We start from the raw sequence: 72,089 nt of genomic DNA on the forward strand, positions 1-72,089 counted from the left end.
CAATCGCAAGGTGAAATACTGGCGAGAAATGAGAAATAAACATGAGAATCAAAGAGGTAAGCCCAAATCCGTTTCTGATTCGAATCCGAATCAGTAATTCGCTGTTTCACAAGTGGTCCCTAAGAGTCTAGCTTCGACCATCCAGACTTACTGACGAACCCTGGTACTGATAACACTGGAGTATGGGGGAGAAACATAAATCTCTGGTACAGCTTCGGAGCATTTGTAATCAGACCCATAATGCTTACTCTGCTACAGTAGTGTTTGTTTATGAAGTACAAAACAAAACTCAATTTCCAAGCATATCGTCAACAAGTGACTAGTGGATGTCACTGTCAGGTAGTGATGGCGGAAGTGGCAGGAGTTTCTACTTATGCATGCGAGCACTGCTGAAGAGTCAGAGGCAGAGTTTTGATGAATTTTGAGACAATATGGCATTTGCAGGGCTGCCCTGTAGGATCATCAAGGTGAGGTGCGGCACACAGCAAAGTGGAATTGTTGGGTGCATATGGGCCTTGAGACAGGCTCAGTCACAGAATTCAGCATTGCAGAGAGTGAGTAACATCAGGCTGTCACTTTTCTGTGCCTCAGTGTAAGTGCTGGGAAAAGAGCTCTCTCACTAGAAAGGAGGCTATTAATATTTAGACGTACCGTATTCTAGATACTGAACCGGAGGAGAGCTGTCCACAGCACACCCAAGAGTGTGCTGGCATCACTGATTAGATCCGCCTGTGTGACATGTTTGTCGGATCTAGGAGTAGGCAGAACTCTGGAATCCCACAGAGTTTGTATCCAACTCTGTAGAATTCCACTTAGTGCAACTCCATGAGCTCCGCCCACCCCTACTTTAGGATTAGTGACAGAGCAAGTAGACATCCATGTGTAAATGATAGTTCAAAATAGGATTACATTAGATTACCTTTTGGTGGCCAAAGAGGAGTTTGTGCTACTGTATGTACTGAACGTTGCATCCACCTTCCCAACCAATCCCTTAGCATACATCAGCAGATTGCTCCTATTAAAGAAAGTGCCTGGAAACTACATTAGATACAGAGTGAATTTGATCTAAGTCCGAACAGCATCTGGGAGTGGTGTAGGGGGAGTATTCGTACCCGGGGCAATGAATATATTTGAATAAATTATTGCAATTGTTTTAATTGTGGTTGTTTTGTATATCTCAATAAAATTACTAATGGGCATCATCCTTTGCTTTTGCAAGAATACATTATTTAGAACAACAACGGTCCCATGCATACAGGTTTATGCGGAACAATAAATATAGACAGAATCAGATCTATATTTGGAGCGACATATCCAGCCGGACAGAGGTCTTCAAATTTACTCAATGAGAAATTAATTCATACAGAAGGAATACCTTCAACAATTCACCAGTGTGGGGCACAAGCCTGTACCCAGACACTCTTAGATCCAATACAGAACAAAGAAAAGGGCTTTTTAAGGCAAAAGTAACGTTTTCGGTTTAGAAATTCAAGTGTACAGAAATATCAAGAAGCACCATTTACATATACATCACATATAAATCAAGTTTTGTATAAGGTGCAAGGCAGGTCGGCGGCTTTTCGGTCCCACTACTAAATCATGGGGACCATCATCAGGACATTAATTTAATGCCTTAACGTTTTTAAGCCTCTAAATGCCTAAGGAAGGGAATAAAAAAGAAGAGAAGGCATATATACATTTTAGAACCATAATCATAAAGTTGCATAATTTATCCGGTGACTTTAGGTGAGCAGTGAACCTAATTATATACATGCGAGGGTGGGATAGTGAGAGTCGCTAGGCTCTGTGCCATGGAACATAGATACCAATTGTCGTTTTGTCCAATCTATCAAGTACCGTGTGGTTAATAATAGGAATAAGTCCTCAGTTGTGCCGGTACAGAATAGTGGGGGGCGGAGCGAGAAAATGACGTTCGAATTGGTGACAGATTATTGAGTAATGGGCCGTACTATGGTGAAGTTGAAGTTAGCCGTGCATTCTGGCGGAATTACGGCGATGTGGGGAGTTCTAGCGGTGAGGTACATGGTTGTGCCCTTATGCGATATACAGGCGAGTGCGGAAAGCCAAAATGCTGAGGGCTGAAAGGCTTACCAAGGTAGTTAACCAGTCGGTTTAGGCAATGGGGTAATGGCCTATTGAAGACGGAGAAGCCCTGTAAGTAAAAGGCGTGGAAAGTTAAAAAGGGAACGCAACACAAACCAATTACTTTGGAAAAGTACGCGCCGGTCGGTTCTTACCACAATGGGGCATGATGATTTGGACCACGTTACGATAGTGTAATCATGCGGTACCAGGATTCTACCTGCAGAAAAAAACGGGCCATTAGGGGATTGGAGCAGGAAGGAATTCAAGTGAGTTCGTACCCCAAGGGCAGTTACGACTTACCGGATCAGTCGGTAGTTCGGTCTGTTTCCTGGCTTCCTTGTGGGGAAGGAGGCGGTGATGTTAAAAAGGGGGCGGGATGGCTCTGGTTGGTCAGTAGACCCTGGGAAGTGCATGGTCATAGAAATAGAAGACGGACACGGGGCTAGCGGCCATATTGGTGGTAAAGGAGTGAGAAGTGCACAGTGAAGGTGACTTAAAACATGAATTATTACATTTCAATCGACAATTAATTACCACAGAAATAGGTTTTGCAAGGGGGGATAGTCATAGCGTGACATTGTATGACCTGAGACAACCAGATCAAAGCGTTTCAGTTCAGTTGTGAGTAAGACTTTAAATGAGGGAAGTCCAATCCTCTTGAATATTTAATCCAGAGTTCAAGCTGTCCGTTTTTAATATCCATTTAAGCTCTTCCTTGTTGAGCATTCGAGTTAGGTCACCACCTCTTGGCGGAATGATGACTTGGGTGATCACAGTCCAGCGAATTTCATTCTCTGTGTGCCCTTTGTTGGAAAAATGTTCGACTAGAGGAGCATTAGGTGTCCCACACCGGATCCTGCTCCTATGTTGGGATATTCGTGGCTTGATTTTCTGCTTGGTCTGACCCACATAAATTAGATCACACGGACAAAAGATTGCATAAATGATGTTACAGCTATTGCAATTAGTGAAGGTCCTTAGCTCATTCTTTACCTCTTTATATACAAATTCCTTGCAGTCAATTGAAAAGTCACACACAACACATGACCCGCACTTGGAATGGCCTCGTAGGGGTGGTAATAACCAAAAGTCATTGAGTGTGGTATTCAGGGGGGATGTCGGGGGTAGAGCTGCCCTAACCAACTGATCTTTAAAATGTTTACTTTTTTTGAAAGCAAAGAGGGGGGTTTCCCATTTCAGTGGTCCTGAATTCAGTATGTGCCAGTTCCTTTTTATACTCTGTTTGACACGATTGGAAATGGTAGAGAAGGTAGTGACACATACCATTTTGTCTGTTGTTTGTTTTGGTTTAAGCTCCAGAAGAGTCTCACGAGGACAGTACCAAGCCCTTTTCATTGAGTTTTTTATTAGGCGTCGTGGATAGCCTCTAGATCTTAATTTCGCTGAGAGTGTGTTTGCCTCAATGAAATAGTCTTCCTTCTTGAAGCAATTCCTCCTTAATCTGAGGAATTGGGAGTATAGCAGGCTGTCTCTCTGAGCCCTGGGATGACAGCTACCATAACTGAGCAGGGTGTTTCTTTCAGTCGGCTTGCGGAAGAGGGATGTATAGAGTACCCCATCTTGGTGTTGGATAGTAAGATCCAAAAATGCAATGTGATTTTTACTATGAGTCAGGGTAAATGTAAGCCCATTACAGTTGTTATTGAGCCAGTGCAGGAGACCTGGGAGATCGTCAAGTGACCCACCCCAAATGAGGAAAATATCGTCAATATAACGTTTCCATGTAAGCAACCCCAGGTGGAATGGGTTGCTGTGGGTGAGAATAGTATTACATTCTAGCCAGTCCATGTACAGGATCGCCAGAGTCGGTGCAAAAATAGCACCCATACTGGTTCCACGTACCTGCTGGTAATATTGTGTGTCAAACATAAAGAAGTTCTGGGTGAGGCAGATCTCAAGAAGTTGTACTATGAATAGAGTAGGTACTCTATGTGGGCATGATCTTGTGTTCAGTATGCTTTCCATAACAAGGAGCGAATCTTTCTGGGGTATATTTGTGTAGAGAGACTCCACATCCATGGTGCATAGAGTCTCGCTCTCGTGATTGAAGGGATGATTCTCAATGAGGTTGATCATGTGCGTGCTGTCTCGGATGAAGCATTTGGTTTCTAACACAAAATCTTTCAAGAAAAAATTGACATAATGGCCCAGAGGTTCTAAAACAGAACCGCACCCAGACACGATCGGTCTGCCAGGAGGATTGTCTAATCTTTTGTGAATCTTGGGGAGCGTGTAAATAACAGGGGTTCTGGGGTTGGTGATATTTAGAAAGTTGTATTCATGTTTGCTTAGATAGCCATTCTCAACGGCTTCCGTGGTGAGTTGTTTAATGAGTGTCTGTATACCTCTGGTAGGATTACATGGTAGTTTACAATAATGGTCAGTGTTGGAGACTTGACGTAGTAGTTCGTCTTTGTAGTTTTCAATATTTTGCAACACTATTCCACCCCCTTTATCAGCCGGTTCAATATTCAGGTTGGTGTTGTTTTTTAAGGTGGTGATGGCAGATTTTTCTTCCAGTGAGATATTGTATGGTATAAACCAATGTGATTTGGCCAGTTCTGAAGTCTCCTTTAGAATAACCTTTTCAAAGGTAATGATCTCTTCTGTCCTACAGCTTAGAAAGTGAGGTGATTGTGGAAAGGTCCAGGGCTAGAGGTTACCCGTACTGGGTTTTAAAAACTGCTCTCAAAAGAGCTAACAAAGTTGAGAGGTCGTATACACTTGCAGACAATTCCTCAGCTAGGGACCATGAAGAAGACACCACGAGACTGATACTCACGTATAGTTCAGATGCCCAGGCTATCAAGAAAATCATTGTCAAAAACTGGGGAGTACTCAAGTCTGATAATGTGATCGGCAATAGTATTCCAGAAAGACCTAGCATTACGTATCGGCGTAACCACAACATCAGGGACATGCCGGTACATAATGACATTATGACATATCCCCCAACCACCATGCAGGGCCTCAAGGGTTTTTTCCCTTGTGACCACTGCAAAGCCTGTGCCAATAGCAAGAGCCATACCACCTTTAGCTACAATGGGATAACGAAAAACATCACTCAGTTTCTCTCATGTAGCTCAACATTTGTAGTCTATGCCGTTGCTTGTACGTGTAACAAGTGGTATATTGGCAGTACCACCTGTATGGCTAAAAAGCGGATCCTGGAGCATAACCGGGCTATTACCAACTTTGATCCCAAGTACCCCGTAGTACGTCATTTCAGAAAAAATCCCTTTTCCAACACCAAAGACCTTAGCTACATTATCTTAGAACAGGTTGCCAAGAATCCGAGGGGTGGCAATAGGGTCCTCACATTACGGCAGAGAGAGTCCAAGCTGATAATAGACTTTCAAACTTAGGAACCGGGGGGTCTTCATCAAGAAGAAGAACTTTCAGTTCACTTAAAAGAATAATGTCTGAGACACCCGTGTAGTTTCTATTTTCTATGTGTTCTCCTTTGCTGACATAATGTTTTCATTAGCCCTTGTTGTTTACTGGTTTACTGATATGAATTTGATATTCAAGCTGATTAGTTGTTTTTAGTCCATGTTTTTAGTGTATTTTTTTGTCTTTCTATTTTTTCCAGGAGGAGAGAGAGGGGCCCAAGTCACCTACACTCACCTTTCACGGGCATTCTTCCCTTTCTTTTCTTCTGTTTCTGTCTCTCACGAGCACCAGGGCGTTGCGGCACTTACCATCATAACTGCCATCACGGGTAACAATCATCTAATTTGGAACTGCTTATTCAGCTATAGTCCAGCTGTTGGCCTTGTGTTTGAAGGCTCTTATTTTTCCATTGAACTTGTACATGATCCTTGTCGAAAACACTCGCAGGCACTTGCCGGCATTTCTATATGTGTCCGTTCAGTTATCGCTTTACAGTGTTCCGTGATTTGGTATTTGGCACTTGCCAATATTACTAATGTACATCTCTTCTTTAGTTCCTGTGGTTATTTTATTCCACTCACACACCCTTTGCACACTTTGGGCTGATGCCATTTTGAATACCGAACTTTATTGACAGTTCGGCATCACACTCACGCTATTTGCGTCACACTCAAGGGCATTGGTTCCTTCTGTGATTAAGACCACGTGGTCTGGGAGACGGTGTACGCACGGATTCCATTCCATTCCTTGCATGTTCTCATATTGCATGCTACTTCTGTTATTTTTGAGGTGAAAAACACTGACCTTGTGCTTTGTATATATTGTTTCACTGGGTAGCGACATAGAACATGTGTTTTTACTTTTCTCATGTGTTTTCGTGTCTTTATTTAAAAGTCATGTTATTATGAACATACTCATTATTTCATTTCCCATTGTAGAAATGTTTAATAGCCTTATACAATGTGATTTAATACTGGCTGACAATATGGTCTTATGTATTAACGTTGGGTTAACACGAACAAGTCAGTCCCATTTTTGTGTTTAGTGACTCGTGCAGTACATATGCAATGATTGGTGTGCACTTCATTCACGTGATCAAGCCATCTTGTGTGGTGAAACACGTTGTGAATTAAACAACTTATCCACCTTCCTTATTGCTGTTTGTCTTGGTTCCTGAGAGCGCGATAACTGGCTTGGACTTAAAGGATTAATTTGCCGGTGTGCTCCGCCGGCGTTCGCGCAACCCTTCACGGGTCCTACGAGGTTCAGTAGGAGCTCGGGTAACTTTGGATATATAAATATATATATATATCAACCACAGCGATGATGGTGACTCTGAGCCGGCCCACCTGACTACGTCACTATGACAGAACGAATGGACTATTTAAAAGTGGCTGGCGTGCAAGCATGGTGTTAGCAGGTATCTGAGGAAGACATTTACGTCGAAACGCGTCATGCCTTTGCTGGTTGTTAATAAATGCCTTACCTGAATTCCCCGCTTGGTTTCCTCCATTTCTTCTTCATGTTGAAGACTTTCTGTCATAAATTCACATGCTACGTCCTGGGCACGCTAGGAGGATTACCCGCCCCATCAAGTGGTCTGAGCAACAAGGGCAGCTTCGGCAATCTCGTCACTTCCAAGGTATTGGATCGCTCAGCACCCACCGCTTTTCCCTGCCAGAGACAGCGCCGCCGCAGACAGCAGTCCATGACTGCATGGAGGAATTCCGGAACACTGTGTTTGCAATTTCAGGCATGGCTGACTGAGGACTGTGCGGTTGAGGCGTCTTGGGGACCAGAGTAAGGTTTTGGTTTCAGCCTCTGTGCTTTGCCAGCATACTTTACCACGTTCTTACAGATAGCCAGGACGCAGGAAGGGATATATGGTGCTGTGAAAGAGATCCCGACCCAGTTTCACCGTGAGAGGGGCATTCTGGGAACTGTGGTTTTCCGAGACAACCACAGCGATGATGGTGACTCTGAGCCGGCCCACCTGACTACGTCACTATGACAGAACAAATGGACTATTTAAAAGTGGCTGGCGTGCAAGCATGGTGTTAGCAGGCATCTGAGGAAGACATTTACGTCGAAACGCGTCATGCCTTTGCTGGTTGTTAATAAATGCCTTACCTGAATTCCCCGCTTGGTTTCCTCCATTTCTTCTTCATGTTGAAGACTTTCTGTTATAAATTCACGTGTTACGTCCTGGGCATGCTCGGAGGATTACCCGCCCCATCAAGTGGTCTGAGCAACAAGGGCAGCTTCGGCAATCTCGTCACTACCAAGGTATTGGATCGCTCAGCACCCACCGCTTTTCCCTGCCAGAGACAGCGCCGCCGCAGACAGCAGTCCATGACTGCATGGAGGAATTCCGGAACACTGTGTTCGCAATTTCAGGCCTGGCTGACTGAGGACTGTGCGGTTGAGGCGTCTTGGGGACCAGAGTAAGGTTTTAGTTTCAGCCTCTGTGCTTTGCCAGCATACTTTACCACGTTCTTACAGATAGCCAGGACCCAGGAAGGGATATGTGGTGCCGTGAAAGAGATCCCGACCCAGTTTCACCGTGAGAGGGGCATTCTGGGAACTGTGGTTTTCCGAGACAACCACAGCGATGAGGGTGACTCTGAGCCGGCCCACCTGACTACGTCACTATGACAGAACGAATGGACTATTTAAAAGTGGCTGGCGTGCAAGCATGGTGTTAGCAGGCATCTGAGGAAGACATTTACGTCAAAACGCGTCATGCCTTTGCTGGTTGTTAATAAATGCCTTACCTGAATTCCCCGCTTGGTTTCCTCCATTTCTTCTTCATGTTGAAGACTTACTGTCATAAATTCACGTGTTACGTCCTGGGCATGCTCGGAGGATTACCCGCCCCATCAAGTGGTCTGAGCAACAAGGGCAGCTTCGGCAATCTCGTCACTACCAAGGTATTGGATCGCTCAGCACCCACCGCTTTTCCCTGCCAGAGACAGCGCCGCCGCAGACAGCAGTCCATGACTGCATGGAGGAATTCCGGAACACTGTGTTCGCAATTTCAGGCCTGGCTGACTGAGGACTGTGCGGTTGAGGCGTCTTGGGGACCAGAGTAAGGTTTTAGTTTCAGCCTCTGTGCTTTGCCAGCATACTTTACCACGTTCTTACAGATAGCCAGGACCCAGGAAGGGATATGTGGTGCCGTGAAAGAGATCCCGACCCAGTTTCACCGTGAGAGGGGCATTCTGGGAACTGTGGTTTTCCGAGACAACCACAGCAATGAGGGTGACTCTGAGCCGGCCCACCTGACTACGTCACTATGACAGAACGAATGGACTATTTAAAAGTGGCTGGCGTGCAAGCATGGTGCTAGCAGGCATCTGAGGAAGACATTTACGTCGAAACGTGTCATGCCTTTGCTGGTTGTTAATAAATGCCTTACCTGAATTCCCCGCTTGGTTTCCTCCATTTCTTCTTCACGTTGAAAACTTTCTGTCATATATATATATATATATATATATATATATATATCCACAAAACAGGTAGCCCCAAAAGGAATGAGACCTCAGACAAAGCTGACTCACAGCGTTTCAGCATTTATTTGCGGCTTACAGGCAGGCAGCTGAACCAGAACAGTCATCGATATAGTTCACAGCCAAACGCGTTTCAGGACTTCTTTATCCCTTCGTCAGTGGCTTGTCTTAGTGAAATGGATGCAAAGTTCGCTGCACACCTGATTAGTTTTACACAACCCGCCCCAGTGGGCGTGGCCCTCTCACGGCCTTCTGGTCGTTGTAGTGTGAAGTCATTAAAATCCCCAGTGGGCATGTAATCCATCACAGAATTAATTATGACCTTTTGTTAACCATGTGGTTTGATGTCCCGTCCTGTCCGCGGCCTGCCCTGTTTTTCAGACGCAGATGTGAGTATCCAAGGCGGCTCCATCCTGCATATGGAACAGAACTTGCATGTCTCCCGTTACTGCCAGCACCCTTGTAAGCCGGCACGGACCTGATGAACTGCAGTGGGCCTCATTCCACGGCTGGGCTTCAGCCGAATTAAATCCACAAAACAGGTAGCCCCAAAAGGAATGAGACCTCAGACAAAGTTGACTCACAGCGTTTCAGCATTTATTTGCGGCTTACAGGCAGGCAGCTGAACCAGAACAGTCATCGATATAGTTCACAGCCAAACGCGTTTCAGGACTTCTTTATCCCTTCGTCAGTGGCTTGTCTTAGTGAAATGGATGCAAAGTTCGCTGCACACCTGATTAGTTTTACACAACCCGCCCCAGTGGGCGTGGCCCTCTCACGGCCTTCTGGTCGTTGTAGTGTGAAGTCAATAAAATCCCCAGTGGGCATGTAATCCATCACAGAATTAATTATGACCTTTTGTTAACCATGTGGTTTGATGTCCCGTCCTGTCCGCGGCCTGCCCTGTTTTTCAGACGCAGATGTGAGTATCCAAGGCGGCTCCATCCTGCATATGGAACAGAACTTGCATGTCTCCCGTTACTGCCAGCACCCTTGTAAGCCGGCACGGACCTGCCGAACTGCAGTGGGCCTCATTCCACGGCTGGGCTTCAGCCGAATTAAATCCACAAAACAGGTAACCCCAAAAGGAATGAGACCTCAGACAAAGTTGACTCACAGCGTTTCAGCATTTATTTGCGGCTTACAGGCAGGCAGCTGAACCAGAACAGTCATCGATATAGTTCACAGCCAAACGCGTTTCAGGACTTCTTTATCCCTTCGTCAGTGGCTTGTCTTAGTGAAATGGATGCAAAGTTCGCTGCACACCTGATTAGTTTTACACAACCCGCCCCAGTGGGCGTGGCCCTCTCACGGCCTTCTGGTCGTTGTAGTGTGAAGTCATTAAAATCCCCAGTGGGCATGAAATGTCATCAGTGATGTCATCAGTGATGTCATTTGAGATGTCATCAGTGATGTCATCAGTGATGTCACTGACCATGTCATGAATGATGTAATATGTGACATCATCAGCAGTGGATTGCGGGTGCGCGAAATATAGTTAGTACAACTAACTATATAGGAGCAATTTCAATGGTTTTTTAAATGCTATCTCCTAACTATATAAGGCCTGAAACCTATGGTTTTTTAAGTGAATTTGCAAGGTTTTTTAAATGCTAATTCCTCACTATATAAGTCCTGAAACCTATGGTTTTTTAAGTGAATTTGCAAGTTTTTTAAATGCTAATTCCTAACTATATAAGGCTTGAAACCTATGGTTTTTTCAGTGAATTTGCAAGGTTTTTTAAATGCTAATTCCTAACTATATCAGGCGTGAAACCTATATTTTTTTTCAATAAATTTCAAAGGTTTTGTAAATGCTAATTCTATTAGCGGATAACGTTTATATATGTTATTATCCTTCTGGGACCACCTGAGCGGCCATCTTGTTTCTCAGGAGTAGTGAGGCACAAGAGAGCACAAAACAAGAGTGGAAAACGCGAAAAGGGGGCAGGGTTGAGACCCCCTGAAATGTATTTTAAATCGCGCGGTACGCGCACGGTACGCGTATCCTACGCGTACAGTGCGCGTACCCCGTGATTTTTTTTGTTGATTTTCTTTGCCCTTGGGGGTCCTTTTGGGACCCCCTGAGAAGGGCTAGAGGGTTGGGGGTCTCTACCCTGCCCCCTTTTCGTGTTTTCCACTCTTGTTTTGGCCTCTCTTGTGCCTCAGTTCTTCTGAAAAACAAGATGGTGGCCAACACTTCCTGGTTTGGACAGTTTGGAGTGTTGACAGTCGACTGCCAGCCAATCAGAAACTCGCTCGCGAGCGTAAGGGTACGCGTACGGTACGCGTACGGTACGCGTACGGTGCGCGTACGGTGAGCGCATATAGATATATAATTTGATCAAATTCAATTTTCTCAACAACTACTGGAGGGATTTTCACCAAATATAGAAAAGGCACTACTGCATACCTGTCCCTACCATTTTGCCAAGTTGGGTGTAATTCCGTTCAGCCGTTCGGGCTGTAGCCGTGTCTAAAGGTCCCATAGAAAATGCCATTTGACAAATTTCAAATTCAATTTTCTCAAGAACTACTGGAGGGATTTTCACCAAACATAGCAAAGGCACATCTGCATACCAGGCCCTGCCATTTTGCCAAGTTTGGTGTAATTTGGCTGTAGCCGTGTCTAAAGGTCCCTATGGAAATTAACATGGGGAAAACACGTTTTGGGACCCCCCTTTCGGCCCCCGCTTGACGAATCCCCCCAGAACTTTTGAGGGAAGGAGCGGAGCGGAGCTGGCCAAAATTCTGGAAAATTACACACAGATTCCTCAATCGACGCCAAAGTTATTCCCAATAGAATGTTGAGCGCATATAGATATATAATTTGCTCAAATTCATTTTCTCAACAACTACTGGAGGGATTTTCACCAAATATAGAAAAGGCACTACTGCATACCTGTCCCTACCATTTTGCCAAGTTTGGGGTAATTCCGTTCAGCCGTTCGGGCTGTAGCCGTGTCTAACGGTCCCATTGAAAATGCCATTTGAAAAATTTCAAATTCAATTTTCTCAAGAACTACTGGAGAGATTTACACCAAACATACAAAAGGCACTGCTGCATACCAGTCCCTACCATTTTGCCAAATCTGGTATAATTTGGTTCAGCCGTTCGAGCTGTAGCCTTGTCAGAATGTCCCTATGGAAATTAACATGGGGAAAACATGTTTTGGGACCCCCCTTTTTTCTCGGCCCCCTCTTGATGAATCCCCCCGAAACTTTCAGGGAAGGAGCGGAGCGCAGCGAGGCAAATTTGAGGAAAGTTACAGGCAGATCCTTCAATCGGCGCTAAAGTTATTCCCAATAGAATGTTCGGAATTTCCTATGATAACTAGGTCCTAACTATATGTACCTACTGGCGACCGCCAGTAGGTAATATATATATATATATATATATATATATAGATATAGATATATATAGATATAGATATATATATATATATATATATCAAACAAAATAGTTGCCTGTTATGACGGAGCCTCACACAGGTACGTTTGCATAGCCAGTATTTAATGCAGGAAAACAATGTTCAGTCACAGCAGAAGTACTTCGTAAAAGAATGTCTTGCCTCTGCCCAAGGCGTTTCATGCTCGATAGCACTTCCTCAAGGGCTGCGGGCAACTTCATGAAAGCGAGACAGCAGTTTGCTCGGCACCATTTTCAAGAGTTCTCTCACTCTGCCCACCTGGGCGTGGCGACTCGTGTGGCTTGATGGTTGCTGTTGTGCCTGTATATTACACTAGTGAGTCATCGTGCTCGGCTTCAATGTGCAATAATTAAATACCAAGTGGGTTATGGGTTCTCTCCCACCATCTGTCATGCCTTTACATCTTCCATTGGCATACCTGTTCCTATGCTGCAGTGTAGTTGACACTATAGCGGGACAACACAGAGGTGCAGCGGGGCTCTCATCACGACCCATGCTGAGCCGCATCACATCAAACAAAATAATTGCCTGTTATGACGTAGCCTCACACAGGTACGTTTGCATAGCCAGTATTTAATGCAGGAAAACAATGTTCAGTCACAGCAGAAGTACTTCGTAAAAGAAATGTCTTGCTTCTGCCCAACGCGTTTCATGCTCGATAGCACTTCCTTAAGGGCTGCGGGCAACTTCATGAAAGCGAGACGGCAGTTTGCTCGGCACCATTTTCAAGAGTTCACTCACTCCGCCAACCTGGGTGTGGCCACTCGTGTGGCTTGATGGTTGCTGTAGTGCCTGTATATTACTCTAGTGAGTCGTCGTGCTCGGTTCAAAGTGCAATAATTAAATCCCAAGTGGGTTACGGGTTCTCTCACGCCATCTGTCATGCCTTTACATCCTCCATTGGCATAGCTGTTCCTATGCTGCAGTGTAGTTGACACTATAGCGGGACTGCACAGAGGTGCAGCGGGGCTCTCATAGCGACCCAGGCTGAGCCGCATCAAATCAAACAAAATAGTTGCCTGTTATGACGGAGCCTCACACAGGTACATTTGCATAGCCAGTATTTAATGCAGGAAAACAATGTTCAGTCACAGCAGAAGTACTTCGTAAAAGAAATGTCTTGCCTCTGCCCAACGCGTTTCATGCTCGATAGCACTTCCTCAAGGGCTGCGGGCAACTTCATGAAAGTGAGACGGCAGTTTGCTCGGCACCATTTTCAAGAGCTCACTCACTCAGCCCACCTGGGTGTGGCCACTCGTGTGGCTTGATGGTTGCTGTAGTGCCTGTATATTACTCTAGTGAGTCGTCGTGCTTGGCTTCAAAGTGCAATAATTAAACCCCAAGTGGGTTACGGGTTCTCTCACGCCATCTGTCATGCCTTTACATCCTCCATTGGCATACCTGTTCCTATGCTGCAGTGTAGTTGACACTATAGCGGGACTGCACAGAGGCGCAGCGGGGCTCTCATAGTGACCCAGGCTGAGCCGCATCAAATCAAAGAAAATAGTTGCCTGTTATGACGGAGCCTCAAACAGGTACGTTTGCATAGCCAGTATATAATGCAGGAAAACAATGTTCATTCACAGCAGAAGTACTTCGTAAAAGAAACGTCTTGCCTCTGCCCAACGCTTTTCATGCTCGATAGCACTTCCTCAAGGGCTGCGGGTAACTTAATGAAAGCGAGACAGCAGTTTGCTCGGCACCATTTTCAAGAGTTCTCTCACTCTGCCCACCTGGGCGTGGCGACTCGTGTGGCTTGATGGTTGCTGTTGTGCCTGTATATTACACTAGTGAGTCATCGTGCTCGGCTTCAATGTGCAATAATTAAATACCAAGTGGGTTATGGGTTCTCTCCCACCATCTGTCATGCCTTTACATCTTCCATTGGCATACCTGTTCCTATGCTGCAGTGTAGTTGACACTATAGCGGGACAACACAGAGGTGCAGCGGGGCTCTCATCACGACCCATGCTGAGCCGCATCACATCAAACAAAATAGTTGCCTGTTATGACGGAGCCTCACACAGGTACGTTTGCATAGCCAGTATTTAATGCTGGAAAACAATGTTCAGTCACAGCAGAAGTACTTCGTAAAAGAAATGTCTTGCTTCTGCCCAACGAGTTTCATGCTCGATAGCACTTCCTTAAGGGCTGCGGGCAACTTCATGAAAGCGAGACGGCAGTTTGCTCGGCACCATTTTCAAGAGTTCACTCACTCCGCCAACCTGGGTGTGGCCACTCGTGTGGCTTGATGGTTGCTGTAGTGCCTGTATATTACTCTAGTGAGTCGTCGTGCTCGGTTCAAAGTGCAATAATTAAATCCCAAGTGGGTTACGGGTTCTCTCACGCCATCTGTCATGCCTTTACATCCTCCATTGGCATAGCTGTTCCTATGCTGCAGTGTAGTTGACACTATAGCGGGACTGCACAGAGGTGCAGCGGGGCTCTCATAGCGACCCAGGCTGAGCCGCATCAAATCAAACAAAATAGTTGCCTGTTATGACGGAGCCTCACGCAGGTACATTTGCATAGCCAGTATTTAATGCAGGAAAACAATGTTCAGTCACAGCAGAAGTACTTCGTAAAAGAAATGTCTTGCCTCTGCCCAACGCGTTTCATGCTCGATAGCACTTCCTCAAGGGCTGCGGGCAACTTCATGAAAGTGAGACGGCAGTTTGCTCGGCACCATTTTCAAGAGCTCACTCACTCCGCCCACCTGGGTGTGGCCACTCGTGTGGCTTGATGGTTGCTGTAGTGCCTGTATATTACTCTAGTGAGTCGTCGTGCTTGGCTTCAAAGTGCAATAATTAAACCCCAAGTGGGTTACGGGTTCTCTCACGCCATCTGTCATGCCTTTACATCCTCCATTGGCATACCTGTTCCTATGCTGCAGTGTAGTTGACACTATAGCGGGACTGCACAGAGGCGCAGCGGGGCTCTCATAGTGACCCAGGCTGAGCCGCATCAAATCAAAGAAAATAGTTGCCTGTTATGACGGAGCCTCAAACAGGTACGTTTGCATAGCCAGTATATAATGCAGGAAAACAATGTTCATTCACAGCAGAAGTACTTCGTAAAAGAAACGTCTTGCCTCTGCCCAACGCGTTTCATGCTCGATAGCACTTCCTCAAGGGCTGCGGGCAACTTCATGAAAGCGAGACGGCAGAATGCTCGGCACCATTTTCAAGAGTTCACTCACTCCGCCCACCTGGGCGTGGCCACTCGTGTGGCTTGATGGTTGCTGTAGTGCCTGTATATTACTCTAGTGAGTCGTCGTGCTCAGCTTCAAAGTGCAATAATTAAATCCTAAGTGGGTTACGGGTTCTCTCTGGCCGTCTGTCATGCCTTTACATCCTCCATTGGCATACCTGTTCCTATGCTGCAGTGTAGTTGACACTATAGCGGGACTGCACAGAGGCGCAGCAGGGCTCTCATCGTGACCCAGGCTGAGCCGCATCAAATCAAACAAAATAGTTGCCTGTTATGACGGAGCCTCACACACGTACGTTTACATTTACATAGCCAGTATTTAATGCAGGAAAACAATATTCATTCACAGTAGAAGTACTTCGTAAAAGAATGTCTTGCCTCTGCCCAACGCTTTTCATGCTCGATAGCACTTCCTCAAGGGCTGCGGGTAACTTAATGAAAGCGAGACAGCAGTTTGCTCGGCACCATTTTCAAGAGTTCTCTCACTCTGCCCACCTGGGCGTGGCGACTCGTGTGGCTTGATGGTTGCTGTTGTGCCTGTATATTACACTAGTGAGTCATCGTGCTCGGCTTCAATGTGCAATAATTAAATACCAAGTGGGTTATGGGTTCTCTCCCACCATCTGTCATGCCTTTACATTATCAATTGGCATACCTGTTCCTATGCTGCAGTGTAGTTGACACTATAGCGGGACAACACAGAGGTGCAGCGGGGCTCTCATCACGACCCATGCTGAGCCGCATCACATCAAACAAAATAGTTGCCTGTTATGACGGAGCCTCACACAGGTACGTTTGCATAGCCAGTATTTAATGCAGGAAAACAATGTTCAGTCACAGCAGAAGTACTTCGTAAAAGAAATGTCTTGCTTCTGCCCAACGCGTTTCATGCTCGATAGCACTTCCTTAAGGGCTGCGGGCAACTTCATGAAAGCGAGACGGCAGTTTGCTCGGCACCATTTTCAAGAGTTCACTCACTCCGCCAACCTGGGTGTGGCCACTCGTGTGGCTTGATGGTTGCTGTAGTGCCTGTATATTACTCTAGTGAGTCGTCGTGCTTGGCTTCAAAGTGCAATAATTAAATCCCAAGTGGGTTACGGGTTCTCTCACGCCATCTGTCATGCCTTTACATCCTCCATTGGCATACCTGTTCCTATGCTGCAGTGTAGTTGACACTATAGCGGGACTGCACAGAGGTGCAGCGGGGCTCTCATAGCGACCCAGGCTGAGCCGCATCAAATCAAACAAAATAGTTGCCTGTTATGACGGAGCCTCACACAGGTAAATTTGCATAGCCAGTATTTAATGCAGGAAAACAATGTTCAGTCACAGCAGAAGTACTTCGTAAAAGAAATGTCTTGCCTCTGCCCAACGCGTTTCATGCTCGATAGCACTTCCTCAAGGGCTGCGGGCAACTTCATGAAAGTGAGACGGCAGTTTGCTCGGCACCATTTTCAAGAGCTCACTCACTCCGCCCACCTGGGTGTGGCCACTCATGTGGCTTGATGGTTGCTGTAGTGCCTGTATATTACTCTAGTGAGTCGTCGTGCTTGGCTTCAAAGTGCAATAATTAAACCCCAAGTGGGTTACGGGTTCTCTCACGCCATCTGTCATGCCTTTACATCCTCCATTGGCATACCTGTTCTTATGCTGCAGTGTAGTTGACACTATAGCGGAACTGCACAGAGGCGCAGCGGGGCTCTCATCTTGACCCATGCAGAGCCGCATCACATCAAACAAAATAGTTGCCTGTTATGACGGAGCCTCACACAGGTACGTTTGCATAGCCAGTATTTAATGCAGGAAAACAATGTTCAGTCACAGTAGAAGTACTTCGTAAAAGAATGTCTTGCCTCTGCCCAACGCTTTTCATGCTCGATAGCACTTCCTCAAGGGCTGCGGGTAACTTAATGAAAGCGAGACAGCAGCTTGCTCGGCACCATTTTCAAGAGTTCTCTCACTCTGCCCACCTGGGCGTGGCGACTCGTGTGGCTTGATGGTTGCTGTTGTGCCTGTATATTACTCTAGTGAGTCATCGTGCTCGGCTTCAATGTGCAATAATTAAATACCAAGTGGGTTATGGGTTCTCTCCCACCATCTGTCATGCCTTTACATCCTCCATTGGCATACCTGTTCCTATGCTGCAGTGTAGTTGACACGATAGCGGGACAACACAGAGGCGCAGCGGGGCTCTCATCGTGACCCATGCTGAGCCGCATCACATCAAACTAAATAGTTGCCTGTTATGACGGAGCCTCACACAGGTACGTTTGCATAGCCAGTATTTAATGCAGGAAAACAATGTTCAGCCACAGCAGAAGTACTTCGTAAAAGAAATGTCTTGCTTCTGCCCAACGCGTTTCGTGCTCGATAGCACTTCCTTAAGGGCTGCGGGCAACTTCATGAAAGCGAGACGGCAGTTTGCTCGGCACCATTTTCAAGAGTTCACTCACTCCGCCAACCTGGGTGTGGCCACTCGTGTGGCTTGATGGTTGCTGTAGTGCCTGTATATTACTCTAGTGAGTCGTCGTGCTCGGTTCAAAGTGCAATAATTAAACCCCAAGTGGGTTACGGGTTCTCTCACGCCATCTGTCATGCCTTTACATCCTCCATTGGCATACCTGTTCTTATGCTGCAGTGTAGTTGACACTATAGCGGGACTGCACAGAGGTGCAGCGGGGCTCTCATAGCGACCCAGGCTGAGCCGCATCAAATCAAACAAAATAGTTGCCTGTTATGACGGAGCCTCACACAGGTACATTTGCATAGCCAGTATTTAATGCAGGAAAACAATGTTCAGTCACAGCAGAAGTACTTCGTAAAAGAAATGTCTTGCCTCTGCCCAACGCGTTTCATGCTCGATAGCACTTCCTCAAGGGCTGCGGGCAACTTCATGAAAGTGAGACGGCAGTTTGCTCGGCACCATTTTCAAGAGCTCACTCACTCCGCCCACCTGGGTGTGGCCACTCGTGTGGCTTGATGGTTGCTGTAGTGCCTGTATATTACTCTAGTGAGTCGTCGTGCTTGGCTTCAAAGTGCAATAATTAAACCCCAAGTGGGTTACGGGTTCTCTCACGCCATCTGTCATGCCTTTACATCCTCCATTGGCATACCTGTTCCTATGCTGCAGTGTAGTTGACACTATAGCGGGACTGCACAGAGGCGCAGCGGGGCTCTCATAGTGACCCAGGCTGAGCCGCATCAAATCAAAGAAAATAGTTGCCTGTTATGACGGAGCCTCAAACAGGTACGTTTGCATAGCCAGTATATAATGCAGGAAAACAATGTTCATTCACAGCAGAAGTACTTCGTAAAAGAAACGTCTTGCCTCTGCCCAACGCGTTTCATGCTCGATAGCACTTCCTCAAGGGCTGCGGGCAACTTCATGAAAGCGAGACGGCAGAATGCTCGGCACCATTTTCAAGAGTTCACTCACTCCGCCCACCTGGGCGTGGCCACTCGTGTGGCTTGATGGTTGCTGTAGTGCCTGTATATTACTCTAGTGAGTCGTCGTGCTCAGCTTCAAAGTGCAATAATTAAATCCTAAGTGGGTTACGGGTTCTCTCTGGCCGTCTGTCATGCCTTTACATCCTCCATTGGCATACCTGTTCCTATGCTGCAGTGTAGTTGACACTATAGCGGGACTGCACAGAGGCGCAGCAGGGCTCTCATCGTGACCCAGGCTGAGCCGCATCAAATCAAACAAAATAGTTGCCTGTTATGACGGAGCCTCACACACGTACGTTTACATTTACATAGCCAGTATTTAATGCAGGAAAACAATATTCATTCACAGTAGAAGTACTTCGTAAAAGAATGTCTTGCCTCTGCCCAACGCTTTTCATGCTCGATAGCACTTCCTCAAGGGCTGCGGGTAACTTAATGAAAGCGAGACAGCAGTTTGCTCGGCACCATTTTCAAGAGTTCTCTCACTCTGCCCACCTGGGCGTGGCGACTCGTGTGGCTTGATGGTTGCTGTTGTGCCTGTATATTACACTAGTGAGTCATCGTGCTCGGCTTCAATGTGCAATAATTAAATACCAAGTGGGTTATGGGTTCTCTCCCACCATCTGTCATGCCTTTACATTATCAATTGGCATACCTGTTCCTATGCTGCAGTGTAGTTGACACTATAGCGGGACAACACAGAGGTGCAGCGGGGCTCTCATCACGACCCATGCTGAGCCGCATCACATCAAACAAAATAGTTGCCTGTTATGACGGAGCCTCACACAGGTACGTTTGCATAGCCAGTATTTAATGCAGGAAAACAATGTTCAGTCACAGCAGAAGTACTTCGTAAAAGAAATGTCTTGCTTCTGCCCAACGCGTTTCATGCTCGATAGCACTTCCTTAAGGGCTGCGGGCAACTTCATGAAAGCGAGACGGCAGTTTGCTCGGCACCATTTTCAAGAGTTCACTCACTCCGCCAACCTGGGTGTGGCCACTCGTGTGGCTTGATGGTTGCTGTAGTGCCTGTATATTACTCTAGTGAGTCGTCGTGCTTGGCTTCAAAGTGCAATAATTAAATCCCAAGTGGGTTACGGGTTCTCTCACGCCATCTGTCATGCCTTTACATCCTCCATTGGCATACCTGTTCCTATGCTGCAGTGTAGTTGACACTATAGCGGGACTGCACAGAGGTGCAGCGGGGCTCTCATAGCGACCCAGGCTGAGCCGCATCAAATCAAACAAAATAGTTGCCTGTTATGACGGAGCCTCACACAGGTAAATTTGCATAGCCAGTATTTAATGCAGGAAAACAATGTTCAGTCACAGCAGAAGTACTTCGTAAAAGAAATGTCTTGCCTCTGCCCAACGCGTTTCATGCTCGATAGCACTTCCTCAAGGGCTGCGGGCAACTTCATGAAAGTGAGACGGCAGTTTGCTCGGCACCATTTTCAAGAGCTCACTCACTCCGCCCACCTGGGTGTGGCCACTCATGTGGCTTGATGGTTGCTGTAGTGCCTGTATATTACTCTAGTGAGTCGTCGTGCTTGGCTTCAAAGTGCAATAATTAAACCCCAAGTGGGTTACGGGTTCTCTCACGCCATCTGTCATGCCTTTACATCCTCCATTGGCATACCTGTTCTTATGCTGCAGTGTAGTTGACACTATAGCGGAACTGCACAGAGGCGCAGCGGGGCTCTCATCTTGACCCATGCAGAGCCGCATCACATCAAACAAAATAGTTGCCTGTTATGACGGAGCCTCACACAGGTACGTTTGCATAGCCAGTATTTAATGCAGGAAAACAATGTTCAGTCACAGTAGAAGTACTTCGTAAAAGAATGTCTTGCCTCTGCCCAACGCTTTTCATGCTCGATAGCACTTCCTCAAGGGCTGCGGGTAACTTAATGAAAGCGAGACAGCAGCTTGCTCGGCACCATTTTCAAGAGTTCTCTCACTCTGCCCACCTGGGCGTGGCGACTCGTGTGGCTTGATGGTTGCTGTTGTGCCTGTATATTACTCTAGTGAGTCATCGTGCTCGGCTTCAATGTGCAATAATTAAATACCAAGTGGGTTATGGGTTCTCTCCCACCATCTGTCATGCCTTTACATCCTCCATTGGCATACCTGTTCCTATGCTGCAGTGTAGTTGACACGATAGCGGGACAACACAGAGGCGCAGCGGGGCTCTCATCGTGACCCATGCTGAGCCGCATCACATCAAACTAAATAGTTGCCTGTTATGACGGAGCCTCACACAGGTACGTTTGCATAGCCAGTATTTAATGCAGGAAAACAATGTTCAGCCACAGCAGAAGTACTTCGTAAAAGAAATGTCTTGCTTCTGCCCAACGCGTTTCGTGCTCGATAGCACTTCCTTAAGGGCTGCGGGCAACTTCATGAAAGCGAGACGGCAGTTTGCTCGGCACCATTTTCAAGAGTTCACTCACTCCGCCAACCTGGGTGTGGCCACTCGTGTGGCTTGATGGTTGCTGTAGTGCCTGTATATTACTCTAGTGAGTCGTCGTGCTCGGTTCAAAGTGCAATAATTAAACCCCAAGTGGGTTACGGGTTCTCTCACGCCATCTGTCATGCCTTTACATCCTCCATTGGCATACCTGTTCTTATGCTGCAGTGTAGTTGACACTATAGCGGGACTGCACAGAGGTGCAGCGGGGCTCTCATAGCGACCCAGGCTGAGCCGCATCAAATCAAACAAAATAGTTGCCTGTTATGACGGAGCCTCACACAGGTACATTTGCATAGCCAGTATTTAATGCAGGAAAACAATGTTCAGTCACAGCAGAAGTACTTCGTAAAAGAAATGTCTTGCCTCTGCCCAACGCGTTTCATGCTCGATAGCACTTCCTCAAGGGCTGCGGGCAACTTCATGAAAGTGAGACGGCAGTTTGCTCGGCACCATTTTCAAGAGCTCACTCACTCCGCCCACCTGGGTGTGGCCACTCGTGTGGCTTGATGGTTGCTGTAGTGCCTGTATATTACTCTAGTGAGTCGTCGTGCTTGGCTTCAAAGTGCAATAATTAAACCCCAAGTGGGTTACGGGTTCTCTCACGCCATCTGTCATGCCTTTACATCCTCCATTGGCATACCTGTTCCTATGCTGCAGTGTAGTTGACACTATAGCGGGACTGCACAGAGGCGCAGCGGGGCTCTCATAGTGACCCAGGCTGAGCCGCATCAAATCAAAGAAAATAGTTGCCTGTTATGACGGAGCCTCAAACAGGTACGTTTGCATAGCCAGTATATAATGCAGGAAAACAATGTTCATTCACAGCAGAAGTACTTCGTAAAAGAAACGTCTTGCCTCTGCCCAACGCGTTTCATGCTCGATAGCACTTCCTCAAGGGCTGCGGGCAACTTCATGAAAGCGAGACGGCAGAATGCTCGGCACCATTTTCAAGAGTTCACTCACTCCGCCCACCTGGGCGTGGCCACTCGTGTGGCTTGATGGTTGCTGTAGTGCCTGTATATTACTCTAGTGAGTCGTCGTGCTCAGCTTCAAAGTGCAATAATTAAATCCTAAGTGGGTTACGGGTTCTCTCTGGCCGTCTGTCATGCCTTTACATCCTCCATTGGCATACCTGTTCCTATGCTGCAGTGTAGTTGACACTATAGCGGGACTGCACAGAGGCGCAGCAGGGCTCTCATCGTGACCCAGGCTGAGCCGCATCAAATCAAACAAAATAGTTGCCTGTTATGACGGAGCCTCACACACGTACGTTTACATTTACATAGCCAGTATTTAATGCAGGAAAACAATGTTCATTCACAGTAGAAGTACTTCGTAAAAGAATGTCTTGCCTCTGCCCAACGCTTTTCATGCTCGATAGCACTTCCTCAAGGGCTGCGGGTAACTTAATGAAAGCGAGACAGCAGTTTGCTCGGCACCATTTTCAAGAGTTCTCTCACTCTGCCCACCTGGGCGTGGCGACTCGTGTGGCTTGATGGTTGCTGTTGTGCCTGTATATTACACTAGTGAGTCATCGTGCTCGGCTTCAATGTGCAATAATTAAATACCAAGTGGGTTATGGGTTCTCTCCCACCATCTGTCATGCCTTTACATTATCCATTGGCATACCTGTTCCTATGCTGCAGTGTAGTTGACACTATAGCGGGACAACACAGAGGTGCAGCGGGGCTCTCATCACGACCCATGCTGAGCCGCATCACATCAAACAAAATAGTTGCCTGTTATGACGGAGCCTCACACAGGTACGTTTGCATAGCCAGTATTTAATGCAGGAAAACAATGTTCAGTCACAGCAGAAGTACTTCGTAAAAGAAATGTCTTGCTTCTGCCCAACGCGTTTCATGCTCGATAGCACTTCCTTAAGGGCTGCGGGCAACTTCATGAAAGCGAGACGGCAGTTTGCTCGGCACCATTTTCAAGAGTTCACTCACTCCGCCAACCTGGGTGTGGCCACTCGTGTGGCTTGATGGTTGCTGTAGTGCCTGTATATTACTCTAGTGAGTCGTCGTGCTTGGCTTCAAAGTGCAATAATTAAATACCAAGTGGGTTACGGGTTCTCTCACGCCATCTGTCATGCCTTTACATCCTCCATTGGCATACCTGTTCCTATGCTGCAGTGTAGTTGACACTATAGCGGGACTGCACAGAGGTGCAGCGGGGCTCTCATAGCGACCCAGGCTGAGCCGCATCAAATCAAACAAAATAGTTGCCTGTTATGACGGAGCCTCACACAGGTAAATTTGCATAGCCAGTATTTAATGCAGGAAAACAATGTTCAGTCACAGCAGAAGTACTTCGTAAAAGAAATGTCTTGCCTCTGCCCAACGCGTTTCATGCTCGATAGCACTTCCTCAAGGGCTGCGGGCAACTTCATGAAAGTGAGACGGCAGTTTGCTCGGCACCATTTTCAAGAGCTCACTCACTCCGCCCACCTGGGTGTGGCCACTCATGTGGCTTGATGGTTGCTGTAGTGCCTGTATATTACTCTAGTGAGTCGTCGTGCTTGGCTTCAAAGTGCAATAATTAAACCCCAAGTGGGTTACGGGTTCTCTCACGCCATCTGTCATGCCTTTACATCCTCCATTGGCATACCTGTTCCTATGCTGCAGTGTAGTTGACACTATAGCGGGACTGCACAGAGGCGCAGCGGGGCTCTCATAGTGACCCAGGCTGAGCCGCATCAAATCAAAGAAAATAGTTGCCTGTTATGACGGAGCCTCAAACAGGTACGTTTGCATAGCCAGTATATAATGCAGGAAAACAATGTTCATTCACAGCAGAAGTACTTCGTAAAAGAAACGTCTTGCCTCTGCCCAACGCGTTTCATGCTCGATAGCACTTCCTCAAGGGCTGCGGGCAACTTCATGAAAGCGAGACGGCAGAATGCTCGGCACCATTTTCAAGAGTTCACTCACTCCGCCCACCTGGGCGTGGCCACTCGTGTGGCTTGATGGTTGCTGTAGTGCCTGTATATTACTCTAGTGAGTCGTCGTGCTCAGCTTCAAAGTGCAATAATTAAATCCTAAGTGGGTTACGGGTTCTCTCTGGCCGTCTGTCATGCCTTTACATCCTCCATTGGCATACCTGTTCCTATGCTGCAGTGTAGTTGACACTATAGCGGGACTGCACAGAGGCGCAGCAGGGCTCTCATCGTGACCCAGGCTGAGCCGCATCAAATCAAACAAAATAGTTGCCTGTTATGACGGAGCCTCACACACGTACGTTTACATTTACATAGCCAGTATTTAATGCAGGAAAACAATGTTCATTCACAGTAGAAGTACTTCGTAAAAGAATGTCTTGCCTCTGCCCAACGCTTTTCATGCTCGATAGCACTTCCTCAAGGGCTGCGGGTAACTTAATGAAAGCGAGACAGCAGTTTGCCCGGCACCATTTTCAAGAGTTCTCTCACTCTGCCCACCTGGGCGTGGCGACTCGTGTGGCTTGATGGTTGCTGTTGTGCCTGTATATTACACTAGTGAGTCATCGTGCTCGGCTTCAATGTGCAATAATTAAATACCAAGTGGGTTATGGGTTCTCTCCCACCATCTGTCATGCCTTTACATTATCCATTGGCATACCTGTTCCTATGCTGCAGTGTAGTTGACACTATAGCGGGACAACACAGAGGTGCAGCGGGGCTCTCATCACGACCCATGCTGAGACGCATCACATCAAACAAAATAGTTGCCTGTTATGACGGAGCCTCACACAGGTACGTTTGCATAGCCAGTATTTAATGCAGGAAAACAATGTTCAGTCACAGCAGAAGTACTTCGTAAAAGAAATGTCTTGCTTCTGCCCAACGCGTTTCATGCTCGATAGCACTTCCTTAAGGGCTGCGGGCAACTTCATGAAAGCGAGACGGCAGTTTGCTCGGCACCATTTTCAAGAGTTCACTCACTCCGCCAACCTGGGTGTGGCCACTCGTGTGGCTTGATGGTTGCTGTAGTGCCTGTATATTACTCTAGTGAGTCGTCGTGCTTGGCTTCAAAGTGCAATAATTAAATCCCAAGTGGGTTACGGGTTCTCTCACGCCATCTGTCATGCCTTTACATGCTCCATTGGCATACCTGTTCCTATGCTGCAGTGTAGTTGACACTATAGCGGGACTGCACAGAGGTGCAGCGGGGCTCTCATAGCGACCCAGGCTGAGCCGCATCAAATCAAACAAAATAGTTGCCTGTTATGACGGAGCCTCACACAGGTAAATTTGCATAGCCAGTATTTAATGCAGGAAAACAATGTTCAGTCACAGCAGAAGTACTTCGTAAAAGAAATGTCTTGCCTCTGCCCAACGCGTTTCATGCTCGATAGCACTTCCTCAAGGGCTGCGGGCAACTTCATGAAAGTGAGACGGCAGTTTGCTCGGCACCATTTTCAAGAGCTCACTCACTCCGCCCACCTGGGTGTGGCCACTCATGTGGCTTGATGGTTGCTGTAGTGCCTGTATATTACTCTAGTGAGTCGTCGTGCTTGGCTTCAAAGTGCAATAATTAAACCCCAAGTGGGTTACGGGTTCTCTCACGCCATCTGTCATGCCTTTACATCCTCCATTGGCATACCTGTTCTTATGCTGCAGTGTAGTTGACACTATAGCGGAACTGCACAGAGGCGCAGCGGGGCTCTCATCTTGACCCATGCTGAGCTGCATCACATCAAACAAAATAGTTGCCTGTTATGACGGAGCCTCACACAGGTACGTTTGCATAGCCAGTATTTAATACAGGAAAACAATGTTCAGTCACAGTAGAAGTACTTCGTAAAAGAATGTCTTGCCTCTGCCCAACGCTTTTCATGCTCGATAGCACTTCCTCAAGGGCTGCGGGTAACTTAATGAAAGCGAGACAGCAGCTTGCTCGGCACCATTTTCAAGAGTTCTCTCACTCTGCCCACCTGGGCGTGGCGACTCGTGTGGCTTGATGGTTGCTGTTGTGCCTGTATATTACTCTAGTGAGTCATCGTGCTCGGCTTCAATGTGCAATAATTAAATACCAAGTGGGTTATGGGTTCTCTCCCACCATCTGTCATGCCTTTACATCCTCCATTGGCATACCTGTTCCTATGCTGCAGTGTAGTTGACACGATAGCGGGACAACACAGAGGCGCAGCGGGGCTCTCATCGTGACCCATGCTGAGCCGCATCACATCAAACTAAATAGTTGCCTGTTATGACGGAGCCTCACACAGGTACGTTTGCATAGCCAGTATTTAATGCAGGAAAACAATGTTCAGCCACAGCAGAAGTACTTCGTAAAAGAAATGTCTTGCTTCTGCCCAACGCGTTTCGTGCTCGATAGCACTTCCTTAAGGGCTGCGGGCAACTTCATGAAAGCGAGACGGCAGTTTGCTCGGCACCATTTTCAAGAGTTCACTCACTCCGCCAACCTGGGTGTGGCCACTCGTGTGGCTTGATGGTTGCTGTAGTGCCTGTATATTACTCTAGTGAGTCGTCGTGCTCGGTTCAAAGTGCAATAATTAAACCCCAAGTGGGTTACGGGTTCTCTCACGCCATCTGTCATGCCTTTACATCCTCCATTGGCATACCTGTTCTTATGCTGCAGTGTAGTTGACACTATAGCGGAACTGCACAGAGGTGCAGCGGGGCTCTCATAGCAACCCAGGCTGAGCCGCATCAAATCAAACAAAATAGTTGCCTGTTATGACGGAGCCTCACACAGGTACATTTGCATAGCCAGCATTTAATGCAGGAAAACAATGTTCAGTCACAGCAGAAGTACTTCGTAAAAGAAATGTCTTGCCTCTGCCCAACGCGTTTCATGCTCGATAGCACTTCCTCAAGGGCTGCGGGCAACTTCATGAAAGCGAGACGGCAGTTTGCTCGGCACCATTTTCAAGAGTTCACTCACTCCGCCCACCTGGGTGTGGCCACTCGTGTAGCTTGATGGTTGCTGTAGTGCCTGTATATTACTCTAGTGAGTCATCGTGCTCGGCTTCAAAGTGCAATAATTAAATCCCAAGTGGGTTACGGGTTCCCTCCCTCCATCTGTCCTGCCTTTACACTCTCCATTGGCATACCTGTTCCTATGCTGCAGAGTAGTTGACACTATAGCGGGACTGCACAGAGGCGCAGCGGGGCTCTCATAGTGACCCAGGCTGAGCCGCATCAAATCAAAGAAAATAGTTGCCTGTTATGACGGAGCCTCAAACAGGTACGTTTGCATAGCCAGTATATAATGCAGGAAAACAATGTTCATTCACAGCAGAAGTACTTCGTAAAAGAAACGTCTTGCCTCTGCCCAACGCGTTTCATGCTCGATAGCACTTCCTCAAGGGCTGCGGGCAACTTCATGAAAGCGAGACGGCAGAATGCTCGGCACCATTTTCAAGAGTTCACTCACTCCGCCCACCTGGGCGTGGCCACTCGCGTGGCTTGATGGTTGCTGTAGTGCCTGTATATTACTCTAGTGAGTCGTCGTGCTCAGCTTCAAAGTGCAATAATTAAATCCCAAGTGGGTTACGGGTTCTCTCCGGCCGTCTGTCATGCCTTTACATTCTCCATTGGCATACCTGTTCCTATGCTGCAGTGTAGTTGACACTATAGCGGGACTGCACAGAGGCGCAGCAGGGCTCTCATCGTGACCCAGGCTGAGCCGCATCAAATCAAACAAAATAGTTGCCTGTTATGACGGAGCCTCACACACGTACGTTTACGTTTACATAGCTAGTATTTAATGCAGGAAAACAATGTTCATTCACAGTAGAAGTACTTCGTAAAAGAATGTCTTGCCTCTGCCCAACGCTTTTCATGCTCGATAGCACTTCCTCAAGGGCTGCGGGTAACTTAATGAAAGCGAGACAGCAGTTTGCTCGGCACCATTTTCAAGAGTTCTCTCACTCTGCCCACCTGGGCGTGGCGACTCGTGTGGCTTGATGGTTGCTGTTGTGCCTGTATATTACACTAGTGAGTCATCGTGCTCGGCTTCAATGTGCAATAATTAAATACCAAGTGGGTTATGGGTTCTCTCCCACCATCTGTCATGCCTTTACATCTTCCATTGGCATACCTGTTCCTATGCTGCAGTGTAGTTGACACTATAGCGGGACAACACAGAGGTGCAGCGGGGCTCTCATCACGACCCATGCTGAGCCGCATCACATCAAACAAAATAGTTGCCTGTTATGACGGAGCCTCACACAGGTACGTTTGCATAGCCAGTATTTAATGCAGGAAAACAATGTTCAGTCACAGCAGAAGTACTTCGTAAAAGAAATGTCTTGCTTCTGCCCAACGCGTTTCATGCTCGATAGCACTTCCTTAAGGGCTGCGGGCAACTTCATGAAAGCGAGACGGCAGTTTGCTCGGCACCATTTTCAAGAGTTCACTCACTCCGCCAACCTGGGTGTGGCCACTCGTGTGGCTTGATGGTTGCTGTAGTGCCTGTATATTACTCTAGTGAGTCGTCGTGCTCGGTTCAAAGTGCAATATTTAAATCCCAAGTGGGTTACGGGTTCTCTCACGCCATCTGTCATGCCTTTACATCCTCCATTGGCATACCTGTTCCTATGCTGCAGTGTAGTTGACACTATAGCGGGACTGCACAGAGGTGCAGCGGGGCTCTCATAGCGACCCAGGCTGAGCCGCATCAAATCAAACAAAATAGTTGCCTGTTATGACGGAGCCTCACACAGGTACATTTGCATAGCCAGTATTTAATGCAGGAAAACAATGTTCAGTCACAGCAGAAGTACTTCGTAAAAGAAATGTCTTGCCTCTGCCCAACACGTTTCATGCTCGATAGCACTTCCTCAAGGGCTGCGGGCAACTTCATGAAAGCGAGACGGCAGTTTGCTCGGCACCATTTTCAAGAGCTCACTCACTCCGCCCACCTGGGTGTGGCCACTCGTGTGGCTTGATGGTTGCTGTAGTGCCTGTATATTACTCTAGTGAGTCGTCGTGCTTGGCTTCAAAGTGCAATAATTAAATCCCAAGTGGGTTACGGGTTCTCTCACGCCATCTGTCATTCCTTTACATCCTCCGTTGGCATACCTGTTCCTATGCTGCAGTGTAGTTGACACTATAGCGGGACTGCACTTAGGTGCAGCGGGGCTCTCATAGCGACCCAGACTGAGCCGCATCAAATCAAATAAAATAGTTGCCTGTTATGACGGAGCCTCACACAGGTACGTTTGCATAGCCAGTATTTAATGCAGGAAAACAATGTTCAGTCACAGCAGAAGTACTTCGTAAAAGAAATGTCTTGCCTCTGCCCAACGCGTTTCATGCTCGATAGCACTTCCTCAAGGGCTGCGGGCAACTTCATGAAAGCGAGACGGCAGTTTGCTCGGCACCATTTTCAAGAGTTCACTCACTCCGCCCACCTAGGCGTGGCCACTCGTGTGGCTTGATGGTTGCTGTAGTGCCTGTATATTACTCTAGTGAGTCGTCGTGCTCGGCTTCAAAGTGCAATAATTAAATCCCAAGTGGGTTACGGGTTCTCTCCCACCATCTGTCATGCCTTTACATCCTCCGTTGGCATACCTGTTCCTATGCTGCAGTGTAGTTGACACTATAGCGGGACTGCACAGAGGCGCAGCGGGGCTCTCATCGCGACCCATGCTGAGCCGCATCAAATCAAATAAAATAGTTGCCTGTTAGGACGGAGCCTCACACAGGTACGTTTGCATAGCCAGTATTTAATGCAGGAAAACAATGTTCAGTCACAGCAGAAGTACTTCGTAAAAGAAATGTCTTGCCTCTGCCCAACGCGTTTCATGCTCGATAGCACTTCCTCAAGGGCTGCGGGCAACTTCATGAAAGCGATACAGGAGTTTGCTCTGCACCATTTTCAAGAGTTCACTCACTCCGCCCACCTGGGCGTGGCCACTCGTGTGGCTTGATGGTTGCTGTAACGCCTCTATATTACTCTAGTGAGTCGTCGTGCTCGGCTTCAAAGTGCAATAATTAAATCCCAAGGGGGTTACGGGTTCTCTCCTACCATCTGTCACGCCTTTACATCCTTTGTTGGCATACCTGTTCCTATGCTGCACTGTAGTTGACACTATAGCGGGACTGTACAGAGGCGCATCGGGGCTCTCATCGCGACCCAGGCTGAGCCGCATCAAATCAAACAAAATAGTTGCCTGTTATGACGGAGCCTCACACAGGTACGTTTGCATAGCCAGTATTTAATGCAGGAAAACAATGTTCAGTCACAGCAGAAGTACCTCTTAAAAGAAATGTCTTGCCTCTGCCCAACGCGTTTCATGCTCGATAGCACTTCCTCAAGGGTTGTGGGCAACTTCATGAAAGCGAGACGGCAGTTTGCTTGGCACCATTTTCAAGAGTTCACTCACTCCGCCCACCTGGGCGTGGCCACTCGTGTGGCGTGATGGTTGCTGTAGTGCCTGTATATTACTCTAGTAGTGAGTCATCGTGCTCGGCTTCAAAGTGCAATAATTAAATCCTAAGTGGGTTACGGGTTCTCTCCCGCCATCTGTCACGCCTTTACATCCTCCGTTGGCATACCTGTTCCTATGCTGCAGTGTAGTTGACACTATAGCGGTACTGCACAGAGGCGCAGCGGGGCTCTCATCGCGACCCAGGCTGAGCCGCATCAAATCAAACAAAATAGTTGCCTGTTATGACTGAGCCTCACAGAGGTACGTTTGCATAGCCAGTATTTAATGCAGGAAAACAATGTTCCGTCACAGCAGAAGTACTTCGTAAAAGAAATGTCTTGCCTCTGCCCACCGTGTTTCATGCTCGATAGCACTTCCTCAAGGGCTGCTGGCAACTTCATGAAAGCGAGACGGCAGTTTGCTCTGCACCATTTTCAAGAGTTCACTCACTCCGCCCACCTGGGCGTGGCCACTCGTGTGGCTTGATGGTTGCTGAAGTGCCTGTATATTACTCTAGTGAGTCGTCGTGCTCGGCTTCAAAGTGCAATAATTGAATCCCAAGTGGGTTACGGGTTCTCTCCCGCTATCTGTCATGCCTTTACATCCTCCATTGGCATACCAGTTCCTATGCTGCAGTGTAGTTGACACTATAGCGGTACTGCACAGAGGCGCAGCGGGGCTCTCATCGCGACCCAGGCTGAGCCACATCAAATCAAACAAAATAGTTGCCTGTTATGACGGAGCCTCACACAGGTACGTTTGCATAGCCAGTATTTAATGCAGGAAAACAATGTTCAGTCACAGCAGAAGTACTTCGTAAAAGAAATGTCTTGCCTCTGCCCAACGCGTTTCATGCTCGATAGCACTTCCTCAAGGGCTGCGGGCAACTTCATGAAAGCGAGACGGCAGTTTGCTCGCCACCATTTTCAAGAGTTCACTCACTCCGCCCACCTGGGCTTGGCCACTCGTGTGGCTTGATGGTTGCTGTAGTGCCTGTATATCACTCTAGTGAGTCGTCGTGCTCGTCTTCAAAGTGCAATAATTAAATCCCAAGTGGGTTACGGGTACTCTCCCGCCATCTGTCACGCCTTTACATCTACTGTTGGCATACCTGTTCCTATGCTGCAGTGTAGTTGACACTATAGCGGGACTGTACAGAGGCACAGCGGGGCTCTCATCGCGACCCAGGCTGAGCCGCATCAAATCAAACAAAATAGTTGCCTTTTATGACGGAGCCTCACACAGGTACGTTTGCATAGCCAGTATATAATGTAGGAAAACAATGTTCAGTCACAGCAGAAGTACTTCGTAAAAGAAATGTCTTGCCTCTGCGCACCGCGTTTCATGCTCGGTAGCACTTCCTCAAGGGCTGCGGGCAACTTCATGAAAGCGAGACAGCAGTTTGCTCCGCACCATTTTCAAGAGTTCACTCACTCCGCTCACCTGGGCGGGGCCACTCGTGTGGCTTGATGGTTGCTGTAGTGCCTGTATATTACTCAAGTGAGTTGTCGTGCTCGGCTTCAAAGTGCAATATTTAAATCCCAAGTGGGTTACGGGTTCTCTCCCGCTATCTGTCATGCCTTTACATCCTCCATTGGCATACCAGTTCCTATGCTGCAGTGTAGTTGACACTATAGCGGTACTGCACAGAGGCGCAGCGGGGCTCTCATCGCGACCCAGGCTGAGCCGCATCAAATCAAACAAAATAGTTGCCTGTTATGACGGAGCCTCACACAGGTACGTTTGCATAGCCAGTATTTAAAGCAGGAAAACAATGTTCAGTCACAGCAGAAGTACCTCTTAAAAGAAATGTCTTGCCTCTGCCCAACGCGTTTTATGCTCGATAGCACTTCTTCAAGGGCTGCGGGCAACTTCATGAAAGCGAGACGGCAGTTTGCTCGCCACCATTTTCAAGAGTTCAGTCACTCCGCCCACCTGGGCGTGGCCACTCGTGTGGCTTGATGGTTGCTGAAGTGCCTGTATATTACTCTAGTGAGTCGTCGTGCTCGGCTTCAAAGTGCAATAATTAAATCCCAAGTGGGTTACGGGTTCTCTCCCGCTATCTGTCATGCCTTTACATCCTCCATTGGCATACCAGTTCCTATGCTGCAGTGTAGTTGACACTATAGCGGTACTGCACAGAGGCGCAGCCGGGCTCTCATCGCGACCCAGGCTGAGCCGCATCAAATCAAACAAAATAGTTGCCTGTTATGACGGAGCCTCACACAGGTACTTTTGCATAGCCAGTATTTAATGCAGGAAAACAATGTTCAGTCACAGCAGAAGTACTTCGTAAAAGAAATGTCTTGCCTCTGCCCAACGCGTTTCATGCTCGATAGCACTTCCTCAAGGGCTGCGGGCAACTTCATGAAAGCGATACAGAAGTTTGCTCTGCACCATTTTCAAGAGTTCACTCACTCCGCCCACCTGGGCGTGGCCACTTGTGTGGCTTGATGGTTGCTGTAATGCCTCTATATTACTCTAGTGAGTCGTCGTGCTCGGCTTCAAAGTGCAATAATTAAATCCCAAGGGGGTTACGGGTTCTCTCCCACCATCTGTCACGCCTTTACATCCTCTGTTGGCATATCTGTTCCTATGCTGCACTGTAGTTGACACTATAGCGGGACTGTACAAAGGCGCATCGGGGCTCTCATCGCGACCCAGGCTGAGCCGCATCAAATCAAACAAAATAGTTGCCTGTTATGACGGAGCCTCACACAGGTACGTTTGCATAGCCAGTATTTAATGCAGGAAAACAATGTTCAGTCAAAGCAGAAGTACCTCTTAAAAGAAATGTCTTGCCTCTGCCCAACGCGTTTCATGCTCGATAGCACTTCTTCAAGGGCTGCGGGCAACTTCATGAAAGCGAGACGGCAGTTTGCTCGCCACCATTTTCAAGAGTTCACTCACTCAGCCCACCTGGGCTTGGCCACTCGTGTGGCTTGATGGTTGCTGTAGTGCCTGTATATCACTCTAGTGAGTCGTCGTGCTCGTCTTCAAAGTGCAATAATTAAATCCCAAGTGGGTTACGGGTACTCTCCCGCCATCTGTCACGCCTTTACATCCACTGTTGGTATACCTGTTCCTATGCTGCAGTGTAGTTGACACTATAGCGGGACTGTACAGAGGCACAGCGGGGCTCTCATCGCGACCCAGGCTGAGCCGCATCAAATCAAACAAAATAGTTGCCTTTTATGACGGAGCCTCACACAGGTACGTTTGCATAGCCAGTATATAATGTAGGAAAACAATGTTCAGTCACAGCAGAAGTACTTCGTAAAAGAAATGCCTTGCCTCTGCGCACCGCGTTTCATGCTCGATAGCACTTCCTCAAGGGCTGCGGGCAACTTCATGAAAGCGAGACGGCAGTTTGCTCCGCACCATTTTCAAGAGTTCACTCACTCCGCTCACCTGGGCGGGGCCACTCGTGTGGCTTGATGGTTGCTGTAGTGCCTGTATATTACTCAAGTGAGTTGTCGTGCTCGGCTTCAAAGTGCAATATTTAAATCCCAAGTGGGTTACGGGTTCTCTCCCGCTATCTGTCATGCCTTTACATCTTCCATTGGCATACCTGTTCCTATGCTGCAGTGTAGTTGACACTATAGCCGGACTACACAGAGGCGCAGCGGGGCTCTCATCGCGACCCAGGCTGAGCCGCATCAAATCAAACAAAATAGTTGACTGTTATGACGGAGCGTCACACAGGTACGTTTGCATAGCCAGTATTTAATGCAGGAAAACAATGTTCAGTCACAGCAGAAGTACTTCATAAAAGAAATGTCTTGCCTCTGCCCAACGCGTTTCATGCTCGATAGCACTTCCTCAAGGGTTGTGGGCAACTTCATGAAAGCGAGACGGCAGTTTGCTTGGCACCATTTTCAAGAGTTCACTCACTCCGCCCACCTGGGCGTGGCCACTCGTGTGGCGTGATGGTTGCTGTAGTGCCTGTATATTACTCTAGTGAGTCGTCGTGCTTGGCTTCAAAGTGCAATAATTAAACCCCAAGTGGGTTACGGGTTCTCTCACGCCATCTGTCATGCCTTTACATCCTCCATTGGCATACCTGTTCCTATGCTGCAGTGTAGTTGACACTATAGCGGGACTGCACAGAGGCGCAGCGGGGCTCTCATAGTGACCCAGGCTGAGCCGCATCAAATCAAAGAAAATAGTTGCCTGTTATGACGGAGCCTCAAACAGGTACGTTTGCATAGCCAGTATATAATGCAGGAAAACAATGTTCATTCACAGCAGAAGTACTTTGTAAAAGAAATGTCTTGCCTCTGCCCACCGCGTTTCATGCTCGATAGCACTTCCTCAAGGGCTGCTGGCAACTTCATGAAAGCGAGACGGCAGTTTGCTCTGCACCATTTTCAAGAGTTCACTCACTCCGCCCACCTGGGCGTGGCCACTCGTGTGGCTTGATGGTTGCTGAAGTGCCTGTATATTACTCTAGTGAGTCGTCGTGCTCGGCTTCAAAGTGCAATAATTAAATCCCAAGTGGGTTACGGGTTCTCTCCCGCTATCTGTCATGCCTTTACATCCTCCATTGGCATACCAGTTCCTATGCTGCAGTGTAGTTGACAATATAGCGGTACTGCACAGAGGCGCAGCGGGGCTCTCATCGCGACCCAGGTTGAGCCGCATCAAATCAAACAAAATAGTTGCCTGTTATGACGGAGCCTCACACGGGTACGTTTGCATAGCCAGTATTTAATGCAGGAAAACAATGTTCAGTCACAGCAGAAGTACTACGTAAAAGAAATGTCTTGCCTCTGCCCAACGCGTTTCATGCTCGATAGCACTTCCTCAAGGGTTGTGGGCAACTTCATGAAAGCGAGACGGCAGTTTGCTCGGCACCATTTTTAAGAGTTCACTCACTCTGCCCACATGGGCGTGGCCACTCGTGTGGCGTGATGGTTGCTGTAGTGCCTGTATATTACTCTAGTAGTGAGTCGTCGTGCTCGGCTTCAAAGTGCAATAATTAAATCCCAAGTGGGTTACGGGTTCTCTCCCACCATCTGTCACGCCTTTACATCCTCCGTTGGCATACCTGTTCCTATGCTGCAGTGTAGTCGACGCTATAGCGGGACTGCACAGAGGCGCAGCGGGGCTCTCATCGCGACCCAGGCTGAGCCGCATCAAATCAAACAAAATTGTTGCCTGTTATGAAGGAGCCTCACACAGGTACGTTTGCATAGCCAGTATTTAATGCAGGAAAACAATGTTCAGTCACAGCAGAAGTACCTCTTAAAAGAAATGACTTGCCTCTGCCCAACGCGTTTCATGCTCGATAGCACTTCTTCAAGGGCTGCGGGCAACTTCATGAAAGCGAGACGGCAGTTTGCTCGCCACCATTTTCAAGAGTTCAGTCACTCCGCCCACCTGGGCTTGGCCACTCGTGTGGCTTGATGGTTGCTGTAGTGCCTGTATATCACTCTAGTGAGTCGTCGTGCTCGTCTTCAAAGTGCAATAATTAAATCCCAAGTGGGTTACGGGTACTCTCCCGCCATCTGTCACGCCTTTACATCTACTGTTGGCATACCTGTTCCTATGCTGCAGTGTAGTTGACACTATAGCGGGACTGTACAGAGGCACAGCGGGGCTCTCATCGCGACCCAGGCTGAGCCGCATCAAATCAAACAAAATAGTTGCCTTTTATGACGGAGCCTCACACAGGTACGTTTGCATAGCCAGTATATAATGTAGGAAAACAATGTTCAGTCACAGCAGAAGTACTTCGTAAAAGAAATGTCTTGCCTCTGCGCACCGCGTTTCATGCTCAATAGCACTTCCTCAAGGGCTGCGGGCAACTTCATGAAAGCGAGACAGCAGTTTGCTCCGCACCATTTTCAAGAGTTCACTCACTCCGCTCACCTGGGCGGGGCCACTCGTGTGGCTTGATGGTTGCTGTAGTGCCTGTATATTACTCAAGTGAGTTGTCGTGCTCGGCTTCAAAGTGCAATATTTAAATCCCAAGTGGGTTACGGGTTCTCTCCCACTATCTGTCATGCCTTTACATCTTCCATTGGCATACCTGTTCCTATGCTGCAGTGTAGTTGACACTATAGCGGGACTACACAGAGGCGCAGCGGGGCTCTCATCGCGACCCAGGCTGAGCCGCATCAAATCAAACAAAATAGTTGACTGTTATGACGGAGCGTCACACAGGTACGTTTGCATAGCCAGTATTTAATGCAGGAAAACAATGTTCAGTCACAGCAGAAGTACTTCATAAAAGAAATGTCTTGCCTCTGCCCAACGCGTTTCATGCTCGATAGCACTTCCTCAAGGGCTGCTGGCAACTTCATGAAAGCGAGACGGCAGTTTGCTCTGCACCATTTTCAAGAGTTCACTCACTCCGCCCACCTGGGCGTGGCCACTCGTGTGGCTTGATGGTTGCTGAAGTGCCTGTATATTACTCTAGTGAGTCGTCGTGCTCGGCTTCAAAGTGCAATAATTAAATCCCAAGTGGGTTACGGGTTCTCTCCCGCTATCTGTCATGCCTTTACATCCTCCATTGGCATACCAGTTCCTATGCTGCAGTGTAGTTGACACTACAGCGGTACTGCACAGAGGCGCAGCGGGGCTCTCATCGCGACCCAGGCTGAGCCGCATCAAATCAAACAAAATTGTTGCCTGTTATGACGGAGCCTCACACAGGTACGTTTGCATAGCCAGTATGTAATGCAGGAAAACAATGTTCAGTCACAGCAGAAGTACTTTGTAAAAGAAATGTCTTGCCTCTGCCCAACGCGTTTCATGCTCGATAGCACTTCCTCAAGGGCTGCGCGCAACTTCATGAAAGCGAGACGGCAGTTTGCTCGCCACCATTTTCAAGAGTTCACTCACTTCGCCCACCTGGGCGTGGCCACTCGTGTGGCTTGATGGTTTCTGTGTTGCCTGTATATTACTCTAGTGAGTCGTCGTGCTCGGCTTCAAAGTGCAATAATTAAATCCCAAGTGGGTTACGGGTTCTCTCCCGCCATCTGTCATGCCTCCATTGGCATACCTGTTCCTATGCTGCAGTGTAGTTGACACTATAGCGGGACTGCACAGAGGCGCAGCGGGGCTATCATAGCGACCCAGGCTGAGCCGCATCAAATCAAACAAAATAGTTGCCTGTTATGACGGAGCCTCACACAGGTACGTTTGCATAGCCAGTATTTAATGCAGGAAAACAATGTTCTGTCACAGCAGAAGTACTTCGTAAAAGAAATGTATTGCCTCTGCCCAACGCGTTTCATGCTGGATAGCACATCCTCAAGGGCTGCGGGCAACTTCATAAAAGCGAGATGGCAGTTTTCTCGGCACCATTTTCAAGAGTTCACTCACTTCGCCCACCTGGGCGTGGCCGCTTGTGTGACTTGATGGTTGCTGTACTGCCTGTATATTACTCTAGTAGTGAGTCGTCGTGCTCGGCTTCAAAGTGCAATAATTAAATCCGAAGTGGGTTACGGGTTCTCTCCCGCCATCTGTCACGCCTTTACATCCTCCGTTGGCATACCTGTTTCTATGCTGCAGTGTAGTTGACACTATAGCGGGACTACACAGAGGCGCAGCGGGGCTCTCATCGCGACCCAGGCTGAGCCGTATCAAATCAAACAAAATAGTTGCCTGTTATGACGGAGCCTCACACAGGTACGTTTGCATAGCCAGTATTTAATGCAGGAAAACAATGTTCAGTCACAGCAGAAGTACTACGTAAAAGAAATGTCTTGCCTCTGCCCAACGCGTTTCATGCTCGATAGCACTTCCTCAAGGGTTGTGGGCAACTTCATGAAAGCGAGACGGCAGTTTGCTTGGCACCATTTTCAAGAGTTCACTCACTCCGCCCACCTGGGCGTGGCCACTCGTGTGGCGTGATGGTTGCTGTAGTGCCTGTATATTACTCTAGTAGTGAGTCATCGTGCTCGGCTTCAAAGTGCAATAATTAAATCCCAAGTGGGTTACGGGTTCTCTCCCGCCATCTGTCACGCCTTTACATCCTCCATTGGCATACCTGTTCCTATGCTGCAGTGTAGTTGACACTATAGCGGGACTGTACAGAGGCACAGCGGGGCTCTCATCGCGACCCAGGCTGAGCCGCATCAAATCAAACAAAATAGTTGCCTTTTATGACGGAGCCTCACACAGGTACGTTTGCATAGCCAGTATATAATGTAGGAAAACAATGTTGCGTCACAGCAGAAGTACTTCGTAAAAGAAATGTCTTGCCTCTGCCCACCGCGTTTCATGCTCGATAGCACTTCCTCAAGGGCTGCTGGCAACTTCATGAAAGCGAGACGGCAGTTTGCTCTGCACCATTTTCAAGAGTTCACTCACTCCGCCCACCTGGGCGTGGCCACTCGTGTGGCTTGATGGTTGCTGAAGTGCCTGTATATTACTCTAGTGAGTCGTCGTGCTCGGCTTCAAAGTGCAATAATTAAATCCCAAGTGGGTTACGGGTTCTCTCCCACTATCTGTCATGCCTTTACATCTTCCATTGGCATACCTGTTCCTATGCTGCAGTGTAGTTGACACTATAGCGGGACTACACAGAGGCGCAGCGGGGCTCTCATCGCGACCCAGGCTGAGCCGCATCAAATCAAACAAAATAGTTGACTGTTATGACGGAGCGTCACACAGGTACGTTTGCATAGCCAGTATTTAATGCAGGAAAACAATGTTCAGTCACAGCAGAAGTACTTCATAAAAGAAATGTCTTGCCACTGCCCAACGCGTTTCATGCTCGATAGCACTTCCTCAAGGGTTGCAGGCAACTTCATGAAAGCGAGACGGCAGTTTGCTTGGCACCATTTTCAAGAGTTCACTTACTCCGCCCACCTGGGCGTGGCCACTCGTGTGGCGTGATGGTTGCTGTAGTGCCTGTATATTACTCTAATAGTGAGTCATCGTGCTCGGCTTCAAAGTGCAATAATTAAATCCCAAGTGGGTTACGGGTTCTCTCCCGCCATCGGTCACACCTTTACATCCTCCGTTGGCATACCTGTTCCTATGCTGCAGTGTAGTTGACACTATAGCGGGACTGCACAGAGGCGCAGCGGGGCTCTCATCGCGACCCAGGCTGAGCCGCATCAAATCAAACAAAATAGTTGCCTGTTATGACGGAGCCTCACAGAGGTACGTTTGCATAGCCAGTATTTAATGCAGGAAAACAATGTTCCGTCACAGCAGAAGTACTTCGTAAAAGAAATGTCTTGCCTCTGCCTACCGCGTTTCATGCTCGATAGCACTTCCTCAAGGGCTGCTGGCAACTTCATGAAAGCGAGACGGCAGTTTGCTCTGCACCATTTTCAAGAGTTCACTCACTCCGCCCACCTAGGCGTGGCCACTCATGTGGCTTGATGGTTGCTGAAGTGCCTGTATATTACTCTAGTGAGTCGTCGTGCTCGGCTTCAAAGTGCAATAATTAAATCCCAAGTGGGTTACGGGTTCTCTCCCGCTATCTGTCATGCCTTTACATCCTCCATTGGCATACCAGTTCCTATGCTGCAGTGTAGTTGACACTACAGCGGTACTGCACAGAGGCGCAGCGGGGCTCTCATCGCGACCCAGGCTGAGCCGCATCAAATCAAACAAAATAGTTGCCTGTTATGAAGGAGCCTCACACAGGTACGTTTGCATAGCCAGTATTTAATGCAGGAAAACAATATTCAGTCACAGCAGAAGTACTTCTTAACAGAAATGTCTTGCCTCTGCCCAACGTGTTTCATGCTCGATAGCACTTCCTCAAGGGTTGCGGGCAACTTCATGAAAGCGAGACGGCAGTTTGCTCTGCACCATTTTTAAGAGTTCACTCACTCTGCCCACATGGGCGTGGCCACTCGTGTGGCGTGATGGTTGCTGTAGTGCCTGTATATTACTCTAGTAGTGAGTCGTCGTGCTCGGCTTCAAAGTGCAATAATTAAATCCCAAGTGGGTTACGGGTTCTCTCCCGCCATCTGTCATGCCTTTACATCCTCCGTTGGCATACCTATTCCTATGCTGCAGTGTAGTCGACGCTATAGCGGGACTGCACAGAGGCGCAGCGGGGCTCTCATCGCGACCCAGGCTGAGCCGCATCAAATCAAACAAAATTGTTGCCTGTTATGACGGAGCCTCACACAGGTACGTTTGCATAGCCAGTATGTAATGCAGGAAAACAATGTTCAGTCACAGCAGAAGTACTTTGTAAAAGAAATGTCTTGCCTCTGCCCAACGCGTTTCATGCTCGATAGCACTTCCTCAAGGGCTGCGGGCAACTTCATGAAAGCGAGACGGCAGTTTGCTCGCCACCATTTTCAAGAGTTCACTCACTTCGCCCACCTGGGCGTGGCCACTCGTGTGGCTTGATGGTTTCTGTGTTGCCTGTATATTACTCTAGTGAGTCGTCGTGCTCGGCTTCAAAGTGCAATAATTAAATCCCAAGTGGGTTACGGGTTCTCTCCCGCCATCTGTCATGCCTCCATTGGCATACCTGTTCCTATGCTGCAGTGTAGTTGACACTATAGCGGGACTGCACAGAGGCGCAGCGGGGCTCTCATAGCGACCCAGGCTGAGCCGCATCAAATCAAACAAAATAGTTGCCTGTTATGACGGAGCCTCACACAGGTACGTTTGCATAGCCAGTATTTAATGCAGGAAAACAATGTTCTGTCACAGCAGAAGTACTTCGTAAAAGAAATGTATTGCCTCTGCCTAACGCGTTTCATGCTGGATAGCACTTCCTCAAGGGCTGCGGGCAACTTCATAAAAGCGAGATGGCAGTTTTCTCGGCACCATTTTCAAGAGTTCACTCACTTCGCCCACCTGGGCGTGGCCGCTCGTGTGACTTGATGGTTGCTGTAGTGCCTGTATATTACTCTAGTAGTGAGTCGTCGTGCTCGACTTCAAAGTGCAATAATTAAATCCGAAGTGGGTTACGGGTTCTCTCCCGCCATCTGTCACGCCTTTACATCCTCCGTTGGCATACCTGTTTCTATGCTGCAGTGTAGTTGACACTATAGTGGGACTACACAGAGGCGCAGCGGGGCTCTCATCGCGACCCAGGCTGAGCCGCATCAAATCAAACAAAATAGTTGCCTGTTATGACGGAGCCTCACACAGGTACGTTTGAATAGCCAGTATTTAATGCAGGAAAACAATGTTCATTCACAGCAGAAGTACTACGTAAAAGAAATGTCTTGCCTCTGCCCAACGCGTTTCATGCTCGATAGCACTTCCTCAAGGGCTGCGGGCAACTTCATGAAAGCGAGATGGCAGTTTGCTCGGCACCATTTTCAAGAGTTCACTCACTTCGCCCACTTGGGCGTGGCCACTCGTGTGGCTTGATGGTTGCTGTAGTGCCTGTATATTACTCTAGTGAGTCGTCGTGCTCGGCTTCAAAGTGCAATAATTAAATCCCAAGTGGGTTACGGGTTCTCTCCCGCCATCTGTCATGCCTTTACATCCTCCATTGGCATACCTGTTCCTATGCTGCAGTGTAGTTGACACTATAGCGGGACTGCACAGAGGCTCAGCGGGGCTCTCATAGCAACCCAGGCTGAGCCGCATCAAATCAAACAAAATAGTTGCCTGTTATGACGAAGCCTCACACAGGTACGTTTGCATAGCCCGTATTTAATGCAGGAAAACAATGTTCAGTCACAGCAGAAGTACCTCTTAAAAGAAATGTCTTGCCTCTGCCCAACGCGTTTCATGCTCGATAGCACTTCTTCAAGGGCTGCGGGCAACTTCATGAAAGCGAGACGGCAGTTTGCTCGCCACCATTTTCAAGAGTTCACTCACTCAGCCCACCTGGGCTTGGCCACTCGTGTGGCTTGCTGGTTGCTGTAGTGCCTGTATATCACTCTAGTGAGTCGTCGTGCTCGTCTTCAAAGTGCAATAATTAAATCCCAAGTGGGTTACGGGTACTCTCCCGCCATCTGTCACGCCTTTACATCCACTGTTGGTATACCTGTTCCTATGCTGCAGTGTAGTTGACACTATAGCGGGACTGTACAGAGGCACAGCGGGGCTCTCATCGCGACCCAGGCTGAGCCGCATCAAATCAAACAAAATAGTTGCCTTTTATGACGGAGCCTCACACAGGTACGTTTGCATAGCCAGTATATAATGTAGGAAAACAATGTTCAGTCACAGCAGAAGTACTTCGTAAAAGAAATGCCTTGCCTCTGCGCACCGCGTTTCATGCTCGATAGCACTTCCTCAAGGGCTGCGGGCAACTTCATGAAAGCGAGACGGCAGTTTGCTCCGCACCATTTTCAAGAGTTCACTCACTCCGCTCACCTGGGCGGGGCCACTCGTGTGGCTTGATGGTTGCTGTAGTGCCTGTATATTACTCAAGTGAGTTGTCGTGCTCGGCTTCAAAGTGCAATATTTAAATCCCAAGTGGGTTACGGGTTCTCTCCCGCTATCTGTCATGCCTTTACATCTTCCATTGGCATACCTGTTCCTATGCTGCAGTGTAGTTGACACTATAGCCGGACTACACAGAGGCGCAGCGGGGCTCTGATCGCGACCCAGGCTGAGCCGCATCAAATCAAACAAAATAGTTGACTGTTATGACGGAGCGTCACACAGGTACGTTTGCATAGCCAGTATTTAATGCAGGAAAACAATGTTCAGTCACAGCAGAAGTACTTCATAAAAGAAATGTCTTGCCTCTGCCCAACGCGTTTCATGCTCGATAGCACTTCCTCAAGGGTTGTGGGCAACTTCATGAAAGCGAGACGGCAGTTTGCTTGGCACCATTTTCAAGAGTTCACTCACTCCGCCCACCTGGGCGTGGCCACTCGTGTGGCGTGATGGTTGCTGTAGTGCCTGTATATTACTCTAGTAGTGAGTCATCGTGCTCGGCTTCAAAGTGCAATAATTAAATCCCAAGTGGGTTACGGGTTCTCTCCCGCCATCTGTTACGCCTTTACATCCTCCGTTGGCATACCTGTTCCTATGCTGCAGTGTAGTTGACACTATAGCGGGACTGCACAGAGGCGCAGCGGGGCTCTCATCGCGACCCAGGCTGAGCCGCATCAAATCAAACAAAATAGTTGCCTGTTATGACGGAGCCTCACAGAGGTACGTTTGCATAGCCAGTATTTAATGTAGGAAAACAATGTTCCGTCACAGCAGAAGTACTTCGTAAATGAAATGTCTTGCCTCTGCCCACCGCGTTACATGCTCGATAGCACTTCCTCAAGGGCTGCTGGCAACTTCATGAAAGCGAGACAGCAGTTTGCTCTGCACCATTTTCAAGAGTTCACTCACTCCGCCCACCTGGGCGTGGCCACTCGTGTGGCTTGATGGTTGCTGAAGTGCCTGTATATTACTCTAGTGAGTCGTCGTGCTCGGCTTCAAAGTGCAATAATTAAATCCCAAGTGGGTTACGGGTTCTCTCCCGCTATCTGTCATGCCTTTACATCCTCCATTGGCATACCAGTTCCTATGCTGCAGTGTAGTTGACAATATAGCGGTACTGCACAGAGGCGCAGCGGGGCTCTCATCGCGACCCAGGCTGAGCCGCATCAAATCAAACAAAATAGTTGCCTGTTATGACGGAGCCTCACACAGGTACGTTTGCATAGCCAGTATTTAATGCAGGAAAACACTGTTCAGTCACAGCAGAAGTACTACGTAAAAGAAATGTCTTGCCTCTGCCCAACGCGTTTCATGCTCGATAGCACTTCCTCAAGGGTTGTGGGCAACTTCATGAAAGCGAGACGGCAGTTTGCTCGGCACCATTTTTAAGAGTTCACTCACTCTGCCCACATGGGCGTGGCCACTCGTGTGGCGTGATGGTTGCTGTAGTGCCTGTATATTACTCTAGTAGTGAGTCGTCGTGCTCGGCTTCAAAGTGCAATAATTAAATCCCAAGTGGGTTACGGGTTCTCTCCCACCATCTGTCACGCCTTTACATCCTCCGTTGGCATACCTGTTCCTATGCTGCAGTGTAGTCGACGCTATAGCGGGACTGCACAGAGGCGCAGCGGGGCTCTCATCGCGACCCAGGCTGAGCCGCATCAAATCAAACAAAATTGTTGCCTGTTATGAAGGAGCCTCACACAGGTACGTTTGCATAGCCAGTATTTAATGCAGGAAAACAATGTTCAGTCACAGCAGAAGTACCTCTTGAAAGAAATGACTTGCCTCTGCCCAACGCGTTTCATGCTCGATAGCACTTCTTCAAGGGCTGCGGGCAACTTCATGAAAGCGAGACGGCAGTTTGCTCGCCACCATTTTCAAGAGTTCAGTCACTCCGCCCACCTGGGCTTGGCCACTCGTGTGGCTTGATGGTTGCTGTAGTGCCTGTATATCACTCTAGTGAGTCGTCGTGCTCGTCTTCAAAGTGCAATAATTAAATCCCAAGTGGGTTACGGGTACTCTCCCGCCATCTGTCACGCCTTTACATCTACTGTTGGCATACCTGTTCCTATGCTGCAGAGTAGTTGACACTATAGCGGGACTGTACAGAGGCACAGCGGGGCTCTCATCGCGACCCAGGCTGAGCCGCATCAAATCAAACAAAATAGTTGCCTTTTATGACGGAGCCTCACACAGGTACGTTTGCATAGCCAGTATATAATGTAGGAAAACAATGTTCAGTCACAGCAGAAGTACTTCGTAAAAGAAATGTCTTGCCTCTGCGCACCGCGTTTCATGCTCAATAGCACTTCCTCAAGGGCTGCGGGCAACTTCATGAAAGCGAGACAGCAGTTTGCTCCGCACCATTTTCAAGAGTTCACTCACTCCGCTCACCTGGGCGGGGCCACTCGTGTGGCTTGATGGTTGCTGTAGTGCCTGTATATTACTCAAGTGAGTTGTCGTGCTCGGCTTCAAAGTGCAATATTTAAATCCCAAGTGGGTTACGGGTTCTCTCCCACTATCTGTCATGCCTTTACATCTTCCATTGGCATACCTGTTCCTATGCTGCAGTGTAGTTGACACTATAGCGGGACTACACAGAGGCGCAGCGGGGCTCTCATCGCGACCCAGGCTGAGCCGCATCAAATCAAACAAAATAGTTGACTGTTATGACGGAGCGTCACACAGGTACGTTTGCATAGCCAGTATTTAATGCAGGAAAACAATGTTCAGTCACAGCAGAAGTACTTCATAAAAGAAATGTCTTGCCTCTGCCCAACGCGTTTCATGCTCGATAGCACTTCCTCAAGGGCTGCTGGCAACTTCATGAAAGCGAGACGGCAGTTTGCTCTGCACCATTTTCAAGAGTTCACTCACTCCGCCCACCTGGGCGTGGCCACTCGTGTGGCTTGATGGTTGCTGAAGTGCCTGTATATTACTCTAGTGAGTCGTCGTGCTCGGCTTCAAAGTGCAATAATTAAATCCCAAGTGGGTTACGGGTTCTCTCCCGCTATCTGTCATGCCTTTACATCCTCCATTGGCATACCAGTTCCTATGCTGCAGTGTAGTTGACACTACAGCGGTACTGCACAGAGGCGCAGCGGGGCTCTCATCGCGACCCAGGCTGAGCCGCATCAAATCAAACAAAATTGTTGCCTGTTATGACGGAGCCTCACACAGGTACGTTTGCATAGCCAGTATGTAATGCAGGAAAACAATGTTCAGTCACAGCAGAAGTACTTTGTAAAAGAAATGTCTTGCCTCTGCCCAACGCGTTTCATGCTCGATAGCACTTCCTCAAGGGCTGCGCGCAACTTCATGAAAGCGAGACGGCAGTTTGCTCGCCACCATTTTCAAGAGTTCACTCACTTCGCCCACCTGGGCGTGGCCACTCGTGTGGCTTGATGGTTTCTGTGTTGCCTGTATATTACTCTAGTGAGTCGTCGTGCTCGGCTTCAAAGTGCAATAATTAAATCCCAAGTGGGTTACGGGTTCTCTCCCGCCATCTGTCATGCCTCCATTGGCATACCTGTTCCTATGCTGCAGTGTAGTTGACACTATAGCGGGAATGCACAGAGGCGCAGCGGGGCTATCATAGCGACCCAGGCTGAGCCGCATCAAATCAAACAAAATAGTTGCCTGTTATGACGGAGCCTCACACAGGTATGTTTGCATAGCCAGTATTTAATGCAGGAAAACAATGTTCTGTCACAGCAGAAGTACTTCGTAAAAGAAATGTATTGCCTCTGCCCAACGCGTTTCATGCTGGATAGCACTTCCTCAAGGGCTGCGGGCAACTTCATAAAAGCGAGATGGCAGTTTTCTCGGCACCATTTTCAAGAGTTCACTCACTTCGCCCACCTGGGCGTGGCCGCTCGTGTGACTTGATGGTTGCTGTAGTGCCTGTATATTACTCTAGTAGTGAGTCGTCGTGCTCGGCTTCAAAGTGCAATAATTAAATCCGAAGTGGGTTACGGGTTCTCTCCCGCCATCTGTCACGCCTTTACATCCTCCGTTGGCATACCTGTTTCTATGCTGCAGTGTAGTTGACACTATAGCGGGACTACACAAAGGCGCAGCGGGGCTCTCATCGCGACCCAGGCTGAGACGTATCAAATCAAACAAAATAGTTGCCTGTTATGACGGAGCCTCACACAGGTACGTTTGCATAGCCAGTATTTAATGCAGGAAAACAATGTTCAGTCAAAGCAGAAGTACTACGTAAAAGAAATGTCTTGCCTCTGCCCAACGCGTTTCATGCTCGATAGCACTTCCTCAAGGGTTGTGGGCAACTTCATGAAAGCGAGACGGCAGTTTGCTTGGCACCATTTTCAAGAGTTCACTCACTCCGCCCACCTGGGCGTGGCCACTCGTGTGGCGTGATGGTTGCTGTAGTGCCTGTATATTACTCTAGTAGTGAGTCATCGTGCTCGGCTTCAAAGTGCAATAATTAAATCCCAAGTGGGATACGGGTTCTCTCCCGCCATCTGTCACGCCTTTACATCCTCCGTTGGCATACCTGTTCCTATGCTGCAGTGTAGTTGACACTATAGCGGGACTGTACAGAGGCACAGCGGGGCTCTCATCGCGACCCAGGCTGAGCCGCATCAAATCAAACAAAATAGTTGCCTTTTATGACGGAGCCTCACACAGGTACGTTTGCATAGCCAGTATATAATGTAGGAAAACAATGTTCCGTCACAGCAGAAGTACTTCGTAAAAGAAATGTCTTGCCTCTGCCCACCGCGTTTCATGCTCGATAGCACTTCCTCAAGGGCTGCTGGCAACTTCATGAAAGCGAGACGGCAGATTGCTCTGCACCATTTTCAAGAGTTCACTCACTCCGCCCACCTGGGCGTGGCCACTCGTGTGGCTTGATGGTTGCTGAAGTGCCTGTATATTACTCTAGTGAGTCGTCGTGCTCGGCTTCAAAGTGCAATAATTAAATCCCAAGTGGGTTACGGGTTCTCTCCCACTATCTGTCATGCCTTTACATCTTCCATTGGCATACCTGTTCCTATGCTGCAGTGTAGTTGACACTATAGCGGGACTACACAGAGGCGCAGCGGGGCTCTCATCGCGACCCAGGCTGAGCCGCATCAAATCAAACAAAATAGTTGACTGTTATGACGGAGCGTCACACAGGTACGTTTGCATAGCCAGTATTTAATGCAGGAAAACAATGTTCAGTCACAGCAGAAGTACTTCATAAAAGAAATGTCTTGCCACTGCCCAACGCGTTTCATGCTCGATAGCACTTCCTCAAGGGTTGCAGGCAACTTCATGAAAGCGAGACGGCAGTTTGCTTGGCACCATTTTCAAGAGTTCACTTACTCCGCCCACCTGGGCGTGGCCACTCCTGTGGCGTGATGGTTGCTGTAGTGCCTGTATATTACTCTAGTAGTGAGTCATCGTGCTCGGCTTCAAAGTGCAATAATTAAATCCCAAGTGGGTTACGGGTTCTCTCCCGCCATCGGTCACACCTTTACATCCTCCGTTGGCATACCTGTTCCTATGCTGCAGTGTAGTTGACACTATAGCGGGACTGCACAGAGGCGCAGCGGGGCTCTCATCGCGACCCAGGCTGAGCCGCATCAAATCAAACAAAATAGTTGCCTGTTATGACGGAGCCTCACAGAGGTACGTTTGCATAGCCAGTATTTAATGCAGGAAAACAATGTTCCGTCACAGCAGAAGTACTTCGTAAAAGAAATGTCTTGCCTCTGCCTACCGCGTTTCATGCTCGATAGCACTTCCTCAAGGGCTGCTGGCAACTTCATGAAAGCGAGACGGCAGTTTGCTCTGCACCATTTTCAAGAGTTCACTCACTCCGCCCACCTGGGCGTGGCCACTCGTGTGGCTTGATGGTTGCTGAAGTGCCTGTATATTACTCTAGTGAGTCGTCGTGCTCGGCTTCAAAGTGCAATAATTAAATCCCAAGTGGGTTACGGGTTCTCTCCCGCTATCTGTCATGCCTTTACATCCTCCATTGGCATACCAGTTCCTATGCTGCAGTGTAGTTGACACTACAGCGGTACTGCACAGAGGCGCAGCGGGGCTCTCATCGCGACCCAGGCTGAGCCGCATCAAATCAAACAAAATAGTTGCCTGTTATGAAGGAGCCTCACACAGGTACGTTTGCATAGCCAGTATTTAATGCAGGAAAACAATATTCAGTCACAGCAGAAGTACTTCTTAACAGAAATGTCTTGCCTCTGCCCAACGTGTTTCATGCTCGATAGCACTTCCTCAAGGGTTGCGGGCAACTTCATGAAAGCGAGACGGCAGTTTGCTCTGCACCATTTTTAAGAGTTCACTCACTCTGCCCACATGGGCGTGGCCACTCGTGTGGCTTGATGGTTGCTGTAGTGCCTGTATATTACTCTAGTGAGTCGTCGTGCTCGGCTTCAAAGTGCAATAATTAAATCCCAAGTGGGTTACGGGTTCTCTCCCGCCATCTGTCATGCCTTTACATCCTCCATTGGCATACCTGTTCCTATGCTGCAGTGTAGTTGACACTATAGCGGGACTGCACAGAGGCTCAGCGGGGCTCTCATAGCAACCCAGGCTGAGCCGCATCAAATCAAACAAAATAGTTGCCTGTTATGACGAAGCCTCACACAGGTACGTTTGCATAGCCCGTATTTAATGCAGGAAAACAATGTTCAGTCACAGCAGAAGTACTTCGTAAAAGAAATGTCTTGCCTCTGCCCATCGCGTTTCATGCTCGATAGCACTTCCTCAAGGGCTGTGGGCAACTTCATGAAAGCCAGACGGCAGTTTGCTCGGCACCATTTTCAAGAATTCACTCACTCCGCCATCTGGGTGTGGCCACTTGTGTGGCTTGATTGTTGCTGTCGTGCCTGTATATTACTCTAGTGAGTCGTCATGCTTGGCTTCAAAGTGCAATAATTAAATCCTAAGTGGGTTACGGGTTCTCTCCCGCCATCTGTCATGCCTTTACATCCTCCATTGGCATGCATGTTCCTAAGCTGCAGTGTAGTTGACACTATAGCGGGACTGCACAGAGGCCCAGCGGGGCTCTCACCGCGACCCAGGCTAAGCCGCATCAAATCAAACAAAAGAGTTGCCTGTTATGACGGAGCCTCACACAGGTACGTTTGCATAGCCAGTATTTAATGCAGGAAAACAATGTTCAGTCACAGCAGAAGTACTTCGTAAAAGAAATGTCTTGCCTCTGCCCAACGCGTTTCATGCTCTATAGCACTTCCTCAAGGGCTGCGGGCAACTTCATGAAAGTGAGACGGCAGTTTGCTCGGCACCATTTTCAAGAGTTCACTTACTCGGCCCACCTGGGTGTGGCCACTCGTGTGGCTTGATGGTTGCTGTAGTGCCTGTATATTACTCTAGTGAGTCGTCGTGCTCGGCTTCAAAGTGCAATAATTAAATCCCAAGTGGGTTACCGGTTCTCTCCCACCATCTGTCATGCCTTTACATCCTCCATTGGCATACCTGTTCCTATGCTTCAGTGTAGTTGACACTATAGCGGGACTGCACACATTACGAAGTGCTCCTGCTGGCAAACAATCATTAAAAAGCTTTCCTCACCTCTGGGCAGCCTTTTTCAAAATTGGATTTCTGCTTTTGGTGGATATATATATATATATATATATATATATATATAGATATATATATATATATATATATATCTATATATATATATATATATATTTTTTTTTTTTTCAAGGGTGAAGGGGGTTTGAAATAAAAAATTATACTACTGGATACCCGTGTGGTTGCCGTTTATCAACTAGGATTGGTTGATTTGTGCTGCTATATATATATATATATATATATATATATATATATATATATATATATATACATATATATTCACTGAAAAAACCATAGGTTTCACACCAGTTATAGTTAGGAATTAGCATTTAAAAAACCTATTAAATTCACTGAAAAAAAACATAGTTTTCACACCAGTTATAGTTAGCTGGAAATTTTACTCGCATAAAACCATTAAAATTCCCACGTTATAGTTAGTTGGACTCACTATAACTTGCGCGTGCAATGCACTGCTGATGACGTCACATATTACATCACTCATGACATGGTCAGTGACATCACTCATGACATCACTGATGACACCATCCAGTGAATGTGTGTATTTTTAAAAAATAATTATGTGTTATATATGTATATGTAAAAGTTGATGGAAGAATAAATGTTTAAATAAGGGTTTACATGGATGTTTTTTGTTTTATTGATTGGTTCACTTTGTGTATAAGTGGCTGCATGGGTTGGTGAGTAGCTACATGTGTATGTATATGGGTTATTAGATTTTTTTTAATATCAATATGAGTTTCTATATGTTTGGTTGGGGTATTACTTAGAACATAGATGCATGAGTGACTGACTCTCTGTTGGTATGTGTTTTGAAGACAGCATATGTGCAGGACTGTATGGATGGATGACTGTGTATATGTGTGTGTTACTGACTGAATGACTGTCTCACTAGTGTCTTTATCAGTAACTACATATGTTGTAATGTAGTATATGTGAGTATTGATGTATATAAGTGAGTATATGTGAGAGTAAGGGATTGTAAGAGTTCCTGTTTAAATAAATATGTGTTTCTATAAGTGATTGTTTAAGAGAGTAAGTATGTGTAAGGTTCCTTAGAAGTAAGGTGGTAGTGTGTGTATAGCTGTATATGCAAATAAATGGATGTTCAATAGTTTATTTGCATGTGTGAGTATGTGTGAGAGTATCTTTTGGATGACTGTCTGTGTGTAACAGGATGTATAGGTGTATCACTACATATGATGACTGAGTATACGTATGAGTGATTATATAGAACTGTTGGTGAATGAGTGGATGTGTATATAGATGGCTGAATTATTGAATTGATTGTTGTAACTGGTATGGGTATCTCCATTTTTTTTTAAATTTTAGTTTCTATTTTTGAATATGTGTTTTAAGGCTTACATTACAGTGAAAGGAGGTCTGTCACTGTATCACAAGGATGGTGTCATCAGTGATGTCATGAGTATTGTCACTGACCATGTCTTGAGTGATGTAATATGTGACGTCATCAGCAGTGCATTGCACGCGCAAGTTATAGTGAGTCCAACTAACTATAATGTGGGAATTTCAATGGTTTTATGCGAGTAAAATTTCCAGCTAACTATACCTGGTGTGAAACCTATGTTTTTTTCAGTGAATTTAATAGGTTTTTTAAATGCTAATTCCTAACTATAACTGGTGTGAAACCTATGGTGTTTTCAGTGAATTTCATAGGTTTTTTAATAGCAAATCTCTATAGGTATGAAATTTAATATTTTTTATAACGAATTTTATAGTGTATAATTATGTAATATTTTTTTTCTTTTCTTTTTTGCACCGGAGCGCTCCCGGGGCGCGTATTGATGCGCTCACCGGTAAGCGCAGTGCTACGGCGCGTCCCGGGGCGCGTACCGGTGAGCTTCCCGTTAGCGCTATTCCCGCGAACGAAAACAACATCGTGACATATCGCATAGCCGCGTGATGCGTCATATGACGCACAGCGTAAGTGCACCCGGAAGCACGCGAGCGCATACGATCGCGAAACGTCCTGATGCGCTTACGCAACGCGCCTCCGGGCGCGCCCCGGGGCGCGACTACGGGCGCGCTTCGGGGCGCATAGCGTAAGCGCGTCGGATCATGTGACCTGAAAATAACACTTTTCATTGGTTCACAACACTTTTGGTTTCCAAATGATGAAAGCCCTGGTCATGTGACTTGAAAATAACACTTTTCATTGGTTCACAACACTTTTGGTTTCCAAATGATGAAAGCCCTGGTCATGTGACTTGAAAATAACACTTTTCATTGGTTAAGAACACTTTTGTTTTCCAAATGATGAAAGCCCCCACCTTTTTTCCTCATTTTCACTTTGTTATTTGAGTGAGGAAGACCTGCTTTTTCCTTACAGAGATGGCTACAGTCATATCAGCAGCTGGACCATCTGCCCCACCACCACCACCACCACCATCAAAAAGACCACCAGAAGATCACATTGGTGGTCAAGAAGAAGAGGAGGAGGATGATGAAGAGGAGGAACCGACAAGGCATTTCCTGCCTGAAGATAATCAGCCCTACAAACCAAAAGAGCACTTTGTATGGCAGTTCTACAAAATCCCAAGGGGTTTCAAAAAAGTCAACGCTGCGAAGGTGACTTGTTTGATTTGTGGTGCTGAGCTGTCCAGGGGTAATACTAACAAAAAATATTCCTTCTGGAATCATACCATGATTCGGCACATGATGCGTTTGCACCCAAACAACTATTCTGCTGCAGAGGTAAGGGACCTCTGCAGTAAGCTACCCCCATCAACAATCCAGACCCTCAACATCCAAAGAACCAACTCCATCGGGTTTAGAGGCAAGAGAGACGATGTCTATCATACAACCAAAATTTAACGATTTTAAAATCGTGTGCAAATATTGTGGAAAGACACTTTGCTATGGTGAGCAAAGTATAAAACTTATCATATCTGCTGGTGATAACCATAAGTGCCTGAAAAAACCCTACATTTTTCAGATTTTTCTTTGCTCCAGTTGAGCCATTTACAATTCCCTGTTTTTTGTTTCTCCCCATAAAAAATACAAAAAAAATATAAAACTGTTCAGAAAAGCCAAGAAAAGTAAAAAAAATTCAAAAAAACAATAAAACAATATAAAACAACAAAAAGAATAAAAAGAACAGTTCTTTTTAGAACTACCTTTAATATATAAAAATAAACCTATATTTTTAAAGAATCTCTGTCAAAAAATTTTCTGCAGGGTACGCGTACCGGTACGTGCACCGGGGCGCGCACCGAGGCGCGCACCCCAAATTTTTAAAAAAAAATAAAGAAAGAGTGAGCATGAGGGAAGAACACAGAGAGAGTAATGTTAAGAGAAAAAGAGCTAGAGGGAGCAACACACAGGGATTGTTTATTACATAGTAAAAAACAGAGAAAGTGTAATAGGGTGTAAGTGAGAAAAGGAAAATGAATAAGGGAGCGAAAGAAGGGAAGAGAGAAAAAGAAAACTAAAGTAGAGGTACTGGTAGAATGTGAGTGGGTGTTGAAAGTAAAAGGAAGGACAGTAAAGAATGGGGAATGAGAGGTAGTGACGGAACAACGGTGAGGGAGGTTGAGAAAAGAGCAGTGAGTGTAAGTAAAGAGGGGTGAAAGAGGGTGGGTAGAAGTGAATCAGGGTAAGACATGGGGAGTGACAGAGAGAGAAGAGAGAGAGAGTAAAGGAAGGAGTGACTGAAAGAGTCTGAGTGAAACAGGAAAGAAAGGTAAGTAAGGCAGTGTGGGTGACTTATAAGGAGTCAGTGGGTGTAGGTGGGGGTGTGGGTGTTTAACGTGTGTGTGTGAGTGTGTGGGGTGTTTGGGTGTGGGTGGAGATGTGGGTGTGTGAGATATGTGTGGGGGGTGTGGGGGGTATGTGTGTGGAGTGTGTGTGTGTGTGTGTGTGTGTGTGGGATGTTTGGGTGTGTGTGTGAGAGGAGTGTGTGTGTGTGGCTGTGTGTGTGTGTGTGTGTGTGAGGTGTGTGTGTGGTGTGTGTGTGGGGTGTATGTCAGAGGTGTGTGTGTGTGTGTTGGGGGGGTGTGTGTAGGAGTGAAGTAAATGATTAAGGGAAAGAGAATGAGTGAGGGAGCAAAGGAAGGGAACAGAGGGTAAGGGAAGTAAAGAATGGGGACTGAAAGAAGTTGAATGTGGGAGGGGAAATAGGGAAAGGGTAGTAAACATTGAGAATATGAACAAGTGAGGGAAGCAGAGTAAAGAAACAGGAGTGAGGTAGGTTGAGAAAATAGTAGTGAGGTTAAAGCAAAGGGTGATGACAAACTACATTTTTTTAGTCACACTTACCATATAATTAATTTAACTTTAATTACATTTTTTTACTACACTTTGTATCTGTGAAAGAGAGAAGAAAAAATAAGTTATAATTAGTAAAATATATATTTTAAAATAAAAGATACAAATGAAGAGGTTAAAAATCATAACAGTGTATTAAGAAATAAAGTACGAGTGAAAGACACAGAAAGGGAAATAAAGTAATGTAGAAGGACAAAAAGAGGGTAAAAGAAATAGAAGGAGAGCAAATTACTAAGAGTAAGGCGTATAGATTCACTGACAGAGAGGAAGAGAAGAAGAGAGAAATGAACTGAAGGTAAGAAAGATACTTAAAGAATGTGAGTTAGCAAAACTAAATCAGGAAACAGGAGTAAGTAAAAAGAGAATGACTGAGAGGGAAAGGAGTCTGATTAAGGATGCATTTGGAAGAATGAGGAATGGATGATAACTGAGAGTAAGTGAAGGAGAGTCATAGAGTGAAGGGATGAAGGGAGAGAGGATAATATAGAAGGATTGAGGGAAAAGGAGTGAGGAAGTTAGTAGACAGAGAGACTAAGGGATGGACTGAGTGAAGTGGAGTACAATGAGTGAGGAAAGGAAAATGAGTAAGGGAGCAAAAGAAGGAAAGAGAGGAGAAGAGGACTAAAGCAGTGGTACTGAGGGAAAGTGATTCGGTGATGAAAGTAAAGAGAAGGACATTGAAAGATAGGAAATGAGGGGTAGTAATGGAACCGGGCTAAAAGAAATGGGGTGAAGAACGATGAGAGAGGAGCAGTGAAGTTGTTGTAAGAGAAATGATAGAAGGTAGATAAACACAAGTGAACATAACACAAGGAGAGTGAGGGACTGAGGACATAGAGGTAGTGAACGGAAAATAGAGAGAAGAGGTCAAAAGAAAGGAGCAAACAAAGATAAGCGAGGGAGAGTGGGTGAGTTATAGTGATAGAGTGCGACAATACTGGTGAGTGAGTAAAGAGGAATTACTAACAGAGCAAAAGAGGAAAAGACGGAAAAGGTAAGTAAAACAGAGAGACTGAAAGCTGAAAAGTGGTGCAAGGGAGAGAGGGGATGCAGACAGTTAAAATGGAAATGAGGGGTTGTGAAAGAAGTGGAGTAAACGAATGGGTGTGAAACAGAGTGAGAGAAAGGCAGTGTGAGTGAGTAAAGAGAGCTGAAAGAGAGAGGAAAAAGGAAAGTGAGTGTGACACAATGGGAATACAATATAAATGACACAATACAAACTATAGAATAACTTGTACAACATGTTACATAGTTTATTTTTGCTGTTCTCAGAATATATTGAATTTCACTTAAAAAAGTGAGTTCAAACTACTCATCATATGACAGCGGGGAAAAAAACACAATCAAAAAGATTGTGTTTTAAAAAAAACATCTAAACTTAAAAATCACAAATGTACACTAATCTTTGATTCACTTACTTTTCCTTTAGGCCAAATAGTATATCATGAAGGTCCTTTTCGTTGGAAAGTACTCTGCTGTTCACTAAAAAATCCATTTCATCGACTTTCTAGAAGAAAAGCTCCAAGAACATCTGAAATATTTTCATTATTTTCATATACTCCTTTTTTTCAGTCATGACTCTTTGCTCATTCCTACACTTTTCCGTAAGGCCAAATAGTGTCAGATGTATCATTATATTTTCAAATTAATTCAAAGAAACTCTGAAATTACCGTTTTTCCAACGTTCTGAAAGAAAGGCTCATACAACCTTTTCACAATATTTAAATATTCGTAATTCCATCTCTGACTCACTCATGTTCATCATTTCCTATAATACTGATATCACTTACTATGAGATCCACTTACAGTACCTATATGACAACTCAGGGGCATATTATCAAGGGGGTTTATCTCCGCTTTTTGGCTTTAAAAGCCAAGAAAGCGGAGATAAAATTATCTCCCTATTACCAAGCTGTCGCTAACACCAGTTAGCGACAGCTAATAGGAGATAGCGACCATCTTGGGCCCCGCTTTGCATGTCAGTGATATTTATCACTAATGACATGCAAAGTGGGCGTGCCAAGATGTTAGCGACTGGAAACAGTCGCTAACATCGCTATCTCGTATTACCAACTTTTGGAGATATTCGCGCTAAGCGCGAATATCTCCAAAAGCTAACACCTGCCCTGAGCAGTTCTTAGCCATGTTATCCAATGGGAGGTGGATAACATGGCTAAGAGCATTTGCTCGATAATGCATGAATATCGCTGACTTTTCAGCGATATTCATGCATTGCGGGAGTTTTTTATCGCATTTGCGATAAACCTTGCTAATAGCAAGGTTTATCTGCGATAAAAATCGCCGATGTGCGGCGAAAATTTTTGTCTCTAAACAAGTTAGAGACAAAAATTATCGCTAGTTGTTGGTAATATACCCCTCAATTTTTTATATTATCTTGATCACTTTTACTCAGAATATAATTTTAAACAGCAAACTAACCTTTATTAACTGCTCCCGTCTTCATAGGCCAATTACCTTTACTTAAATTTTGGTTCTAAAAACACTAGGTATGAATTTTTTAAGTCAAAAGGCAAACGTTGTTTGAAAGTCAAATGAGTGTCATTACAGTGGGTCCAACCTTTACGACTTTTTAAATAGCATGTGTAATGCCCTGATGTTGTTGAAGGACCGTCATGATAAATAATAGCTACAGTTGCAAAGATTCTTCCTGAAACTGATAACTGAGAAGCCACAAAATTTTTAATAGAAGTTGACAATTTACTTCCATCAGGTCTACATCGTTGGAACATTAAAATCACATATTTACCATAAGTTTGTAAAAATAATGTGGACAGCATTGCAGACTTACATTGGGTACACACCATATTGTGATCAGCTGCTTTAACTAGATTATTAAAAGGCACTGATTTGCAGTCTGGTAGACTCAAATATATAAATCTTTCAGTGTCTATTCTAGTACTACTTGATAAACTACAGTTGTCGCAGTCATGCTGCCATTGATAAGAAAGGCTAAAAATATTTTTTATATCTACACCTTCATCTTCCAAAACATCAAACATATACATTAAAAATTCCTGACAATACTGCTGAATAATCTGTGAAAATTGATTTTGACCAGAACATATGTCTAGAAGATTTCTAATTTCTGAAACACTTGCTATTTTTTCTCTATCACTGCTACATTTCTCAAACACAGAATTCAATAAACAGCAGAATGTTTGATCCCGATTTTCAACAATCTGTTCTTGTAAATTTTGAAGAAAAAAAACAACATTAACCACTACATTAGCATAGCAGTTGACACCAGAACTGTTTTCAAACTGAAATCCAACAACATCTTCAACAGAATCTTTTTTCTTTCTACTTACAATTACAGTTTCATCTACTTTTTGTCTTTTTGCTACTACCTCACTGCAATTATTCTCATTTCTTCTTTTTCGGCCTACCACACGTTTTTCAAACAGAGGATATTGAAGCAAATGTGGAGCATACTCTCTTCTTAACCTATTGTATTCTTTAACACAATCTAGATCAGCACAAATCTTTGTTTCATCACACTTAATCAAGTACAATCCTGATAAAGTTCTGACTCGTGATAATGCCACATATGCCATACCCTCTTTAAACACAGAACTTCCAATGTTCACCAAAGCACTATCTACACTTAAACCTTGAGATTTATGAATTGTCACCGCATATGCCAAACAAACAGGAAACTGTTTTCGGCGAACATATAAGTCTTTCACAAGCAAAAATCTAGCTGAACAACGACAAATTTGTTCTATTTCGTCAATGCCATCAAATTTAATTTTTAAAATTTCAATTCCATCTCTATTTTTGTAATTCACAAAACCAACAACATGACCCATTGCTCCATTTACCAGACCTCTTTCAACATTTAAATTCCTTCTCAAAATGATACGACAATTTAAACACACATTCAGAGTCTTTTCAAAACCAGCAGTTTTAGATATAGTCTTTCTAATGAATCCAATTTTGATTTCAAATTTTCAGACAAAATAATTGTTGCTCCCATATGCTCTATTTTATCCATAGCTTCCAGTTTCACTATCTCTTCATTTTCTAACTTTAACATTTTGTTGTTGAACATGGAACATTCTTTCAGAGTTGGCATCAAACATATGCCAGATTTCTTCTCGTTAATTTTCTTAAAAATATTCTCTGGAAAAATGTTTTCATTTGGGTACAAATTTGAAATTAATGTCCATGTAAAGCTTCTTTCCCATGCTGACTTACTTTTCCGATTCTTACATCTTGTAGAATATTTTTATAATCTTCATCCTTTGCCTACCGCATATTTTGGAGTAGTTCTGCATATTTGAAATGTAACCATATATTAACGTTTCCAATGCTTCCTAGGCACTTCCTGGTATCTTCATGCGTGATCATTTTAAACACTGGTTGTCCTTTCACTGGAGTCAACTGCAGTAGATCTCCAAAAACAATAATGTGTTTCCCTCCAAATAACACAACATACTCTGTTCTAAGAATTTCTTGCATTCTCAAATGCACAAAAGCAAGCATTAGATTTGAGACCATGCTTACTTCATCAATGATAAGAAGTTTCATTTTCTTCAGGACTCTCGAAACTTCGGAACACGCATCTCCAGATAGCTTGTGGTATTGCAATTTGTTATCATGCTCCACTGGCAGCATCAGTAAACGATGTAAAGTAATCCCTTTAATATTATGTGCTGCCAGCCCAGTTGGAGCGGTAACAACACAAGATAGCGGTGATTCAGTCCTTTTCTGCAGATAAGTTGCAATTGCTTTAAATAGAAAATTTTTTCCAGTTCCCGCTTCTCCACTCAGGTAGAGTTGGACAGGCTTAAATGATGTACATGAGCACTCTTTTTTCTCATGACTGAATCCATGTTCAATCTGTTCTGTGACTTCGTCATATATCTGCTTCTGCTCAAGGTTTAGTTGTTTCACCAAATCTTCTAAGTTAACTACATCATCTTGAGCTTGTTCCATAGCTCTTTCCACCTCATCCATGGCAGTGGCAGCTTCATTTTGAATAATTGGTCCTCCTAATGGATCCTGACTCAATGAAGTAGAACTCTGACTGTCTTGAGAACTGTCTCTCGCAATCTCTGCAGCAATTGTTGCTTCTTGCTCTATTTCTTCGTTCAACATTTGCAGATAATTTGGAATAACAGGACATTCTATGGTATCCTTGGTTGCATTAAAAGAATCTTCGTAACAGAGAAAATCTCCAAGTAGTTCCTCTTCTGTACGCCATGGTTTAAAGAGTTGCAAAAGAGCCAAATAGTAAAATTCCCTTTTGTCTGGATTTTCGCAACTCAATTTTCGATGATTAATCAAATTACCTTTTCTCTGTTTCACTAGACATCCTTCATATCCAATGACAGCATATATTCCATTATTGATATCTTCTCTGATGTTCCTCTTATAAATATAGCTTTGCAGAACTTCATAGAGACAAGCGTTCTCAAGGTGAGGACTTCTATTTGGATAGTATGTATGCAACATGTTTGTCTTCAAAATATCTGTACTTTCTGGTTCTTTCTCTGCCAAATACTCTATTTCTTGTACAGATTTCAAAACTCGGTTTCGTGTTGCAGCAAGACCTAGACTCACCCAAATGATGGTTCTAGATTTGGCATAGAGACTTGCTGATGACAATCGATCAGAACATTCATATGCTCCAATTTCTCGATGCGACAACATCTTCAGACTGTAACTGTATAATTTCTTGCTTAGACTCTTTTCATGTGAAATGTCCTCCCACATTTCCTTCAGTTCTGTCTTTTCTTTTTTTGTGATGTAAGACGTCACATATCGAGCCACAGCAATAGAGTTGTCAGCAACAAATTGAATATCCATGTTAGCATTCCACATGGACAAAATCACTGGGTTGTAGTCGTGGATGTACTTGGATTCTTCGTTTCTTTTTAAATTGTATGTATTTTTGGGTGATTTCCTCGTCACAGTATGTCGTAGAGAAGACATCAAATTATTTACTCTTCCTTTAGAAATCACTGGTCGTGGAAAGCTGAAACGACATTTTGTGTAGAACTTGTCCTTGTTTCTGAATTTTCGACGACAATACTTCCCACAACGATGGGATTGAAAGCGTAAAACTTGTTGCCTTAAACTGTTTTCCTCTGTAGTTTTCGGAACAGCACATGTTGAATACTCTTCAATGAAACTCATCACTGTTTCATCCGAATCTGTTCCAAATTTGGGTGCATCTTTAATCCACAACAACATATGTATGTGAGGAGCACCTCTCGCTTGATACTCCTTTCTCCAAAAGAAATCCAAAACCTCTCCAAGGGGAGGATTTTTTTTGTTGGTAATAAAAGACATCATAGCTTCAAATCTATGATTAAAATATCTGCATACATTCACTGGATCCAAAGAACACAGTTCTCCAGGTGTTTTGAATTCTATATTTTGTATATTTGCATTTGCCTTGCGTATAAATTGAAGTAAGTCGTCCCATGCATACTCGGCAGAGCTAAGAGTGAGGAACCATGTAGGAGTTACTAAGTTTCTTAGCATACATTTCAATTCCCCATGACGACGGTACCAATACTCGTTTGTACCACGCTGACATGCCATGAGATTGATTAGATGAGATTCCAAAATATTATCTTGCAGATTGACTTTCTCCATAAAGTCCCTCGCTGAAACATTTTGCAGATGTGCTCCACTTTTCAGTATATGATTTACTGCATAAGAAAGCCCAGACAAGTCACTTTCATACAGTAGATGAAACAAATATGGAATACATTGACGAAACCTTGGATCTTCAGCATATAATCTTAAAGTCCGGTATTCAGATGCAGGAATTTGAAGTGGTCGATCGTCATATCGTCCACCTCGACCTGTTGGAAATAGCTGTGGAAAAGAATGAGCTTCCAAACTTTCTTCCCATACACTAATGGGACTTCCTTTTGCTGCTTTCATTTGAAACAATTCAATTGCATTCCCCATTACTTCTTTGGAATGCAAAGGATGAACAGTATAATGTTCATATATTTCTTCACTTCTAGACACATCAACTTTTTCAATTTGGCCAGCTGAACAATCACTGTCTTCATCTGCAGCTGTTTCCTCTGCTCCAACACATACATGTTTGTAGTACTCATTGTTTTTGACCAAATACAACGTTGCCTTTTTGACTTTCCTAACATCCACTAAATCTTGCCATATTTTCTTACTCTTTGTCGGAACCCCATTAACTAGAATAACCAGAGGTTCCTCTTCCACTTTCTCTACACCAATTGTATCAATATTTTTCTTGAAATCGAGAGGCAAATAAACAACTCTTCCCTTTAATCCTCTCTGTAAATCTGAAGGAGGCAATTTCCCTATCTTAGGCTCCATGCGAACAATTGCCTGAAAAGGATGGACACATTGAATCAAAATAGATTCATATGTATTTAAATCCATCAATTCAGGAGGAATGTCTACCAACTCCAGATTATTAGGAACGGCTCTAGCAGGCATTCTGTTTTGATTTAATTTATCATAACAATATTTACAAATACGCTGATCAGAACTCAAATCAAAAGAATTCTCCACCCACAAATAAGTTGCAAAATCCTTCCACTCATAATTATTTATCTTTTCACTTTTTACGTATAAATCAACTAATCTAGTTTGATGCTTGTAATGAGTTCGTCGACAACACACACAAGTAAAATTCGGCCTTTCACTTGATTTCACCTTAAACCTGGTAATTTCCTGGTCAAACTTTTCTGTACTTGAAATCTGTACATTGTCTCCCACATTACCTTGAATTTCTGTGTCAATTTCTACACTGTCCTCTTTTTCACCAAAATAACAAATCTCAATTTCTTCACAAATCTTCTTCACATCTAATTCAGTTCCATGCAAAAGAGCACTGTTTAATTGTTTAAGCTTAAGTGCTGGACTTTTTGCATAATACAACCTTCTCACTAATTTCCTCATTTTGTTATGATACACTGCTAACATCCTAAAATGATGAAAAACACTCTGACAGACTTTTCTAGAAAGACAAGCCAGTGAATGCCTTTGCAAACCTGTGTTTTCTCTCACTCTGCAAGGATCTAAGTCTTGCAACATTTTCATTTTCTGTTTTAGAGTTTTCTTACTATATGTACGTAAGAAATTACAAAACAAATCGATTGATTCCTGTCGCACACTACAAATACTACTACACTTCCAAGTGTACACTGGACCCTTAGTACGTCTCCCTAAAACTTCATCAGTTAACACCTCTTCTGGTTCTCTAGGCACAAGTTTCTCTTTTTCAATCGGACAACCGTCTTTCACCTCATATGCTCGACCACTGGTGTCAACTGCATGCACTAAATCATTCTCCTGGAAGTAACTCTCCTCGTTAAAAAATGGCTCACAACTTGAACTGTGCATCCATTCTCCGGAAAAAACTTTACAAAAATTAGTCCGATTAATTACTCTTTTCCATTTACTGTTTGATTTGAAAACATCAATTGTCTTGTTAAGTGTCCTAATTCTATTGATTATTAAAATAAATAATTTTTTCTTAACTTCAAAAGCCTGATCAACAATCTTCTCTACACTTTTCTTTTTCTTATAAAAAGCAGATCTCTGTTTACCTTTTTTAATATTTTTTAACAAATGTAAAACCACCCTATTGCTAAACATTCGTTTACGAATGTCCCTAAATTGATTTTGCCTTCTATTCCTATACATATTATTGTCTCCTGCTGCAGTAGTAACATTTTTTAGGGATCTCTCCTTCCTCTTCAAATTTGCTCTCTCCTTCTCTTTTTCTACATTCTGTCCAACATTTTTTTTTTATCTACATATGTTCCGTAAGAAAGACTTAGTTGTCTTACCAGGAGCTTTTTTCCTGTTTTTTGAAGTATTTGTTGTAGGAGACTGCTTTAATTCCGTTGCTGCTTTTGATTTTTTCCGCTTAGCATCTTTTCGTCTCCTTTCCCTTGAAGGCATTTTTCCTTACTATTGAAATCTTGATTTTAATCTGTGGTAAACAAAAAAAAAATAACTCATTATAGACCTCTATTATCAAACAACAAAACAATTACAATAAGCAAACAATATAAACACTATAATGCTTATACATATGACCTTATCTCTGTTTTTTAAATATAATTCTAAAAAAAATATTTCGGGCACATGAATTGGTTTTACATTATTGACAAGGATTAGATAGTATCTGCATGATTAAAAAAATATATTTGCACATTTCACAATCATATCACCTGTGTTTCCTCAGATTAGTAAGCAAATTGTGCACATGAGGTAAGGCCTGTCCTGGGGAGCATAGGTGGCCAGACCGGTGTGTAAGAGTGCACTGGACTGGACTTTATGAAGCCTATCCCCCACTACACTCTTAGATACAGCCCTCACCTTCTTTCCACCCCTGGACAGACCTCTCTTCCAATACACTCTTCAACACAGGCATCACTTCCTATGCACCCCTGGACAATCCTCACCTCATCTGCAACCCTGAATAGACCTCAACACATCTGCACCATGAAACAGGCTTCAGTTCATCTACACCCCTGGACACGCCTCTTCTCATCTGCATCCTGTTACCATCAATTATACTCAATGTATTGAGGTCTGTCCAAGGGGCACAGATTAGATAATGCTTGTCTAAGGTTCAGAGGAGGTAAGTTCTCTCCATTGCACTCATGGACACAGGCCTCAACTCCTTTGCACCCCTGGACATGCCTCACCTCATCTGCACAATCCACTTCCTAATTTGAGGAAACACAGGTGACATGATTGTGAAAGGTTCAAATTTTTTTATGTATTCATGCACACACTATTTATTCCTTCTCAAAAATGTTAAAACCATTAATTTACTCCAAAATCGTTTTTGTAATAACATTTTAGAAACAGAGCGCAGGTCCTATATACATTTATGAGGCCGTGCGTCACTTTTACGCCGCCAGTGCGTCACTTTTTGTGACGCATCGGCAGCGTAAAACATGCCTCCTGTTGCGCACTATTTACAAAGTGACGCATATAAGCAGATGCGTCACTTTGTAAACCCCTGCGCTACATTATACCTGCGTCAGGTATAATGTATGCAGAGGGGGCGCTCCCCCGCAAAAAGCCTTGTAATAGTGACGCAGTAAAATCTATGAGATTTCACTGCGTCACTTTTAGGACGCTGTTACGTCAAAATCTTACGACTGCCTCACAGCAGGCGTAAGACTGACGCAAGCCCTTTCACATGGGCCTTTCCCCATGTGAAAGGACGCATTGCTGCAGTTGCATCACTTTTGTGACACACTCCAGCAATGTGTCACTTTTGCGCTTACAGATACGTCAGAAATACTGACTTATCTGTAAGTCCTTGTGACATGATGCGTCATACATTAAATATAACACATCATTGGTGTCACAAGGAGTGCGCAGTGAAAAGTGACGCATCGCTGTTTTCATAAATAAGGCTCTCAGTGTGCTTCCTAATCTAAGGTAACACAGGTGACATGATTGTGAAAGGTTCAAATATTTTTATGTAATCATGCACACACTATTTATTCCTTCTCAAAAATGTAAAAGCCATTGATTTGCCCCAAAATCGTTTTTTGAATAACATTTTAGAAACAGAGCGCAGGTCCTATGTACAAGCATTCCATTTCAGTACTGGAAACTCACTATTTTACAAAATACATTTCCTCTCTATTGCAAACATTCCTAGCAAGCTTTACCAAAAAAATGACACAAACCAACAGCAAAGAAGCTCAGTCTGCTTCCTAATCTGAGGTAGCACAGGTGACATGATTGTGAAAGGTTCAAATATTTTTATGTAATCACGCACACACTATTTATTCCTTCTCAAAAATGTAAAAGCAATTGATTTGCCCCAAAATCGTTTTTTGAATAACATTTTAGAAACAGAGCGCAGGTCCTATGTACAAGCATTCCATTTCAGTACTGAAAACTCACTATTTTACAAAATACATTTCCTGTCTATTGCAAACATTCCTACCAAGCTTTACCAAAAAAATGACACAAACCAACAGCAAAGAAGCTCAGTCTGCTTCCTAATCTGAGGTAACACAGGTGACATGATTGTGAAAGGTTCAAATATTTTTATGTAATCACGCACACACTATTTATTCCTTCTCAAAAATGTAAAAGCCATTGATTTGCCCCAAAATCGTTTTTTGAATAACATTTTAGAAACAGAGCACAGGTCCTATGTACAAGCATTTAATTTCACTACTAAAACCCATTGATTTGCCCTAAAATCGTTTTTTAAATAACATTTTAGAAACAGAGCACAGGTCCTATGTACAAGCATTCAATTTCACTACTGAAACCCATTGATTTGCCCTAAAATCGTTTTTTCAATAACATTTTAGAAACAGAGCACAGGTCCTATGTACAAGCATTCCATTTCAGTACTGAAAACTCACTATTTTACAAAATACATTTCCTCTCTCTTGCAAACATTCCTACCAAGCATTACCAAACAAAATGACACAAACCAACAGCAAAGAAGCTCAGTGTCTTTCCTAATCTGAGGTAACACAGGTGACATGATTGTGAAAGGTTCAAATATTTTTATGTAATCATGCACACACTATTTATTCCTTCTCAAAAATGTAAAAGCCATTGATTTGCCCCAAAATCGTTTTTTTAATAACATTTTAGAAAAAGAGCGCAGGTCCTATGTACAAGCATTCCGTTTCAGTACTGAAAACTCACTATTTTACAAAATACATTTCCTCTCTCTTGCAAATATTGATACCATGCATTTTCAAAAAGCATCACACAAACCAACAGCAAAGAAGCTCAATGTGCTTCTTAATCTAAACTCTCTATCTATATTGAATGAATCATAACTCACCTTTACAAATGCTTTGGGAGATTGAGAACAGTGTCAGATACACACACCAATATTTCTTTAGCAGAGCAAAAGGTATGTACTCCAGGCACTGCAACCATGAATGGCACAGAAAACCTCTAATTCTACACACATATTCCTCATGGTAACCAATCAAAACTCTTCCCTGTCTATTTTCAAATCAACACCCTTCCCCCCCCTCAGCCCTTTCTACCTGTTACCATAGCAACTCCCTCCTCACTGAGCTCTCAGGGTTAAACGTTTATTCTACAATGTTGCAAATGAACTCAGCAAGGATGTTTGACCTCTCAATACACCAGCTTATCAGGTGCAATCTTTCTTTTAATGACTTTTTCTTGGCCATTCAAATTACTTCTTCCACAGAACAGAACCATGCACCCTAACTTTCAGTTTTCAACTATCTGAATCCACCAATCATTGCATGTGGAGCACTGAAACTCCACAGTTTTTTTTGCAAACTCCTACTGTTCCAACTGCCATTTCATTCCTACACTTCATCTGACTGCACCAGAACCTCCTCTCACCATGTACTCTGTCTGGATTATTGGACATACCTACATTCACTGGGCTCAAAGGTATGCAGCTATCAGAAATTTTCACAACCTTGATTTACCAAATGTGCACATAAAGTGGATTGGCCAAAGAGGATTGAGATGTCATCAATTGATAACATTGGTGAAAGCATTTTACCATCTGCCACACCCTGACCTCATAATTTTGCACTGTGGTGGAAATGACCTAGGCACTTTGACTGGGGTAGGTCTGGAGATGGTTTTAAAGGACACCTTTGGGCAATTGATGACACTTTTTCCACAAACTGCCTTGGTATATTCCAATATATGCCAAAGACAGAAATGGAAGTGGTCCAACCAATTTTGTCCACAATTTGGGAAAGCACGGAAACATGTGAATAAATCTGTTTCTGCTTACATGAGAGACTATGGAATGGGTTCAATATACAACAACAACTTGCGTTACAACATGCAAGATATCTACAGAGGAGATGGTGTGCACTTCTCAGATGAGGGGAATAGAATATTCCTCCTGAATTTAAGATTGTGCATTGGAACCTTCTTGTAGGTACCTAAATCAGCCCCAGAACCCAAAAGCTCTTTTCAGGGCTACCCTACATCTAATCACTCAAAATGATTATTTTACTCTAACTTTTTTCACTAATTTTCACCAAAGTACGCTCCCTGGTACGCTTCCCGGTGCGCGTACCGGGCGCTCCCCCCGAGAAAATTTAAAAGAAATAATAATTTTTGGGCCTATATGGGCCTCCTAAGCCCCCCTCAGAAACCCTAGGGGGTCAGGGGGTGCCTACTGTGCCCCCTTATACCCATTCCCAACGTTGTTTGTCCTCCATCTTCTGTCTCAAATCTACTGAAACACAAAATGGAGGACTCCCGTTGCGCTTACCGGTACGCGTACCGGGACGCTCACCGGTAAGCGCTCCCAACATTTTTTTAAAGTTCATTTACATAAAAACCTCTGTAGAGATGTTCACCAAATATAGAATAGGCCATACTACATACCAGTCCCTACCATTTTCCCAAATTTGGTGGAATTCCATTGAGCCATTTGCCCTGTAGCCATGTCTAAATATCCTGAGGTAAATTACATGACAAAAACACATATGAAGAGTTAGGATTTACAACCAAATAAAATGTTACTTTCATTTTCTACTATTTTTTCCTGACATTTGATTGGTTATGTACATGAATATAAATGAAAAATGAGAGGGAAACACAGCCATTTTGACTACACCTACCTGAGGTACATCTTGAAACAATTTTCTCCATTTATCTTCATCACCTTTTAATAAGGTAAGTTGTTAATTTGTAAGGGGCACTTTAAGTTAATTTGTAAAAACGTTTTCTGATAGTTATTTACTGTCCCTCTGTTATAGTTATAGATTGAGATAGGCTTCTCTGTTACAGTTATGGATTGAGTTAGGCTTCTCTGGTATAATTATGAAATTACTTAGGCTTCTTCACATACACTTTTTTGATATTTCTACTTCCTGCTTGATACCATACACTGCCCAAAGATAACTTCACTGTTAAAAACTCAGAAGTACATGTCTCAACTTAAACCCAACAGTGCCCTAACTCTACTGATATATATTTTTTTAATGCAATTTACAGCAAGAAAATGGAAGGAGAAGCAAATATTTCTTTCGAAATAGTTCTTCAAAACAATCCTGAGGAAGACTTGGACTTTATGGATCAGTCTCTAGACGAAGAGTTAGTTAAATGTGTGGAAGAAATGGAATCATGGACTGAAAATGAGGACATTCCTGACGATATAATGTTGGAAGTGTTATTAAATTTTGAAAAATCAGAGCAATACATTTTTATTTAATAATTAAAAATTGCTCTAGACATTATTCTTTTTTATATGTAATTCATGAAATAGTACCAAAATGAGTATAACATAAAGTGAGACTTATAGTATACTGTGCAACTTTTTTGTGTTACATAATAATTTTGCTCATAGTTACTTCCTTTCTCCCACTATATTATCTCCAATGTGTATTTGACATCTCTTTTTCATCTCCTGCCTCCATGTTGTTTCTGCTTTCCTGACAGACTATGGTATAGATTCCATATACCACAATAACTTCTGTAACAACATGCAAGATATCTACAAAGGAGACGGTGTACATTGAATTTAAGACTCTGTATTGGTACCTACATGCAGGTACTTAAATCACCCACACAACACAACTCTATTCAGAGCTACCCTACCTCTAAGCACTTTAAATTATTATTTTACTGTTTCACTGAGTTTTACCCATGTGTGGGGGGGGAGGTGTGTGTGGGGGATGTGTGGGGTGTGTCTGTGAGGTGTGTGTGTGTGGGGGGGAAAGGTGTGTGTGTGGGTGTGTGGGGTGTGTGGGTGTGGGTGGGGGTGTGGGTGTGTAAGGTGTGTGTGTGGGTGTGTGGGGTGTTTGGGTGTGGGTGGAGGTGTGGGTGTGTGAGGTGTGTGTGGGTGTGTGTGGGGGGTGTGTGCATGTGGATGTGTGTGGGATGTACTTATAAGTACCTAAATCAGCCACAGAACCCAAAAGCTCTTTTCTCAGCTACCCTACCTCTGATCACTCAAAATAATTATTTTACACTAACTTTTTTCACTATTTTTCACCAAAGTACGCTCCCCGGTACTCTCCCCGGTGCGCGTACCGTGCGCTCCCCCTGCGAAAATCGTAATTTTTTTTTTAAAAAATTTCCCCGCGGGGCCCTTTTATGGCCCCCACATCAAACCTAGGGGGTCAGGAGGGGTCTACCCTGCCCCCTTATGGTCATTTCCCCCTTTGTTTTTGCCACCTCTTGTGTCTCGATCCTACCGAGACACAAGATGGCGGCCGCTCCGGACTGTTTGGAATGTTTACAGACACCCGAGAGCCAATCAGCTTTCCGCGCGCGAACTCGCGTTACGCGCCGGGTGCGCTCCCCGGTGCGCGTACCGGGGCGCGGTTATAGATATATATATTTTTTTGAACCTAAATTATTCAAAATCCACTGGAGCACATATCTTGAGACATGGCAAAGGCACATCGGGCTACCAGTCCCTCCAATTTTGCCAAGTTTGGTGGAAATCCATTCAGCCGTTCGAGCTAAAAGTGAGTCCAACCGCCCTATGGAAATTAACATGGGGAAAACACGTTTTGGGACCCCCTTTTATCTCGGCCCCCGCTTGACGAATCCCCCCCAAACTTTCAGGGAAGGACCGGAGCGCCACGAGGCAAATTTGAGGAAAGTTTCAGGCAGATTCCTCAACCGGCGCCAAAGTTATTCCCAATAGAATGTTGCAATTTCCCTATGGAAAACAATCCTAACTATAACTACCTACTGGCGACCGCCAGTAGGTAATATATATATATATATATATATATATATATATATATATATATATATATATATATATTTCAATCCACAATGCGTAGCAAAGCCACGCCAACTGCACTCGCCTCGAGAAAACCAGGGATCACACTACAAACCAAAGTGCGCTATTCCAAGTGTATTTATTTATTCCATTGCAGCATCGTGATACGAACACGGAAAACAACCCAACGCGTTTCGGCGAGGAAACTCGCCTTGGTCACGGGTGGTTTCAAAAAACAGTGAACAAACAATAAATAAAGTTTCACGTGATTGTGTAACAAAAATAGACAACAGACTCATAGCCTCAATGTGTCGGCCATCTTGGAGTGTAGTACGCTTATATACAATGAATGGCCAATTATGTACATCTAACCAATACATTTTATACAATTTAAACGTGTTATTATTTACAGTGTGTTCATTGATTCAAAAGAACAGTTGCCACTCCTTGCAAAATTGTACATTTTTCTGAAAACATCGCATTTATATTGTATTCTCAAATGGCAACAGATTAACACAATATTATCTCAAATGAGTAGGCATGTCTGGATATGATAGAAACCCTGGTGAGGTTAATGTATAATCTCAAATCATAAGTAACTATTTCCAAACTCAAGTGAGTTATGATGCGTGGGTTCTGACAAAGTGGCATACTCGCGAAATTACAGGGTCATAACATGCTACAACATGATAAAGTCTCAAGTGAGTTATCAGTCTACAATACAAACTACGAAAAGAAGAAAGCTTAGTCCACACCCTGATGGGAATGATGCATCATTACATCATCCTACGTGTTTGACTTGTTACCTCACAAGTCATTTATGTTGCACAAACTCTGACAGAGTAATGTATTCGAGTATGTGAAATAGTTTTCATGTAGTATATAGTCCCAAGTGAGAATAAAATAATACAAATACTCGAACCAATCCCAGCATCCATTCCTCAGAACGGGTTTTCTTCCTTTGCATCTTTACAGTATCAATGCCTACAATTGAAACACAGACAAAGAGTGGGCCCATCAGAATATTCATAATTTAAAGCATACCAAGAAGCTCTCAGAATGGCCATGAGTCAACAACTAAGTGAATTAGATAGTGAAAACAAAATCATTAATTAATAGAATTTACATTAAAAACAGCAGTAGGCACAGTATTGACCTTGGACCCAAAGACC

Source organism: Lissotriton helveticus, chromosome 3_1, assembly GCF_964261635.1.
Source record: "Lissotriton helveticus chromosome 3_1, aLisHel1.1, whole genome shotgun sequence".
Taxonomy (NCBI): Eukaryota; Metazoa; Chordata; class Amphibia; order Caudata; family Salamandridae; genus Lissotriton; species Lissotriton helveticus.